Raw genomic sequence first — 71,350 nt, 5'->3', positions numbered from 1 at the left:
CAAACTGCACCTCGTTTGGTGTTGGATTTGGAGCCGGCGGAGAAAATCTCCCCCAGGCACTCAAAACCGGAGAGAGTGAAAAGAAAAGAACTCCGGATCAAAAGGATGGAAGGAAATCAGCAATCCTCATCCAGCTCTTCGGCCAAGCCCGGTGCCCTGGGAAGCCATCCTGAGGGATTGGTGGTTCTCAGCCCGGTGCCCTCTGAAGGATGCGCTGTCCTGGAGCCAGCGCTGACATTCCAGGGATGCAGAGCTCTCCTGCCCGGACCAGCTCATCTGTCACCCGGGACGTGTTTACGAGGCCCTGACAGCCCGCTCTGGGAGGTGATTGATACTGATTGGAATTGTTATGCAAATACACTTTGCTACTCTCTTCCCTACAGATTCTCCCCGGATGTGATAGCGACCCTTTTCTCCAGGGATTTTTCCTCCTTTTTTTTTTTTTTAAATAAGTCCAGGTGAGCTGGACCCTATGGCCTCAAACATCCTCAAACAGAGCAAATAATGTGACAAACCCCGAGGATGGATCTTTATCAGCGCCAGGCAACAGAAATGTCTCTTTTGCTTTCCGTGTTCGCACCTCACACATTCCTTTGCAAGCATCTGTCACCCTCTGTTGACAGAGACAATTTTCAAAGGCATCAGAGCAACCTAAAGGCTCCAAGTGCCGCCTGTAAAGTCAAATCTGAGTTTTCCACAAACATGGGTTTGTTACAAAGTGCAACACTACCACCAAAGCGCTGATTGAAGTCCAAATGAATCCCTAAAGGTGCGTCCTTAGGCTGGGCTGGGAGAAAGGCACTTTAAAGGAGAAACTGGGAGCAGCTCATGCCTAGAGATTAGGGAGCTGTGGGGCCGGGACTGTCCTTGTAACTCATGGGAAAACACCTGAATAAAACCAAAAAGTTCTGTTCTGCTGTCCTCGACAGCCACCTGACTGCACAATGACATTAAAAATAATTGTTAAAATTTGGGAGATATTCCTGCACCACTTCTGCCTGCCCAGAGCTGCTTTGGAGCCAAGAGAAGACCTTTGGTCTGGAATGAAGAACTTTGCTCATATTCAGGTGCAACCTTTTAATTTAAGCCTAACTTTTGCACTGAATGGTAACCAAAACATTATAGATTAGGTTTGATAGATCGGCACTGAGACTGAGTCAGGGAATCCCAGAAGGGTTTGGGTTGGGAGGAACCTCAAAGTCCATCCAGTGCCACCCCCTGCCATGGGCAGGGACACCTTCCACTGTCCCAGGTTGCTCCAAGCCCTGTCCAACCTGGCCTTGGGCACTGCCAGGGATGGGGCAGCCACAGCTGCTCTGGACACCCTGTGCTGGGTCTCATCACCCTCACAGGGAAGGATTTCCTTCAGGTACAGCCAAGGAGAAACTGAAGCAAGCCCTGGAGCAGTTGGACTCCTGGGGGCAGCTCCAACTGGTGACACCTAAACGTGCTGGTCCCTGGAAGACCCCAGAGCAGTTTCTGAGAGCTGTGGCAGGCGCTGCTTGGAGGATGATTGTTCCTAAACATCCTTGTGTGACACCACTGGAAGCAGGTGGACTTTGGCTCCAAGGCGTGTGGAGGCCACTGGCCACAAACGTGGAAACATCTCACTCTCCATAACTGTCCTCACTCCATCTGAAACCCCAGAGTGCCAGTTCTGTGCCACAACAGGCTCCAGGCTTCAGGCAGGGTGGCTGGAAATCTGGGAAAGCCCCTGGGTGTGCTGGTCCACTGGAATGTGCTGTGCAGGGAGGTTTGGAGTCCCCATCCCTGGAGGTGTCCAAGGAACTCCTGGCTGTGACACTCAGAGTTCTGGGCTGGGTGACAAGGTGAGGATCAGACACAAACTGGACTCTGTGATCCTGGAGGGCTTTTCTAGCCTGAGTGTTCCCAGGATTCTGTGAGTGGTCTCCTACTTTCCCTGCTGTCTCTAATGCTCTCTTCATCCCCCAGTGACAAACACAGCCACACCTTGAGCTGTCTACAAACACAGCCACGCCTTGAGCTGTCTGCAACCTCAACAGCAAAAAATATTGGGGGTGCCTGAGACCCACGAGACCCACCTGGACCCACTGGATCAGCCCTGTGCCTACAATCCCCATGGATCCGCTCCTGCCTCTCCTCCTCAGTCAGGCACCTTGTAAGGGTGGGAAGGGACATTTACAGCCACACTCCTTCTCCTCCCAAACAATCAATGGTTATTAAGTGCATCTTCGGCTTGGAGAGGCGAGGAGAGAGACAGCAAGAATTCACATTGCTCATCACCCCGGAGAGACTTCATTTTCCATTAGGGCTGATAAACAAGCTGGGAAAATAAATCAGTTACCTGCTGCAGCCTGACAGGCATCACCAAGGAGCTCCCGGGAATGTGATCCCAGTTCTGCTGGGGGGAGGCAGGAGCACCAACAGCGCCCCAAAGGGGTTTTCATCTTCCTTTTTGTGGAAGCATCCAGAAAAGGCATCCCAAGCTCTGCCAAACACCAAGGAGGAGTCAAAAAATCCTTTCAGAGAGTGAAGTGTCCCAGCATGGATCAGCTGGTGACAGGTCCTGTGCTGCCCAGGTGACACGGGAGGTGGTAAAGTGATAGGAGAGGAGAGGAGAGGAGAGGAGAGGAGAGGAGAGGAGAGGAGAGGAGAGGAGAGGAGAGGAGAGGAGAGGAGAGGAGAGGAGAGGAGAGGAGAGGACGAGGAGAGGAGAGGAGAGGAGAGGAGAGGAGGAGGAGAGGAGAGGGAGAGGAGAGGAGAGGAGAGGAGAGGAGAGGAGAGGAGAGGAGAGGAGAGGAGAGGAGAGGAGAGGAGAGGAGAGGAGAGGAGAGGAGAGGAGAGGAGAGGAGAGGAGAGGAGAGGAGAGGAGAGGAGATCCCCACTACTCACTACTTCTGGAAACTTCTGGGACTACAAAGGCCCATGGAGTGGCTGAAGCCCCTGGCCAGTCAAGGAAGACAACACAGGCAGATCCTCCCTCACCTTGGAGTGGGTGGGGAGGGATTTAAATTTGGACATTGTGTCCCGATGTGACAGTGAGTCCAGCCAGGAGACAATAACAATCTCCAGCACTACCAGTTTCAGGCTGTCACAAGATGGATCAAGGTGCCCAGTTCCTGGGAACAGTTTTCGCATTTCCTTGTTGGAGCTCCAACACAGCAAGTGGTGTAAGACAACCTGGCTCCAGATCCACGCCGCCCATCAATGAGAGCATGGGACAAATAGGAGCCTCTTCTTAATGGGAAATTGCAAATGCTCCATTACCCACCCCGTTATTCACACATTTCTCCTGCCTTTTGACTCCAGGCAAGCCTGCAGCTCCAAAAGGAAATTTTCAGAAATATCAACAATGTCCCTTAATCACAGCAGTAATAAATCATCCCTTGTAACACAGGAACATCAGCCTGACCAAAACATGGGGGTTTAGAAAAACTACTGAATCATTCATGTCTTCTGTTCCTGTGACAGAGAGCAGAGTCACATTAGGATAATGAAAATTCCAAAGAATTCGCAGGATTTGGTGGGATAAGGAGATGCTACAAATCAGTGTTGACAAAACATGCAGGAATAACCAGGCCTTGGCCAGCACATGGAGTGAATGCATGGTGGGAAACACCTCTGCATCTACAAACTGCTGTAGCAAGGCAGGAGAAATGGAAAACTGGCTCTGGGAATGCTGAGCGAGGCAAAAATAAAGGGGTCAGCATCAAGGAGAGCACCAAAAATCCATTTCCTGGCCTGTCCTCAGACGTGGAGCAGCAGCCTGTGACCAGCAAATCCCAGAACCCTAGAATGGTTTGGGTGGGGAAAAGCTCATCCAGTCCCACCTACTGCTGTCAACAGGGACACCGTCCACTATCCCAGGATGTTCCAAGCCTCGTCCAGCCTGGCCTTGGACACTTCCAGGGATCCAGGGGCAGCCACAGCTCCCCTGGGCAACCTGTGCCAGGGCCTCTCCACCCTCACAGGGGAGAATCTCCTCCCAATATCCAATCTAAACCTGTCCTTAGCCGGTGTGAAGTCACTGCCCCTTGTCCTGCCCAAATTCCATCTTTTTCCCCTCCCAACGCTGTACACATGGGTTAACTCCCAAGTGCTGTGTTTGCAATCCAGTTATCAGTGGGGTAAGAAAAAGACACTAAACATGGTTAGAAAATTCCTCATCTGTCCTGGTTTCAGGTGCTGTAATGAAGACGCAGGACCTTTCAGCTCAATTCAATCAGCCCCATTCACCAGGCACCTTATGATCCATTAGTTCAGTCCCTCCAAATTTGATTGCAGCGTGTTTTGATTCCAATCAATTGTTTTCAGCTCTTCTCCATTGATTTCCATGGACTCACGTTATTCTGCCGAGACTTCAGTTAAACTTGGGGGTTTGGGCCAAGGCAGGAGCACCGTGGGCGCCTCATGGGAGCTGGCTGGGCTGGGCCAGCCCTGCCCAGAACAGGGCCAGCACCACCCTGCTCCCAGCAGACCGAGGCAAGATGACAATTCCGGCTCTGAGATTTTCCCAAACCATGCTCCCCATCCCATGGCTTCAGGGGGAGCTCGGAACTGCAGCAGGATCAGAGGGAACCTCGTCCAGAAAGCGTTGGGACACAAGAGGAAATTTTTCACGGTGAGAACAATCAGACACTGGGATAATCTCCCCAGGGAAGTGGTGGATTCCCCAGCTTTGGACAATTTTAAGGTTTAGCTGGACAAGGAGCTGGGTCATCTCATCTTTGTGCTTTTGCTAAGAGAGGTTGGACCAGATGATGTTTGAGGTCCCTTCCAACACGTTATTCCATGATTCCATCAACTGTGACCTAACCAGTGTGACAGAGGGAAGAGACACACACAGAGGGGCCTCCAGGGTCTTCTTTAGTCGCAAACCCTGTAAGGTGAAGAACCAGAACTAAACCAAAACTTTCCTCAATCCCAAGCTCCTGATCTGATTACTGGTCTAAAAGCTGTAAGGAAAAGAAGGAACATCTCTAGAAAAAGGTCTGAACTGGGGACAGCCACTGGAGAAAGCTCTAGAAAAGAGGGAATTTTCCTCCTGGCACACTGGTCTGTGTCTCCAGCTGTGAGAACTTCTGGCTGGACAAGTGGCTCACGGAATGCAGACAGGGAAGGACCTCCTGTCCCCAGGGAGAGCTTTCAGAGAAGGCATCTCCACTCCTCTCCTTCTGACACTTCCTCCAGTTTAACTGACAGGGAATATTTCCTCGTGCACCCTCCTGAGCTGGCCCAGCTCACGCAGAACTGACGCCCATCCAAGCAGGACGAGGCAGGAGACTCTCCCTGAGCCTTGTCACCGAATCAGGGCAGTGAAACAAACCCACAGAGGATCTTTCCGACTTGGTGGAAAGCCTGCTGTCAAAACCCAGCGCTGCGTTTTCCCAGGAAGCAAGTCTGAAATGCAGGCAGACTGGAGAGATTCTGATGGAAATCCCAGGTGGAAGCCACAGAAAAATCAGCTGCCACTTGGCTCTGGAATGACGGAAAGTTGACAGTGGTGACATTTGAAGCGCCAGTGACTGTTCTGAAGTGCAAAAAGCAGAGCAGAGGAAAATCCCGAGCAGCAGCACAGAGGCCAGGGGATGTCACTGTGCCCTGCCCTGCAGGGAAAGGAATGTCCAATTTAGGATTGGGATGCCCCAGCCCAGTCCCCACGCTGGGGTCCCCAGTGCCACCAGAATGCCGCGGGTTTCTCTCCCGCCTCGGGAAGCAGGGTGCAGGGCACGCTGTGTTCTCCTCACGGCCACCTGAGCTCCTGAGAGATGGCTCCCTGTGTGACTGGGGGGAAAGAACGCGGAGAGAGCAGGAAAATCTTCCCAGCTGCTTAATGGAGTGCGAATGAATTGGACAGCGCTCCTGCTAATGTGTCGGGATCATGCTTAGCAGTGGGAATGACCTTGTTGAAGCTAACAAATGAACACGTTCACAGCTCCAGGAGCAGGAGCTGCTGGATGCTCCATGCAAATCCTCTCCGCCGCTGTTCTGGTGCTGATTCCGAGGGGGTGGGTGGAATTCTCCTCTGCTCCTGTCCCAAAGCTGTGGAAGAACGGAGCCTTTTGTGGAGGGATCGAGAGCATTTGGGGAGCTGCTTTTCCTTTTGCTTGCTGTGTTCTAAGGCAGAAAGGCTGAGAAGGCCTGGAAAAGAGAGGGGTGACCCTAGAGCCCCTTCCAGTGCCTTAACACACTCCAAGAGAGCTGGAGACAGACTTGGGACAAGGGATGGAGGGACAGGACAAGGGGGAATGGCTTCCCACTGCCAGAGGGCGGGGTGAGATGGGATATTGAGAAGAAATCCTTCCCTATGAGGGCACTAAGAGAAGCTGTGGCTGCGCCTGGATCCCTGGAAGTGTCCAAGGCCAGGCTGGACAGGGCTTGGAGCAACTTGGGATAGTGGAAGGCCCATGGAAATGGATGAGCTTCAAGGTCCCTTCCAACCTGGATCATACTGGGATTCTCTGATTTTAACTCTGGCCTTGTAAGAAAGCATCAAACAAAACAGTGTGGAATTCCGGGTTTGCATGTGCACTGAATTAAGCCTAGGAGCTAGTGGGAATGGGCCTGACTCCTAAACAGCTCACTGGCTGCAGCTCCAGGTGTGCCCATCAATCTCCAATGTGCTGAACTAAAACTGCAGTGAAGCAGCTACGAATGGAGTTAACTGAATAATAAAATAAATCCATGTGGTTCCTGGGAATCCTCCACATGCAGGAGGTCATGGCCTGTGCAGTCCCCTGACAGCACAGACACAGCTCAAATTAGACATTTATTTAGTGTGCATTTACAACATGTGATTAACCTCATGTATTTAGATTTTTTTCATGTCGGCTTTTGAAAAGAGTCCCTTAGGAAGAAGAAAAGCAAAAGGGATAAAACTGCTAAAAACTCATGTTTTACTCTTAGTCTTTGAGCAAAACCTTTCACTCAACTCTGCCTGTTTTTAGGGCAGCAAAGCAAAGGGTTTCTTTCAAGAAACTGTCCTGAATGGTCCGTGTACTGGCATTGGGGAGTGTAAGCAAGGAAGAAAGCTTGGAAAGGATGGGGAAAGGAGAGGATCAGCATATAAACCATTCCAGTGGGAGAGGGTAAAAAGGAAGGTGAATCCCAAAGCTGAGTCAGGACACGTTGGCTTGCTCAGACTCAAACTCTGCTTACCTGTGTCCAGCTACTCTCCCAGCTGTTAAAAACCTTCCTATGTCAGTGCTGAAAATCCCAGAGTCCCAGAATTACTGAGGTTGGAAAAGATATCCAAGGTTATCAGGTCCAACCTCTGACTGACCCCCACCTTGTCACCAGCCCAGAGAATTGAGTGCCACATCCAGTTTTCCTTGAACTTCCCCAGGGATGGAGACTTCACCACCTCCCAATGCCTGACCACGCTTCCCATGAAGAAATTCCTCCTGATGTCCAATCTGACCCTGCCCTTGAGGCTCTTTTCTCCAGTCCTGTGCCGGTGGAAGAATGTGCCCCTGGCATCACTTGTGCTGCCTTGATGCAAGAGGCAAGACAAGCCCCCAAATTACCACTCCCAGCGGGAATTACCATTCCTGGCAGGTGTTCCTGCTAGGCCTGTGTCCTGCAGGAAGAAAGCACCTTTCTGTCTAAATCAGGAACAGGGTTTAAGGCACAGGAGGGCAATGAAATTATGAAGGGTGGGAGGATTGAGGGGTTTTTTCCTCCTTCCCATTTCCTCCCTGATCTCAGGTTATTGATAGAAATATATCAGCAGGAAGGCCACCCGCTTCTGGCTGGAATAAAATCCTCTCACCAGCAACAGGAGGCTACAGCCTCTGGCTCCTGCTCCCTCTGCTGCCGTGCATCCAAATGCCGAGACTTTCCAGGGAACAGCTTAAGCAGGATTGATTTATGTCCCCTCTACAGTGTTCTCTGGGTGCTCAGAATGCATTTGTATCCTTGGTCCCTAACAAGTGCTCCTCGGAGCTGTGTTATTTCAGAAGGACTTTCCAATGCCCGGGCACATTCCCGCCTCTGTGCGGCTGACAACGGATCTGTCAGCGGAATTGCCTCGCTATCAAAACAATAAAAGCCAACTGAAGAGGTGATATTTGGGGGGAATTCGGTTCCCTCTCTGTGAGTTCCTCTCACTTTGTTTCATGTGTGGTATCTTCTCCTCCCTGCCTCTCATCGGAAGGTCATGCAGCGAGGGAGGGAAGTTGGTGCTGAAAGAAAGAACTTGGTTTGATTTAGAGCAGACTCGGAGCTGCTCAGGAAGACTGCTGACAGCGGGACAGAGGATAAGGCATTTCTGAAGGTGTAGTGCAAACATGAATCCCTTAAACCACACGTTGCACTCCAGTTCTTCCTCTGGCTCAGGAAGCACTTGGATTGTGGATATAATCTCTGAATTTCCAGAGACTTTGTGTTGAGGCTCTTCACTCCTTTGCTCACAACAACATAACACAACACTTGCAATTAATTATGGATGCACTCGAGTCCAGACATGAGCTCATGCTGTTGGCTTGGCAAAGCAACTTAATTAATAAATAACGATGATGATGATGAATAAAGATGGGAATAAACAAAGGGGGCTCTATATGAGGGATGAAGCATGAAGTATTCATGCTGCAGGCTGTCAACAGATTCCTTCTGCTGAGCCCACCTCACTTGACAGCACTTCAGCACTTTCCAACCACCCCCAAGCTCCTGGTGGTTCCAGGATTATATCTGGATCCAGACAGGGATCCATCAGCTGTGACACTGGAAAGAGTTTGAGTCAGGATCCTTGGATCAACAGCCCATAAAAACTGGGCAACTGGGTCAACACCTGCCATGGAGATGGCTGAGAATGGCACTGAAACAAGGACAGGAGGTGGAATCACCAGCTGCCACTTTCACAGCAGCACGGAACCAGCAAGGTTGGAAAGACCTCCAAGATCTTCCAGTCCAACCTTTAATGGGAAGTCCTATCTCTAGGGAAACTTCTTCAGGATCATTTAGGTTGGAAAAGCCCTCCAGGGTAACTGAGACCAACCGTTCCCCAGCACTGCCAAGGCCACCACTGACCCATGTGCCCAAGCACCAAATCCATGTGGTTTTTAAAGCCCTCCAGGAATGGGGACCCCATCACTGTCCTGGGCAGCTGTGACAGGGCTGGGCAACCCTTTAGGAGGCAATATCCAACCTGACCCTCCCCTGGCACAACATGAGGCTGTTTCCTCTCATGCTGTCCCTGTTCCCTGGAGCAGAGCCTGACCCCCCCGGCTGTCCCCTCCTGTCAGGGAGTTGTGCAGAGCCACAAGGTTCCCCTGAGCCTCCTTTTCTCCAGGCTGAGCCCCTTTCCCAGCTCCCTCAGCCGCTCCTGGTGCTCCAGCCCCTTCCCCAGCTCCGTTCCCTGCCCTGGACACGCTCCAGCCCTTGGGCTGACACTGAGCAGGGAATGGGCAGGAGCTCTGCCAGGCTCAGGGCACTTGAAAGAGGCTCTGAGTGTCCTGAAGCGATTTATTTTAGAGCACACCATACTAACCACCAGTAAAGAAGGATCAGAGGCTCCTGCTGCTCATTCCTCTCTGGCCTCCAGACTCCAGCTCCTTGTTATATTTGTCCTAACAGAAGTATCGACCTGAATGGGAATGATTGATGAGGAAAAACACTGAGCTTAACCGAGCTTTTCTTCCCTTCAAAACAGGACTTTCAGCAGGAGCTCCTGTTCAGAGGTGTCTCTTACAAGGACATAACCTCACTGCATTTTCCCCATTCATGTAGATAATCTGAGAGGGACAAGACATTTCCTCTTCAAAGATGAGGCTACGACAGTCACTGCATCCTTTGTGGAGACACTTGGGTTTACTTCAGCTGGAAATTCAGTGTTTGGAGATGCAAGCCTCAGCTTGCAAAACCAATGGCATAAGAACAACCTGGATAAATGCTGAAAATCACAGGAAAAAGCCCACCAGGAGAGAAGCTTGCAGTTGGAAATGACTGCAGTTCCCTCCTTTTTAATGTTTTTCACCATCACCACTGTTGTCAGTCATTGTTAGGTATTAAATTGCATAAAATACAAGCCCTTGGAAACAAACATCAGTGCTTATCAGCCTATGTCAAAAGTCAATTTTTTCTTTACAGCAATTTCGCCTGGAAATTACTTCTGGGGAGCTGCTCGCTGCAGCTCAGCCCTGGGCTCCAGAGGCACAGGGACAGGAGCCACCCTCTTCTCCCTTCTCCCCACATCCTGCAGGCTGGCTTTAGAATCATGGAATGGGTTGGGTTGGGTTGGGTTGGGTTTGGTTGGTAGGGACCTAAAAGTTCATCCCATTCCATCCCCCGCCCCTTCCTCTAGACCAGGTTTTTCCAAGTCCTGGCCAAGCTGGTCTTCACTTAAAGAGAAAAATCCCCTGTCAGGTTTGACTTTTACTTTAAAAGGCTGAGTACAGGTCATATGTGAGGTCTAAATTACTAAATTAGCACCTACAGCCACAGGCATGGGGAAATGAAAGATCTTGGGGGATTTATACTGTTAATAAACCCCTGTGAGCCTGTGCCTGACAAACAGCTTGTGAATTAACCTAATAAACAACCACTGGTCGTTGATAAATTGCATCTGGGTTGGAATTCAAAGAGTGGAGGTGGGTTGAGCTGCCTACGGAATTATGATGGATATTATTCCCTTATGATATCAGCACCCACTGGCTGGGGCACACGAGCTGTGGGTCACTTACAAGGTGCTGGGTTTCCACCATCTCTGTGTGGTCCAGTTTACACCAGCTCCTCACAGAGATCAGGAGCTGGAAAATCCAGACCAAACTTTTCCTGTCAGCTTTGACAGAGGTGGAGGGGAAGCTTTTCCAAAATGGAAGAAAAGGTGATAATGTTGAAATAGGGCATCGTTATGTGGAGTTGACTTTTATTCAAGCTCCAGAAAGTGCTGCCTTAAATGCAGTGAGGTTGGAAAGGTCCAGGTGAGTAGGTTCATGTAAATAGAACCGTGGAAAGGTTTGGGTGGGAAGAGACCTTAAATCCCATCCAGTCCCAATCCCCTGCCATGGGCAGGGACAGCTTCCACCATTCCACGTTGCTCCAAGCCCCATCCAAGCTGGCCTTGGACACTTCAGGATGGTGAGAGCTGCACCCAGGTATTTAAAACGCTGAAGGGGAGTGCTGAGGAAGGTGGTTCTCTGCGTTTGCCTGCAGCCTGCTCCAGGTGTGGCAGAGCATCTCCCTTCCCTGACCATCCAACAGGTCGGCTCTGGTAATTGAGAGCAAAGGAAACCTTTGGATAACGATTCCAGACAGGAGGCAATGCGTGAGGACACACATTATCAGCCCCACTCCAGAAACCTGAGGTCACTTTGCCACTGTCCCAAAGCTTAACTTTGACCTTATGACTGCTGGCTCCAGCTGCAAAACCTAAATGGGATATTTTGGAAGCACCCTGTAACCCTTCCTTCCTCACTATGCTGACATGGAGCAGCAGACCCTTCAAAAACTAAACACCCTTGATCAATATAATATAATATAATATAATATAATATAATATAATATAATATAATATATAAACTTGTTTTTTTGGCTACTGCTGCCTTCCCACCCCCAAAGCCAACCCCCCCCACAGCCTTGTGCCCACAGAAGGTGGAGTAATGTCCTGTACTAGCCAACAACCTCCTGGCAGCATCAGGATCTCTGTCTGGCAGAACAACCCAACCGAAACGTTTTCAAGGTGAAGACCTCAGAGGACAAGCAGGGCTGTTGGCTGTTTGTGGTTGTTGAATATATCCCAAAAACCCACCACAGCACCCAATAAAAACAGCAGAACTTCTTTGGCCTAAGGATTTAGGATGATCCACAAGCGTATCGTACCTGGCCATGGCTCCTTGATCTGACGCTGTCCTTCCGTGTGAACTTGGGGAAACCACTTAGTGCCTGATAATTAGAGACTCTGAAACTGATTATTAGAGATTCTTAAACTCATACAAGTGTTACGAGATGGCCAAGGTGGGCTGGAGGTGGAAGGGCCTCCAGGAGTACGTAAACCAGATTGATTTGAAAATCAATGTGATGCTTTCAAAAAAAATGAAATGCCTTTGATCCTCTGGCAGCCTCACCACCTCTCCCGGATCCCTGTCTGTAACAGCAGAAGCCAAGGGGCGAGCAGGAGACTTCATTCCTCTTGGAATTTTCATAAAATTCATAAAATAGTCCCTGAACTGAAGGAGAAGGGCATTGTCCCCGCAGTGACCCCTCAGCATGAGGAAAGAAGGGGTTGCACAGGCCCAAGGCACACGTGCAGAAGCACCTGTGCATTTGTGCCCCACCACGGGCACAAGCAGAGCCCACCCCTCAGGTTGTGTCATCTGCTCTGCCAAAATCATCACTCACTGCCAATAACCTTAATTAAAAATATTAATGCTGGAAAAGTGTGCCTGGAAAGCCTGCAGCTCCATTCTGCTTTCCCTCCAATTGCCGGGTAATTGCAGTAATTCCCATGTCTCGGGGAGGATCACTCCCCAGGGCCTGCCTTCCCGTGCCTCCAAGTGCAAAATCCTTTATTATTTTCCAGGCTGCCTCTGCCTCCAAGGTGGGACCACTTCATTAGGAAGAGGGAGGATGGATATCAGGCAGAACCCATCACGTCCTGGGAGCAGGGCCATGCACGGGAGCTGCTGCTGAGCTGCTCATCCAGGAGCTTCCCACGGGCTGGGAGGGGAGGGAGCAGAGGGCACACATCCCTTTTCCTGGAAAAGGCCTGCCCTGGCAGCAGGAGATGGAGCAGGACATTCCCCAGCAGCAGGCTCTCCCTCCTCCTCCTGCAGGATAACGCAAAGGAGCAAAGAGGAGAAAATCAGGCTCCAAAATGCAGAGGTTGGGGGAAATGCTGAGGGAAATGCTGCTCCTGCCCCCCGGAAAAGGTGGGCTGAGCTATTCCATATGGGAATAACTCCAACAGAGGAACCACCGGGAGGAAGAGAGAGGAGTTGCACATGCATCACACCTTTAACTTCCTACTTGTCTAAGAAACAGAGTCCTCCCTGCTGCCGTGTGAGGTCAGGATCTCAGCTGGGACAAACCGGGATGTTTCACTGCCTTTACTTAATTCTCTCCAAAAGACTTCTGAAAGCAACAACCCAAACCTACTCACACTTCCCAAATGCCTCTTCCTCCCAAAACATGAACCCCCACTGATGCAACACTGCAGCAGGGGGAGTTTTATATGCAGAAAGGTTTGAGAATTTTAAACCATGGAAATATATGGAAAAGCAATTTAATAGGATCGCTTCCCTTAATGCAACTTTTGAAGTCTGAGTGTGTCCTGTGCCTCTGCTCCATCTTTTCCCAGTGTGTCCTGCCCTCAGCACACATCAGAAAAGCAGAACATGCAAAACATGAACCCCCTCTGATGCAGCACTGCAGTCTTTTCCCTTGGCCTTTCCACCAGGAACCCCGTGGCAGTCAGGGAGACCCAGCCCCAGCTCACTGCTGCAGTCCCTGCAGGGATCTCCCCATTTCACAAAACCCCAGGGTGGTTTGGGTCCGGAGGGACTTTAAACACCACCTCATTTCACCCCCTGCCATGGGCAGGGACGCCTTCCACCATCCCAGGCTGCTCCAAGCCCCGTCCACCCGGGCCTGGAACACTTCCAGGGATGGGGCAGCTGCAGATTCTCTGTTTTGGGTGTTGTCACTGCAGAGAGCCCCATTCCCACCTGCACTGGAGCCAGGGCAGCAGCCAGCCCTAAGGACAAGCTGAATTTCCCTCTGCTGTTGGTGTGGCACTCGCAGGAGGGCGTTCCCAGGAACAACAAATAAATAAATAACTGATAGCCCAAATCAATCCCTGCTCTCACCCAGCCGGTGCAAGCCAAGCCCTCAGTGCTGGCTAGTGGGGCGAGTTAATTACCACACTGGCAGCAGACATTCCCTGAATCCTGTCGGGATGTGACAGGCCCCATCCTTCCCAGCGGAGCGTTCCCGCCTGGCATTGCTGTCACGTCGCTCCGTGATGAGCCCGTGATGAGCACCCCAGGAGCAGCTCTGATAAAGTTCCCCCGTTCACAGGAATTTTTGTCTGCTTTATTACATTACGTATTCCTCGGAGACAGGCTGGGAAAGTGGGAATGATTAGTGTTCCATTTGCAAACACATATTCCTGAGTGCTAAGTGATTGCAGAGTATGTGCCCCTATAGCTTTAGGTAAAGTTGGGTTTAGCTCCAGAAAGAAATACAGAACAGCAGTGTAAGGTATGGAAAAATCTTTCTCTATCCCTCATAATGTGATGGGGTAAGAATTGTGGTGAAATCACGTTTTTCCCACCTTATTTTTGAGTACGTTTTCACTCGGGAGAAATTGTTATCCCAAATGTTCTGAATTTTTCACAGAGATGTGAAAATGTCTGGGGGCAGCAATTGCTCAGCAGAAAGTTACCTTATGGTACAAGAACCTCCCACCGAGAAGAGTCACACAGACTCCCAGAGCGGGCCAGGCTGGAAGGGTCCATGTGAGTCCCTGTGGTGCCAGCTCCCTGCTCCAGCAGGGCCATCCCATGGCACAGATTGTGTGCACACAGCTCTGCAATATCCCCAGTGAGCTGGACTCCACAGCCTCTCTGGGATCTGCTCAGGGCTCGGTCACTGCCCAGGAAAGCTCTTCCTCATGTGCAGGTGGAATTCCCTGGGGTCAGTTCCTGCCCGTGGCTCTGGTGCCGTTGCTGGGCCCTGCTCAGAGCCCTCCCTGCACACAGGGACCCCCAGGGCTGAGGCCCCTCTCAGCTGGGGCTCCTCTCCAGGCTGAGCAGCCCCAGCTCCCCCAGCCTTTCCTGGGCAGGGCGATGCTCCAGGCCCTTCAGCGTCTCCGCAGCCTCTGCGGGCCCCGCTCCAGGAGCTCCACGTCTCAACATAAATTAATTCCTGCATGTTGGCAATGCTTTCCCTCAGGAAAATTTCCTTCCTCACGGAGATCCAATGTAGCACTGCTCTGTGACAGAAGCCATGGACTCTGCCCGATCTCGAGGCAAAACATCCAGTCTGTGCCATTTGTATTAACTCCCTACGCCCAACATTAATCCCTTTTTCCCTGGGTACCTTAAGGAAAAGCATTCCTGGTCCAAAGAATCAGCTCTGCAATGTATTTCCAGGAGCTGTTTTCTCTACAAACCTGCCGCGGGAAAATTGTGCAGTCCTCACCCCCGGAACGCCAGGCTGACAGTGGGTGATCCCCACGTGCTCCCTCAGGAGACAGGCTCACGGAGCCCTGAGAGCACAGCAGGAAAAGCTGGAACAGGAACGTGAGAGCAGCTTCTGTGGCTGTTCTCAGCTTGGCCAGCAGCTCCCGCAGCTCCCAGAGCTGTCCTCATGGGCCGACTTCCTCAGCAGGAGCAGCAGAGCCACGCCACATCCACTGAGCTGTGTCTTTGATCTTCAGGGTCCTTGAATACTGAGCTTGGGATTTGCATTTTTCAGGAGCAGAGGTATGACAGCTCCAGATGCTTATTAATCTCTTCATGTTACATCTGTAAAAATGCAGGTGGGGTCCTCGAGTGAGCCCTTAAAGAGCAGGGAAAGCCTGACACCATCTTCAGAAATCCTGTTAGCCCCAAATGTCCAAGTGCCCAGGTCTGGGATATTCTTTTCCCATGACACTGGATCTGTACCAGGGCTGTATTTTTACTTATATTTAATGCACAAGCAAAGCTGGCTGCATATTGCTTAAACACCCCACTTTAAGGAGGCTGCAGAAAGAAAAGAGGGCGAATCCAGCTTCCCTCTGAATATTCTTCCAATGGAAGAGGAAACTGTCGTGGTTTTCATTTGTTCCCCTTTAGTGCAAAGGCATTTGCAGCCCACTGTGAGCAAGACCCTGCAGATATTGTGGTCTCCAGGTCCTTGATCCCCTCTGAGCAACTGGAATTTAATCTCTGCAATTCAAACGTACCCCAAACCTGCTCACTATTCCAGAGATGACAACAGCACCTTCCGAGCAGCAGCCCTTAGGAGCAGGGAACAAGGACAACACAGCTCTTTTCTGTGGAAGAAGTTATTTCCAACATCCCTGCTGTGGCTTTGGGGCTCACAACCCTTGGACCATGGCTGGAACCTCGGAAGCAGCTCCCACCGATCCCCGAGGCAGCTGCCAGCATTTCGCAAGACGGATTTACAAATCACCCATCACCAACAATTCCGGTGTTTAATTAGACCCAAATTACTTAACGTCTTTGAAAACATCACAAATCTCACTGGAAAAGATCCTGTGCATGTGTACGGACTTGCCAGCGAGGAATTGTTTCCTCCTGCCAGAAGTGCGGGAGCGCGGCATTCCTGGCCCCAGTGGCTGGCGGGCAAAGCCAGCGGAAGATTCCAGTGCCTGCCTGGACCGGAGCCTGCGGTAGAAGGGAGTTACAGCCTTCATCCTCCTCCAGCAGAATCCTCTTCCCAGCACGCTCCCCGCAGCCTCTGAGCTCCTTCCCGCAGCCTCGCCGGGAGGTGTCGGTTCCTGGCCGGGAACGGGAGAGCAGCAAAAGCAGCAAAAACTTACTCGGTCCCTCGGCCAGAAACACAACAAAGCGCTTGAGGGCTCCCTGATCCGTTCCAGACAGGGCTGGCCCCCGCAGAGCCGCTCAGCCCCGTGCCAGAGAACACAGATCCATGAAAACCCCACGCGTCAGGAGCTCCTCCTGCCTCCGGCAGCGCCGCGGTCACGTCCGAGCTGGGTGGGCTCCTCCGAGCAGCATCTCCCTTGTCCTGGTGGGCTGGGTCCAGCCAGAGCGCTCCCAAGCGCGGGGAGCCCGGGAACAGCCCCGGCTCGGGAGCAGGGCTGATGCCGGGGTTATTCCCTGGCAGGTCGTGCTGGAGGCAGGCACTGATCTGAAAGCCGCACTGGGACGGTGCAGGCACGGAAAGAGGTGCAGGAGGCTCCCGTTCCCAAAGAACCCTGCCAGGCAGCTCCAGGGGGAGGTTACAGAGGGGTGTGTGCCCTGCGTGCCACTCGCGGGCAGGACTCTGCTCCTCCCTGCCTGGGGGAGACCTTCGTAAGTGAAAGTCACGATGGCTAAAAGCACCTCCCAGATTTACACCTGGGTTCCTTCAGGGAAACGGAAGAATAATAAAGTGCCCCAAAGGGGCAAGACACCCAGAAAGTTGTCCATGAGGTGAAATAGGAAAATAAACCGGGAGGCAAACACTCCGTCCTCTGCCTTGGAAGAAAATCAGAGCTGCTGCTTTATCCCAGTCTTGCCGACTGCTGAGGCTGTGGCTGCTCACCCCTGGAAGTGTTCCAGGCCAGGCTGGACAGGGCCGGGAGCCCCCTGGGATAGAGGGAGGTGTTCCTGCCCATGGCAGGGGGTGAGACTGGATGGGCTTTAAGGTTCCTTGCAACCCAAATCCACCTGCGATTCCATGTAGCTGTGGAAAAATACACAGAAAACAGGGGAGGCCCTCAGGAGAAAAGGTGGATTTGAATGTGTATCACAACTCATTCTGTACTATTTGGTTTGAAAAAGAAAGGCCAGGAACACACAGGTGTGGAGACCCAAAGCCAGCTCCAGAGGACCTGGAGGAGGAGCAGATGCTGAGATCCAGCTTGTGTCCCTAACTGGATCAATCCAGGCAGACCTGAGCCAGCCCCGGCACAGGCACACCCCACAGCCAGGAGAGGCAGCTCTGCCCCTGCAGGCTCACAGCTCTGGCATTCCTGTCCCATCCTCATCCTCATCCTCAAAGGCACTTCATCACCTGCCGCCCCACAGCTGGTGACCTGCCCACGCTGGAAACACAGGCAGGTGTGAGAAATTCAACCACATTCCCTGAGCACCCTATTCCAGGGCTGCCCCTTGGGAGGCAATTCTGTTCGGGAGAGCTCGCTGCAGCCTGTAACTACGCTGCCCAAATAGCTGAGCACAGTCTGTTTTCTCCAAAACCCATCGGAAACCTAGCTTCACACGCTCCTGCTTCTGCTCCCAGCTGTGTTTGGGAGCAGGGAAGCCTCCTGCCACCTGAGCTCTGTATCTTGGAAAGACCTCGTGTGCCCAAGTCATTCCAGCCACGGAGAAAGGCCATGTTGGCAGCAAACATTTGCAGGCTGCTGCAGATCCACTGACCCCCATAGTCCTGGGTCCTGCTGCAATCCTTCCCATTTTTCCCCTCTGTTTTTTAATCAACGTGCCTCGTGTGATAGATCAAAGGACTTAAAGCCGCTCCAGCCCTTGTCAGGAGCAGGGAATGAGACAGCCAGTCCCGCCTATGCAGGCAGCCCAGAGGGGCTTCAGATATTCATTTAAAAATCACATTGCAAGGGTTGAACAGAGCCATTTGTTTCAGCCTTTCATGCTCAGCTCTTCCATTTTCCTGTTCAATCGCAAGGAAAGAGCCCCACGGCCAAGAAGTCCCACCCGGCTCCAGATCCGCAGGCTCCGGATGTTCGGCTGCTCCATCCCTGGCTGCCTCCTGCAGATCCCCAGCACTCAGTGAGAGCAATTAATTCTCTTGCAATAATAGGGCAGCAAAAATTACCAAGCAGACTCGTGTAGCAATAAAAATATAATATACTGAGTCTGACTTGTGAAGTCCCGGCGCTAAATGTCTCTCTTTTGGAGGACTTCCATCTTTACATTCCTGCCTCTTAGTTCCTCTTGCTTTTTTTTTTTTTTTTTTTTTTTTTTTTTTTTTTTTTTTTTTTTTTTTTTTTTTTTTTTAGTCTAAGATGAGTCTCACTTCCAGAGCATTCATCCCGGAGCTATAAATTGCTTGTGTGAGCCATGTCAGACCCAGCAGTCCCTTGGCTGGATTGGGAACACTGAGTTTCATCCATCCAGGTTTGGCTCATGCCCAGCAGGGAGGTTTTGCTCTTCCAAGACATTGGGAGGAGGGAAAAAGATCCAGCCAGGATGATGGGGACCCAGGATGGATTTAACAGAGAAAACTACAGGACAGACACAGCTCTGGAGGGCTCCTGCCTGGAGAACTCTGCCACAGCAAGGTTGAGTGGCACTTAATGGTAGTCAGGGATGGGAGAGGGCAGATCCAAGGAAAAGGGACTGACAGTTCCAGGGGGGGGCTCAGCAGGACTTCCAGGTGAATTGAAGGGCTCCCAGCAGTAACAGGGCTCTGGCAGTGCCTGGAGGGGTAATTCCCTTCCCCCATCCCTCTGTGGGGCTCCCTGGAAAAACTACAAACTGCTGCACCCTGCCTGGGCTTCAGCGATGTTTGAGTCTGGGCTTTATAACCCTGTGGTTTGGGGAAAGCTTCGTGCTTTGCCCAGCCAGCCTGGGCTCCCAAAGTACACCATGGTGTCCTCATGCTCCCGTCGGCAGGCATGGGGCTCTGGGATTAACATTCCCTAATTACCAGGCGTGGGGCTCTGGGATTAACATCCCCTAATTACCAGGCGTGGGGCTCTGGGATTAACATCCCCTAATTACTAGGTGTGGGGCTCTGGGATCAGCATTCCCTGGCCTTGTAAAAGCCGTATCCCACTTCTCTTTCCACTTTGGCACAGCCATCTCCAGAGAAGCCACCTGTGTGTCCTGTGTGCTTGCTTTTGCACCCACTGATCTCCAGGGCCTGCAGAATCCTCACGTCCAGCCTGACCCTGCTGAGCAGGTTTTGGACAAGACCCACCTTCCAGATTTAGTCTTTGTTTGCCTGTTCCCTATAAACTCCCATTCCCGTGGTTCAGCTTGTTGCCTCCTCCCTCTCTGCTCTGTGCCTCCCGTCCCTCAGCTCTGAGATGACATTCTCCTCCTTAGTACTGCTGGATTCCTCAGAGCCCCATGGATTTGCCCATAACAGGTTTTCCACGTCTCACCAAAGGGCACAAAGACCTTGGAAGCAGAGCACGGATCTTCGGTGGGATTTCTGAGCCTGGGAGAAGCAAGACCCGAGAACAAAAGGAAGGGATGATCCCCTGTGGCTGCTGCCACTCGCTGCTCCTCCCCGTGCCTTTCCCAGCTCCTGGGAGTCCTTTATGAGGTGGGTGTGTGGAACTGCACGGAGGAGACGAGTCACAGAGCCCTGGCTGTAGTCTCTGTCCTAGTCCCTGACCCTTTCCCACTCATCCTCTTGCTTTTGGAGAGATGCAGAGCTGTGCCATTTCCATAGAATAATTTAGGATGTGGCCAGGGGATCAGGGAAGGTGGGATGTTCCGAAGTGGGGTGTTCCCAGGTGGGATGTTCCTCCTGGCAGTACATCCATGCACAGAGCACGGACCAATCTTTGCTTTGGGCAAAAAAATTGGACTTTCCAAAGCTCAAATGAACACGCTCTTCAAGTAGAGTCTCTGGAAGTGGAATTCTGATGAGGCTTCAGCACCCTGGTGCCTGCAGACAGCCTCCTGCTCGACTCACTGCTCTGTCATGCTTGTTACTGGGAAATGAATTCCCTTCACACTGACATTTCATAGACTTCCCGATCCGGCACATAATGAACACCCCGCCAGCCCTGGCAGCTCTTGCTAAACTAACTTTTATTACCTGTTTTCTCATTATTGTATTTAAATTTTCTGGTCCGTTGTTGCCGTGGCTCTTTTTTTTTTTTTTTTTTTTTTTTTTTTTTTTTTTTTTTTTTTTTCTCTTTGTTAAAGAGAAAGAGCAGGGTAAGATAACAAATTTCCCCAGCAGGGTCCTGTGCTGGGAAGCACAGATTCCCGGTGTCCCTCGAGGCTGCCCAGGATGAGGCAGCAGCACTTGCAGGCAGCCGCAGAGGTTGGAACAGGGATAAATGATGCAGTGCTGAAGCACCTTGCCAGAATTAAGCACACAGCAGTGCCGGCTGTGTGATCCTACACCTTCCTGACCCGGGGCTAATCACATCTCTGCCATCAGCAGGGCACTTACACCTCATATCCCTGACATTAGGATGACTTATTCCAGACTTTTAGTCTTATTTGCTTTCACTCTCCTACAGCGTGTAACATAAGAGAGTGGCAGTGCTCAGCAGTGGCTCCCAGGCATTAGAGCTGAAAGACTCCTAATGAAAACCTGGAGAAGCTGGGGAATCATCCCTGCAGCACTCCAGATACAGGCTCGAGCACTAAGCTGGCTGCTGGCTCCTGCCAGCTTTATTTTTTTGGGCTACATGCATTCCTGAGAAATCTCTTCTGGGCTGGGAATGGCCCTTAGGAGCCCAGTAGCCAGTGGGATCATCCCTCTGGGATCATGGCCATCCGGTGTAAGTGGTCACCTCCTCAGCCCACCTGTCCCTCTGGTCTAGAACATCAAATAAACAGAACAGACCATTCTGAAACGCCATGGCAGGAGCCTGACACACCTGAAATAACAGAGAGGAGTGATAAGTGCTCCCAAGAGGGGTTTTCCTTCTTTCCCTGCTTGACACTTCACTGCTGTCTTCTCTGCAGAAAAGTCTGATGCCTTTACACCTTGTCTGACCTCCTTTAAGAAAACCAGAAGCCTCATGGAGAAGGCAACCTGTTTTCTTAAGCTTTTAAAGGGCCATGAGTGCAGAGATTAAAAAAAGCAAACAAACAAAAACCCAACGAGCAGCACAAAGCGCTGTGTGCAATTTCTCTGTTAACAATCAGACACCACAGTAGGAAACAGAAACCTCCCAACGTGAATAAACATCTCATTTTCCCCTCCATTTCCAGAAGAATGGCTACAGCACATCCCGTGGGAGGTCTGGAGGCCTGCACACCCAGTCTGAGGGACCCTGCAAGGGGCAATGTGCAATTATGTGTTTAATTATGAAGTATCATCTTCATTTGAATATTCCCCACCGCTAGTCCTGCTGTTAAGCTCCCTAATTCTTGCTGGACGGGGCTTGGAGCAACCTGGCCTAGCAGAAGGCATCCCTGCCCACAAAAGGGGCAGATTTAAGGTCCCTCCCAACCCAAACCATTCCATGATTCCTCACACTCAAGTTCTCCCCATGCTGCTGCCACTCGCTGCTCCTCCCCGTGCCTTTCCCAGCTCCTGGAAGTCCTTTATGAGGTGGGTGTGTGGAACTGCACGGAGCAGACGAGTCACAGAGCCCTGGCTGTAGTCTCTGTCCTAGTCCCTGACCCTTTCCCACTCATCCTCTTGCTTTTGGAGAGCTGCAGAGCTGTGCCATCTCCATGGAATAATTTAGGATGTCCCTGGGGAGTGAGGGCCCAGCTCAGAACTCACCATTTGCACGTGAAGTGACAGGTGCCTGTCCCCACGTGCCATCCCTGCCTTTCTCTGCGTTGGATTCTCCAGCTTGTCCCTGGTCACTCCATCCCACCAGGTGCTTCTTTTCCTGACCAGCCTTTCTTAGCACCATCTAGCTTTACATTCCATCTGGACTGTCCTTCCAGACCTTTAATGAGCACAGGGAACTGGGAGCCAGCTGCAGGCACACAGACCCCTGCAGGACACCACTTCTGCCTCCCTGCCTCCCCCGGCAAGGGGCTCTTCCTGCCTTTCAAGCCCTTATCCACGGGATGACCTTTCCTCTTAGCCAGCAGAGGCTCAGTATCCTTAAGCTGCTCTGCTGAGGAAAGTGATCAAAAGCCTTCCAGAAATCTAAGTGGATTTTGGTCCACTGGATTTACCTTGTCTACACACCCTGAGATGCCTTCAAAGATTCCTGAAGAGATTTGTGGAGCCTGATGTCTACCTTTTACCAAGGACATCCTGTCCCACTAATCCAGGCACCTGTTGATCCTGTCCTTTCCTTCTCCCAGTTCAAGTTTCCAGTTCTCGGGACCTCCATCAGTTGTGCCATAGGAGATTTAGATTAGATAGGAGGGATTTTTTTAACATGGAAAGGCTCGTAAAGCACTGGCACAGCTGCCCAGAGCAGTGGTGGAGTCACCATCCCTGGAAATGCTCAAAAAACCGTGCAGATGTGGCACCACGTGGGTTAGTGGTGAACGTGGGGGTGATGCTGGGCTGATGGCTGGGCTGGTTGATCTGAGAGGGTGTTTCCAACCTTTATGATTCCAGTGGCTGTAGGAAGGGAAAGGTGGGCACAGCAGGCTCAGAGCAGACATGATCAAACTGACAGATGGCAGAGATAGATGGGATATTGGGAAGGAATTCCTCCCTGGGAGGGTGGAGAGGCCCTGGCACAGGGTGCCCAGAGCAGTGGTGGCTGCCCCTGGATCCCTGGAAGTGTCCAAGGCCAGGTTAGATGGAGTTGGAGCAACCTGGGATGGTGGGAGGTGTCCCTGCACATGGCAGGGGATGGAATGGGATGGCCTTTGAGGTCCCTGCCAGCCCAAACCATTCTGGGATTCGGAGATGCACCCTCGAAGTCACAGCACAAGAACTATTCCAATACTTTCCCGCTGAAAAGAGACAGATCCCAGGACTGAGCATTCCTACCCAGGGTGGTTGTAGCGGCCCCATGGCAATGTTTTATCCCACAGTGCTCCATCCCTGACACAGATCACTGGTGGGAGGCTGGAGGAGCCGAGTTCTGGAGGGAAGGAGCGCGGGAGCAGCCGGTGTTTGCTCCCAGCTCCTCCAGCACGGGTCCCACGTCCATCCCCTCCGCGGGCACTGCCAGGGCACAGTGTCCCCTTCGGGAATGGCTCCTCAGGGACTTGCATCTCCAGAGCAGCCCCGGGAAGAGCTCCCCCGGCTCTCCCGGCAGCAGCAGCCAGCGTTTCCGCAGGCGGGGAGCAGTTCATTATCCTCGGGGCTCAGCAGAGCACGTTCCCATGGAAACAGGGAGCCTTTTCATGTCTGTTGACAGCTTTGGAGAGTTTTTTTTCCCTCTCAAATGCTTGGACACAGAACAGGTGTCTCCAAGCCGGGCAGTGAGCAGATAGCGCAGAGCCAGCTCAGGCCGATAATGAGACAAGTGTTTGTCTGAGATGAAACATTTACACCCGGCGAGGGAGCCGGGCTGGAGCAGCGCAATCCCCGCTGCAGGGACACAGAAACCACGGGAAGCGGGGACAGGCTGCCCACGAGGCCAGCACAGCAGGCTGGGAGCAGGGATGTGGCTCCTCCTGCCTCCCCTCCAGCCCACCTGCCCTGTCAGGCTGGGAGGGCTGGCAGCGTGCTCCTTCACCTGGCTGAGCAGAGCTGTTAGCAGAGCAGCAAACCTCGCAGGGCTGGATCTGCAGCGAGCTGGACTGAAGGCAATGGGCTGGAATAACCAACGTGCGCTGGCCACGTCTCCCCTCGCTCGGGGCGTGGTGGCCAAACTGGAGCCCAACACCGAATATCCACCCCTCTGTTCTGTTTCTCCCACGGCTCAGGTCGTTCCAGGGCCTGGGCTCAGCCAGGAGCACGGAGTCATTCTGCACAGAAAGATTCGTAATTGTTAATGTGGCGTTACATCAAAACCCATGTCCGGGACGTATCCAGGTTTCCGTGTCGGGTGCTCCGAGAGCGGCCCGTGCCAGGTTTAAATTGTCTGTGCAAATTGCGTTGTGCTCACACGATGTGCTACAGCCTCATTACCCAATTGCCTCCTATTTTTCCCCCTCAAACACCTGCCTTGTTTGTGGAATGGATAATTGTTCACTGCAGACTTTTATCGCCCTAATTATTATTTACTATACAACATCCAAGCCCCGTCTCAACAGAGAACTGCTCATTTCCTCTCCAATGTGGCTCAACTTTTCCGAACAATGTAGTTGAAAAGGTTTAATTTCTCAGCACATAGTGTATAAATGATTTCAGATAGAAATGATTTTTTATACAAATTCATTTCCCAGCAATGTCACATATAAAAATGAGAAGCTGAGGAGTCAGAGATTAAAGCTCAAGCTCCTGAATATACCGAGCAGATTTTTGCTATTCCAGGTGTCACCAGGCTGATGAACTCCGGAGCATTTATCATCCTTCAGCCCCGCCTGCACCGAGTCAAACCTCCTGTAAACTTCTGACGAGTTATCTGCAGCTCCCCTCAACAGCCCTGGATCTGCATTCCCGAGGCAAGGATGTGGCTGCTGCTGCCTTCAGCTCCTTGCCCTGCATCACAGAGGATGCATGGATAGAAATTCCCATTTTCCCACACCCTAACCCCGGGAGGCTGCTCTGGCCTGGCCCTGGCACCTCTGCTCTGCGCTCTGCACCACCCACACCCTGACCCTGCACAGTGCAGGGATCATCCATCCCCAAATCCATCCCAAATCCAGAGCTGCCCTCGAGCTGCTGAAGGATGAAACGAGCTCCCCATTTCATCTTTTTATCCAAACAGAATGAGAAAGGCACAGAGCTGGAGTTGTTTTCTGAATGAGAGAACTGCTCAGGGTCAAGCGAAAGGTCTCATTTTTAGATCAGCCCTCTTTGTTTCAGACTCCTTAGTGCCAAATTCACTCCAATTCAAAGGAAAATCAACCCCACAGCCAGGGAGCAATGCAGAATGGTCACGGTAAGAGGCCTGTGCTGCTAGGATTAAAGGTATTTTGGACATCATTACAATTTCACATAGAAAAAAATATCACTTTATTTCGAGCCTTATTTTACAACAGCAGTTGGTGCAAGGAAGGTTTCTAAGCCTCTCCTACAGCAAGCACTGAGCAAGGTGCAGAATAAATAATCTGTGGCCATGTTATTGGAGGCGTGCAAGAGAACACCTGCAGAGAGCAGATAAAATAAAAATCTGTTCCCAGCTGCCCAAACGCAGGCAGGTGAGGCCATGGACCTTGAGGGGCTGGAGTGTGTCCAGAGCTGGGGAAGGGGCTGGAGCACCAGGAAAGGCTGAGGGAGCTGGAAAGGGGCTCAGCCTGGAGAAAAGGAGGCTCAGGGGGAACCTTGTGGCTCTGCACAGCTCCCTGACAGGAGGGGACAGCCAGGGGTCAGGCTCTGCTCCAGAGAACAGGATGAGAGGGAATGGCCTCAGGTTGTGCCAGGAGAGGCTCAGGTTGGACATCAGGAGGAATTTTTTCATGGAAGGGGTGCTCAGGCCTTGGCAGGGGCTGCCCAGGGACGTTTGGAGTCCCCATCCCTGGAGACGTCCAAGGAATGCCTGGATGTGTCACTCAGTGCTCCGGGCTGGGGACAAGGTGGGGATCGGTCACAGGCTGGAGTCGACCACCCTGGAGATATTTTCCAACCTTAATCATCCTGTGGTTCTGTGATTTTAAGTCCCTGTCCTTGATAGGTCAAATTTATCACACTTTTCATGACAGGAGTTCCATCTTTTTACATTTTACTTGAACCTTTCTGTATGCCAGCCTGAAAATCACTGGGAAATCACAGGCAGAGAGCAGACCACAGGGATCTCCTCCCTGTGGGCACGCCTGGAGCAGAGGTTGGGTGTTTCAGGTTGGTGACAGCCCCACACAACTTTCCTGGTCCCCAGAAGAAGTTGTTTCATGCCTGTTTTGCTTGCAGTGGGACATCAGGAGGATGCTGCACTGTGATGTTGCTGTCACCATGACAGAGAGAGAACGGAGTCAATGCATGCAAAACACTGGGAAGAGAGGGCCAAAAGCGAGAAAAACAACAAAATCATCCCTGAAAGAACAAGGCTGTAGGGAAGATGAATGGTATGAGCAGTGGGAAAGGAAAAGAGGGAACACCTGGAGACGGAAGATGGGAAGAGGTTCTGTAAAATTGCCTTTTCACTCTGGGGTAACGGGGGATTTGTGTGCCCTGCCCTGGCTGCAGAAACCATTTCCCCGCTTTCACCCAAGGACTGGCAGGTTTTTTCCCTCCACCTCCAGCCTTCTGGTGCTCTGGAATCCTCTTCCCCACAGCCAGGCAAACCAGAGGCAGCCTTCTCACAGCCAAGCACTCCGCAGTTCCTCTTCTCCATTCGGGATCTGCAGCACCCCAAAACCTCCAGGGCCCCTCAGCCCCGCTCACGGGCACACCTCTGAGCAGCTCTGCTTTGCATCCCCCTGCCCCGGGTGCACATTCCACGCTCCTCTCCTGCCCTTTGCCATTCCAGAGCCTCTCCCGTGCCGGGTGACACCACAGCTTCCCGCGGGAAGAAGGGCTGGGAAGCTGCTGGCTCCTCAGCACGTCCCAAAATCTCCCTCCAGGCTGCCGATGGGAGCTGTTGCAGCTCCACACTGCGCAGCACGGAAGGAATGCGCTCTGCCCGGAGAGGGATGGATTTGCTTTCTCTCTCCATTCCACTTGAGGGTGGTGGGTCCCATCCCTGCCATTCCCAGCTCTCTGGTGACCAAAAGCACGCAACAAACCGTGATCCCACTCTTTTGGAATGAGAGCCAGGGCTCTGAAACCTTCCCAGAGGAGACTTACAAAATATCCCTGGTTCATGAGATGAATTCCCTTCTGCTTATTATTCAGCTCAGCTACGGTTAAACCAATTTAGGCTACACAACATAAGAGTTATTAAAAAAGATCTGTGCCTGTCAACTTTTCATTACATTACTGCTCGACATTCACCTTGTACAAAATAAAATAAAAAATAAGGAGAGTGGAAAAAAAAAATCAAAACAAACCCCCCAAAAAACAACCGAGGAGACTTTAAAATTAAACCATGTCAGTGCAAACCAGGCACGGGAGAGGAAGAAATTAAAACACTATCACTGGAACGCAGCTTGCGCCTCTCGCCTCCCAGCCCCAGCCAGCCCTGGGAGCCCAAGGGCATCCAGCAGCGATCCAAGGAAGCAGAGCCCTGCCGTGTCGGTGCTTGCCTCTCGCACAGATCTCTCTGCTGAGGCACTTTGTGCCCTCCTGGACGGGATCACACCCTCATGGAGAGGCTGGACTGGCACAGCTGGTGCCCTGCACACCCCCAGCGCCGACCTGCAGCCCCGGCAGCTCTTCCCTGCCCCGGGAGCAGCTTCCCTCCTCCTCTCCTCATCCCAGGCTGCAGAGGAGGAGGGGAGCGCTGCCCTTCTGTGCCCCGAAGGGGTCGTTTTCCCTCCGAAGTGAGCGAGCACAGCAGCCAAATTGCTGTCCTTTATGTCTCACCTGATGTTTATTGTCTCCCAGGGCATCGCTCTAGAGCTGCCCCTCTCCGGCTGCTGGGCAGGGCCGGGCATCCCTCTCCGCATTCCTGCTGGAATTGTCCAGCCACCTGCACGGAGCAGCGGCTGCAGCAGAGGGGCAGCTCCAGCCTCTGCCCTCTGGGACCAGGGACAGGACCCAGGGAAGGGCTTGAGCAGTTTAGGTTGGATTTTGGGAAGGGTTTTTCTCCCAGAGCGTGCTGGGCACTGCCCAGGCCCCCCAGGGAATGTGCACAGCCCCAGGGAGCTCCAGCAGTGTTTGGACAATGCTCCCAGGGATGCACAGGGTGGGATTGTTGGGGTGTCTGTGCAGGGCCATGATCCCTGTGGGCCCTTCCAGCTCAGGAGATTCCATGAGCGTGTGATCAGCCAGGCAAGGCCGGCACAGGGCTCGGGGTTGGGAGGGAGGGGAGTTCACACAGAGGAGCCTCCCATGCACCGAAGCTTAAGAGAAGGAAGGCTTGGAGTGCACCCAGAGCTCTTCCCAAGCCTGCCCAGTCTCTCCAGGGAGCTCATCCCTGCAGTCCCGGGAGCAGCAGGAGTGCCAACAGTCCCATTCTTCCCCTGCAGGAAGCAAAGCAGAAGGGAGCAAGTGGTTCTGCAGGAGAGAAGGACAAAGCCAGCCCAGCACCGAGCCCTGAGCACTGCGCTGCCCTGCCCTTCCCCTGGCCAGAAAACACAGCCAAGCCTTGCCCTCTTCTGCTCGAGCGTTATTTATCTGCATTTGATGCCGGATGAAATCCAAGCTTAGCCCCTCTAAATGTCCCCATTTGCAGGGAAAGGGACTCAGTTTGCTCCCTGCCAGCTCAGAAGGCAAATGAAGGAGGCAGGAACTGCATATTTTGGTTATTGGTTGTTCCACTCGAGCGAAACTCCACAATTGGGCGAGAGCAGGAGACACTTGCTCCGAGCAAACACACAGCTCTGAACACACCGACAGGATAATCCCCGCGGGGAATTAAGGCTTTGCCGGTCAGGGGGGAAATCCAAACCTCCCGGTGATGAGAAAGGAGACAGAGCAGGGAAATAAAGACTGAGAGCTCCGAGCTTTCCATCAAATCAGATCACTCAGCTGCGCAGAACAATGCCAAGCAGCCCAACGAGCGAGTTCTTCACGGTGATTGTTTCACCAAACACCGAGACCAGAGCTAGCTTTAGAGAAACTCGAGAAGGTTTTCAGGTATTTGATAACGAAGCCACTTACCCGGTGGAGCCTTTCCCCCAGCCCTCCCCAGGCTGTGCTCAGGCAGCAGGTTTCTGCTGGCGCTGCCTCTTACAGCTGCTCACGGGTTTAAGGAGAGATAAAGCGAGAATAAAGCCTTTGTTTGCAATGAAATTGGCCACCAGAGACCTGATCCTGCAACCCTACAGCCCACAAGCAGCTTTTCCTCACTTAGAGAGGCACGTTTCACGTGGAAAGGCGTGGGGCTGGGATTGTGCTTTTCCCGACAGGGGATGGAGCACAGGCTCCAGCCAGGGCTGGCCTGAGGGCGGCAAACCTCCCAGAGGGGGCACCGGGAAGGGCGCTGTGTGCTGAATGCGAATCCAGGCTGCATTCCAGGCTTGCATCCGGGATTTGGGGTGAGCAGCACCAGCCTGTCCCTCTGCAGGAGTCCTGTACCCTCGTTTGTGGGACTGGAGCTCCATCAGAGCTCAGAGGACAGAAACACTCCGGAGGGAGGGGACGGGCAGGTGTCAGGGGGAATTACGCTAAAATGAGCCGGATTCCACAAGGATGTGAGCATTCCATGGCATCCCATGTGTGGGATATATCCCAAGAGACATCCAGGGGAGCTCATCCCGGGCTTGGGGGTCCTGTGGGCCTCAGCCTCGAAGGGATGTAGGGTCAGCAGGAGTTTGAGGTGTCACAGGAGCCCCATAACTTTTCTCTGGATGGTTTTTGGGCAACTTCCTCTGACCATGATTTGGGCCTTTTGCCTGTCCCTTGGAGAGAGGGATCGCTGTTGCTTTGTTATCAGGAAGGGTAAGTAAAGGTTCCTGTTGCTCCTCGGGAACAGGGAATGGGGGTGATCACTCCCATCCTCAGTCCCCAGGAGAGGAACAGATTCCTGGAGCTGCCTCTGCTCCCTGAGCACTCCCCGCTGCCAGCGCCCAAGGGATGAAAATCTGGGACTGCAGCATCCCCATCCCCAACAGCCCATTCCTAAGGGCCTATCCATAAACCAGAGGGACAATTTCTGTGGAGAATTAGCCCAGTGTTAGAGCAGAAACAGCAATTCCTCAAGCACCGAAAGCACCTAAGGACTTAAATGCTTCAAGCAATTGCCAGGAAGCACATTTAATTGGAATAATACTCCCACTGAGCAGATAACAGGATAAACTTCACAAAATAGGATAATGAATGAGGAAGATTTACAGCCAATATTTTGGTCGGGTGTTTTGTTGCATCTCTACACAGTCTGTGTGCTCACAAATGTTAATTTTCTCCTATTCTGTGTGCTCACAACTGTTGATTCCCTTAGGAATGCAGATCCCAGAGTTTTCCACAGCATCTGATTAGCAGGAAAGGGCTGTTAATGTCTGTGGCTTCACTCCAGACTGGAAAAAAACCTGTCCCATTAATGGGAAGCCCTCAGGGAAAGAGAAACGAAGATATTTATGGCCAGGAGTGTTCCTGCCTAAAGAACCAAGACAAAGCTACATCCCAAAGGCACAGATTTTCCACCAGGCTTTCCTCCAAAAAGCAGAACTGGCCTTTGTGAGGATGGAACCAGACAGAGGTAGGAACAAGTTCTCTCGGATTCATCAGATGGTTTTCTCCTAAAGGAATATTGAAAATCTATTTCAGAGCAAGCCCAACATGATTTCTGGAACACTGCTGTAACCTGCAGCGTTTGTCCAGGAATTGTTTCGCTTACCTCCACACCTGAGGGTTTGGAATTCCAAGAAATCCCAAATCCAAAGGCAAAATCCAGAGTTTTCTTCAGCGACACAACGGGGATCCCCATGAAAGAAAGGAGAAACCTTCCCATCTGCAGCTCCTCGCCCATATCCAGTTGCTCTTGTACTTTCCAGCTTTAGCTGCTTGACTTCAGCTTCCCACCTGTATCATATATATATGTCATATATCAAATGTCCCAGTATCCCCCAGAGTAGGGAATGGCTGCCATTCCCTGTTCACAGGCAGGAAAATAAAGGGTAAATCCACTGCCTTGTGGAGCTTCTGGAGCTCACCGCGTACGCAACTACTGCTTCAATCTGTCATTTATCTCAGCTTGCCACGAAACTGCTGCTCTTACAGTGCCATAAAGCCGCCTCAGCCAGCATCCACACAAGCACCTGGGAAGCTCCATCCGCCTCCTGCTCCAAGGCTGGGAGGGATCACTTTCCAGCCCCACGTAACCCAAAGGTTTAGTGCTGAGGCTGAAAGGGCTCAGCAAGGCTCTCCCGGCAAGAAGCACGAATTCAGTAGAGGGATTGAATTCCATGCAAGCACATCTCTACTCCTGAGGAATTGGCACCGAGCACCAAAGGCAACAGGTGTGGAAAAGAAACTGGGAAAATTGCTCCGTAGGAATTGCTGGAGAGTCAACGGGGTGGGAAACATTTCCTGATCCTTTCATTCAAGGGGAACATTTGTGCACCCGGGTTCTGGCTGCCTTAATCCCTGGTTTGGTTTTCATCAGCTCTTGGACATTTTTCTGGCTTTAGCATCAAAGTTTTCTGGCAACACCATAAATCCCAGGAACTGTGAGGAATCTGTAAGTGCACGTACAGGAGCCACGGGGGATGGTGGAAGGTGTCCCTGCCCATGGCAGGGGATGGAATGGGGGAGGTTTAAGATCCATTCCAACCCAAACCATTCCCTGAATCTGTGATCCCAGGACCATCAGAAGAGGGACACAAAGAATCCCATTGAACCTGCCTCGGTGCAAACCACAGTAAAACCTTCCCCTGTCCCCCCTTCCCTGCACAGAATCCAGCTGGGTCCTTCTTACTCTGTACTTTCTGCTTCTTGCAGTTCCAAGCAGCCAGAGAAGGCTCCAGAAGCGCTCGCTATATTTTATCTCCAATGACCAATAATAACCAAGGTCGAAATCAAGCAGCTGACCCAGATCCAACCTCCCTTGTATCTCCCTGCCTCATTGCCTCCCCATTTCTCTCTAATCTCCACTGGAAATAGATCTTTTCCTGCCTCGGCCACAGCTGTTAATTTGCGTGTGTGTGTGTTGTTATTTATTATTTAGCACAGCAAAGCACCTCATGAAGCAGCTCTCATGAAAGGCACTACATAAAAGGAAGCTGCTTCTGAATATTTTAGGAACCCAACGTTCTGCTATTGATATTCTAATTCCATTTGTTTGAGAATCAAGTCAGGCCCCAACAGGTTATTCAACAAATTAATAAATGTTGCGGCTTTTGTCTTCCAGAGGGCTTGTAGCTCCTGGGATTTGCACTTTCATGTTTTTCCTCTGGTAAAGTCTGCTGCGTTTGTTTGTTCAAGAGAGGAGCCCTGATGTTCTTGTGTGATCCCCTGACTCCAACATCTGGGGCTTGGAAAGCAAACAAACACTGCAGGATACTGAGGGAAATCGGAAAATCAGGGATTGGCCACTCTGCAGAACCCTATGGTCAATGGGATTTCCCATCCTCCTTCTGATGTTCCTGGGATCACAGAGTCATGGAATGGTTTGGGCTGGAAGGGACCTTAAAGCCCATCCAGTTCCACCCCTGCCATGGGCAAGGACACCTTCCACTATCCCAGATTGCTTTAAGCCCTGTGCAGCCTGGCCTTGGACACTTCCAGGGATCCAGGGGCAGCCACAGCTTTTCTGGGCAACTGTGCCAGGGCCTCACCTCCCTCACAGGGAAAGATTTCTTCCCAATATCCCATCTGTCCCTGCCCTCTGGCAGTGGGAAGATATTCCCTGTCACTCCACACTCCCGTCACTCCACTCATGTTCCAGCTTTGGCCTTTGCAGAAGTTTCACATCCCTTGACATCTCGGGAGGAACATTAGAGCTGGACCCACCTGCTCCAGAGGTGGGATGTGGGGGCCAGGATATTCCTGCTAGGTAGAAAATATTCCTGGGACAGCCCGTGCCTGCTGTCCTTGGGCACAGGTTATTCCAGAGGAAGATAACCAGAATTGGGCTGAGGATTTGAACTTTGGCTGTGCTGCCTCAGCTCTCCCCGACAATCCTCCCAGGGTTTCCAATAATCTCCTCACTTCCTAGGCCTCCTCCTTGGTGGGAGCTCATGCCCCAGGAGCTCTCCACACTCGCTGTCCTTCATCCCAGCTGCTGGGACATTCCCTGTTTTAGGAAGCGAGCTGGGAGCTGTCATCTCCGTGGAAATGAGGTGCTGAAAACGAAGAGGGGGCAGTTCTGTGCAATGAGACCTCTGCAAAGCACCAGGACACGCTGCTGATCTCTCCAGCATTCCCGCCTCACCCAGAGGGATTTTTCCCAACAAAGGACATGAAATACTGTTTTCAATTAACAGGAGTTCCCCGGCCTCTTTGTGACCTAAAATTTCCCCGGAATGAAAGCACAAACCCTATTTGTTTAACCTGAACATTTCAGCCTCCTTAGAAGAGAAATAAATGCTCTCTCCTCCTTAGTCTGAGCCTTATTCAGACTTTCATCTTGTGCACAAAAATGAGGGGAGGGAAAGCGGGAAAGATTCTTCAGGGAATTACCAAAAAACCCTCCACAGTAAGTAAAAAATACATCAGTGTAACTCGAGAATCAGTGTGCAGCTCTGCAAAAAGCTGTGCCTTGTCTTTTCTTTCCCCTAGGAAACAGTCCATGGACAGTCAATCCTTAACTGGCCTAGCCACAGCATCCATGCTAGCAGGAACGCTGAGTTAACCTGGAGAAAAGCAGGAAGTAGACGCAGTGAGAACACCTTTTTTCCGGACAAAGACGAAGCCGTTTTGGTGGCGCATGGGCAGCAAAGCCACACAAGCCTTTGCAGTGCAGATCTGCCCTTCCATCGGCGGGGACGCGTCAGCTCCGAGGAGAGCGCCAGGAATAAGGTCCCCTGGCGGGAGATGATGCCAGCAGTGATGTCCCCTCGGCCCTACAGAAGGAGGATGCATCTCCACGGAGGGACTCGGGGGCCACCAGAAAGCACAAGCGTTAAAGCGGAGCTTTCAGCGCCTCAAATTACTGCCTCAATTTATGTGCGGCAAAGTGCGCCAGGCAACGCGCTCCACACTTAGATTTTAAAAGGATTTTTCCCACTTTGCCTCTTGTCCTCTCCTTTAACCTCCCAGCAAATTCCCATTGGCTGCTGCTACCACGCAAGCCTGAAATTTTAATTCCCTTCCACGTCTCCACAGCCCCGCTGCTCTGTGGGTGCAGATACTGGGAAATTAGCAAGAAATGGGGAAAATCACATTGGAAAAATTTCACCTTGAGAGTTTTTATCTCCCCACCTATCACAGGAGTAATGGAGCAGAGGACAGGAAGATTTTAATGCTGATTTAACATCTATCTATTTATGCTGCTGCATATTTGTATTTATTTGTGTTTCTCCCAGAGCTCGGTACGTCCACAGGAGCCAGGAAATGGAGCTGATTAATAGAGCTCCTTCCTCCAAATGCACAAAGTAAATTCGGCCTAAGTGATAATCAGTGAGTTTGATTTTATTCTTCCCTCCAGTATCAAGTCGGAGGGAGTGTTTTGGATAGAGGAATACTGATGGAGCCATCCTTCCACAGTCCATACTTTTAATTCACATTGCAATTCCTTTCTATCACAAAGGCTGGAGGGCTGCTGGTAATGTTGGTCAGCAGGTTAAATATTTATAACCTCTATAAAAATATATGCTAATTTGAAAATAGTAAACTAAGCTTAGGACATGGCTTGGGGCAAATTTAAACAAAGTCATCAAAGCAAGAGCTGTGTTTTATATTAAAGCCATAAGCAAAGCACAGCAGGTATAACTCTGAATTTCTTTGTGTTAAGGACAAGCACTAAACCCAGGGCACTCTTGGCATACCAAGGGCTGCCTGGAAGGAATCCACCCCTGCAGCCCTTTCCTAGAATCCCAGGGTGGTTTGGGATGGAAGGACCTGAATCCTCCTCCATTCCCACCCCTTGCCATGGGCAGGGACACCTTCCACTGTCCCAGGTTGCTCCAAGCCCTGTCCATCCTGGCCTTGGACACCTGCAGGGATCCAGGGGCAGCCACAGCTGCTCTGGGCACCTGTGCCAGGGCCTCACCTCCCTCACAGCCAGGAATTCATCCCAAATATCCCATCTAACCCTGCTTTCAGTCAGTTTGAAGCCATTCCCCCTTGTGCTGTCACTCCAGGCCCTTGTCAATATTCTCTCTCCATGTTTCTTGTTGGCTCACTTGGGTCATCTGGAGCTTCTCCAGGCTGAACAATCCCAGCTCTGCCAGCCCTTCCTCACAGCAGAGCTGCTCCATCCCTCTGCTCACCCTCCTCTGGACTCTCTCCAGCAGCTCCACGTCCTCCCTGTGCTGGGCCCAGGGCTGGGGCAGCTCTGCAGGTGGGGGCTGACCTGAGTGGGGCAGAGGGGCAGAATCCCAATCCCTGTCCTGCTGCCCACGCTGGGGATCAGCCCAGCACAGGGGCATTTCTGGGATGGGGCCAATGACACTTTGGGTAGAGGAAGGAGTGAGGGAAGGAAGATGTCTGTTAACCTCATCCAGAGAAAGGATCTACTGGAGGTAAGAAACCCCGGCACTTTGTGCTGGAAGAACCTGGAGACCCAAAAAGCTGAGCCTTGTGCATACTGTGTGGCAGGAAACAGGATTTGAGCAGTCAGGGCAGCAGTGGAAGAAGGACAAGGGTCAAACTCAGAGGGATTAAATCCCTCTGGATCAAAACCAAAGGACTGAACACAGAGGGATTCATCACCTTCCTCAGCCAACCACTGTGGAAAGCCCCAACCCCTTGCACATTAACTGCAAGGCCACCCCAGGATTTTTTGGGACTTTGAGCCAATAAAAAGGGATCCCCCCACAGAAGTCCAGGAGCTTTTGGCCATGTGCCCAGTTTGGGGCTCTGCTGCTGTGCTGGGGTGCACTGTGATTTGTGATTTGCCCATCACTCTGCCCAGGAAACCCGCACCCCACCAACAGCTGGAGCTCTGGACTCCCCTTCCCTGATATTCAAGGCTGCCTGAGGGGAGAATATCCTCAGTCCCCGGGTGCTACTCAGGATGGGAGGTTCTGGACGCCTTTCCTCTGGCTGCTCCCTCGGAAGCTGGCGGGCAGTCCCTGTGCCCTGCCACATTACCGTAACACCAATGACAATCCGAAATGTCCCTTGTACGGCAGCGTTGTATTTGCTTTGCTGCCTGCTGCTGTTGAGGTAACAGATGTTTTCATTGAGCTGTTCACAATAACCCCTGGGCCTTTCCCCTGAGTGGTTCCAGTTAATTTAAAATGCAGCAATGTGGATGAGGAGGTTGGATTTTGCCTTCCAATGCACATTAACTTGCATTTGTCAACATTTAATTTCATCTGCCACTGCCTTGCCTGCTCACCTGCCTGGATAGAGCCATTCCCAGCTTTTCACAGCTTGAATTACACATCTAAATAAATTTCACTAAATAACTGTGGGCAACTACTATTTATTCCATTTTTCCCTCCCCTCTAATTCTAAATTATATTTTTAAAAGCCTGGCCCAAGCTTCCAGATTCTCTTCTCTTCTACAGCCGCACTGAAAATCGGTTGTTCTTTTTTTGTTTAACTCACGGCTGCTTCCTAACCTGTGCCAGTAATTCCTTTATTTAAGGCTGCCCTCTTGTTCCACTGCCTCCTTCTCTACTGGGATCTCATCTTTAGATCCCTCTGAAGTCTCTTCCCGTGGATATTCCCTGCGTAGTGTTTTCAGCAATATCTGTGAAGAGGCAATTAGCAGAGCCCTCTGCCTCCTGTCTATTCCCAGATTAAATTCTCTCACCAATTTCTACTTCCAGTCCCTTATACAATCACTTGGTAGGAGCTCTTTTTCCTCTTTATTCAGTGGAAAAGAAAGGATTTAGAGTGCAAAAGCAGCTCCAGACACAGCATTTCCCTTGCCCTCTCTTCTGAGGTTTCCAGAAAGCCCACAGAGGGACCAGACACTGTGTCCTGTCCTGCCCTTCAGTTCGGGAAGGACATCCAGCGGCTGGAGCGTGTCCAGGGAAGGGAACGGAGCTGGGAAGGGGCTGGAGCACCAGGAGAGGCTGAGGGAGCTGGGAAAGGGGCTCAGCCTGGAGAAAAGGAGGCTCAGGAGGAACCCTGTGGCTCTGCACAGCTCCCTGACAGGAGGGGACAGCCGGAGGATCAGGCTCTGCTCCAGGGAACAGGACACAGGGAAATGGCCTCAAGCTGTGCCAAGGGAGGTTCAGGTTGGACATCAGGAGGATTTTTTTCATGGAAAGGGTGCTCAGGCCTTGGCAGGGGCTGCCCAGAGAGGTTTGGAGTCCCTGGAGGTGTCCAAGGAATGCCTGGACATGGCACTCAGAGCTCTGGCCTGGATGACAAGGTGGGGATGGGTCACAGAATCCCAGTGATTCTGGGATTCTCCCATACCAGGATAATTGCTAAGAAAAGGCAGATCCCTATGTCTTACCCCCTCCCAGTTTCCCAGAGATCGTGCCCAGCAGTTTTGAGGACAAGCAGCTGCTTTGCTCTGCCTTCTCTTTGCCAGACACTTGCCAGGTTTCAGTTCCAGCGTTCCCACCTCTGGATAGACGCGGCACAGCAGCCAGGGATACACAAGGGGAAAGGCACAAATTGTGATTTAACCCCTAAAAGGGAAAGAAGGGGAGACAGGGATAAGAATTTTTAAGGGATGGGAATGGACCAGCTCACAGGGCTCCGCAGGGGATGTGGCACAGCCAGGGCCCAGCTGAAGACAGAGTAGGAATAGGATGTTTTCCTGCTGAACTCAGCCATCCTCCTCTCCCACCAGCTCTGCCCTACACCAGACAGTTCTGGCACAAAACTCCGGGGATTTCCAGGCACAGACCTTTGAGGATTTTCCGTTCATTTTCAAATTGCATTTCCATATTTAAATTCGAGGAGGAAGAAAAGAAACTCCAAATCAAGTGCTTCCAGGAATCCACCAGGGAATCCTGGCATCAGAGCTTTGACCCCTGGGCACAACCATGAATTCTGATCAACCTTTTGTTCCTCCTTAAAAATCAAATGCAAGCAGTGGGAAGCAAGGAGCAGCAACGTTCACTGCAAACTCCATGTCCTTGTCAGAAACTCCTTATAACAGAGTCAGGATTCGCTCTCCCTCTGGCCAGAGGAAAATGCTGCTCCAAGCCTGCTCCTTCCCAAACCCCCAAGCTCTCTGTAAAATCACTAACATGGGACTAGAGAAGAAACTCAATATTTTGGCAGCTGGAAAGTGTCTTCCTCCAACCACAGGAAGGCATTTCCCTGCTGATCCTTGTCTTGTCAAAAAAAGCTGCAACACCCCTTTGACAAGTTTTGCTTTCTCTCTGCAGAACCTCATGAATCTGTTTCCAAATCCTCCTTTCCAAAAGTGTGAGCACCAAGAAATTCTCTTTTGAGTCTGGATAGTCAAGACCACTTCTATTCCTCAGCTCCATTTCCCTCCTCTTCCTCGTTCTCTTGTGAACTGGGGAGAAGGAGGGCAGCAAAAATTTTGGGTTGATTATTCCTATTATGGGGAGCGTAAGGACCCTGGGGATTATGACTTACATACATTTATTACCCACATCCAAACAGCTTCCATGCTGACTGCAGCACACAGCAGAGGCCAGGAGGATCTGGAGGAGGGAAGAGGAAGGAAGCCATCATCCCCTTGCACCTCACACTCATGGACATCAAGCTGTTAGAAAAGAACTGAAGCAAAAATACACCAAAATGTCCCCAGGGCACCCTCAGCATATTCCAGTTTCCCAGATTTTGGAGATCTGGCAAGATCTTCAGCCAGAACTGTCCCAGAATTTTTATGAGACCTTGTCCAAGCCCTGTAGAATGCTGCCAGGGGAGAATGGTGTTTCCACCAAGGAGGTTTAGCTGCCCGTGGAAAGGAGGGCAAGGCAGGTAGAGTGGGATGGAATCTGCGAGGTCCTGGCTGTCTGCCTCAAGGATCACAGGCTCATCCAGCTTTGCCAATGTCCCCAGGAGTTTCTGAAAGCCTGTTCATGGATTCAAGCCACAAAGATGTCCGTGACCACAGAGGTGGACACGAGATATCCCCACGGTCACCTCTGGGTGCAGGAAGGGAACTTGGCACTTGAATTGGTTCGTAGCTGGGAGAACACGAGTCTCTCTTGTGTTCCCACTCTCTGTTAGGATTCCAGCCCTCTCCATGGAGCAGCTGCCTTCTCAAGCACAGACACAGACTCCCAAACCCTGCTGAAATGCCTGCAAAGCAAGCAGGGAGTGACTGCTGCCCTCATTCGGAAGGACAAAGCCTTCCCAGCGGCGGATAAAAAAGCAGCTCACGCTGGGGTTTGCAGGGTAGGACACGGGCTCATTCCAATGCTAACCAGATTATTGAACTCGCTGAAGGCTATCTCTGAAGGGATAGTTGGAATGAGTAGATAGTGATTTAATTTGTGTTGCAGATTGCTAATTAAGCCTGTGAAGAGGACAAAAAAAAATTAATCCATTTAGTTAAGGAGATAGAATGAGAGATGTGGCAATACTGGAGTCATCCACAGCCAGGAATAAATGGAAAGGTTTGCTCCACCTCACCTTTGAGCACGGAGCGTGTGTGGGCATGGAGGTCTGGCCACCCCCACTCATCCCAATTTCCCTGGATTGCAGGATATCCTGGAATTGTGGAGACATTAGGGTTGGAAAAGATCTTTAAGATCAGCCCAGCACCACCACTAAACCCCGTCCTCCAGTGCCACATCCACACATTCAGTCTCCACCATTTCCAGGGATGGTGGCTCCACCACCGCCCGCTCCCAAGGCTTGACAATGTTTCCCGTGAAGAAAATTTCCCTAATATCCAAACTAAACCACCCCTGGCACAGCTTGAGACCATTTCCTCTTGTCCTGTCCCTCATTCCTTGGGAGCAGAGCTTTACCCCACCTGCTTCCAGCCTGGGGCTTTGACCGCCAACTCCAGGGCCAGATCCAAGGGGAAAATCTCTCCAGGGAAGGAGAGGTAATTAGAAAGCATAAAAAGCACCCAGGGTTGTCCTCTGGGAATGCTCCCAGAGATGGCACAGCCTCCACACTAATCCTGTTTAATCCACCTCTCCCAGGATTCCCAGGGATTCCCAAACCACCCCAGCCCATCTTGATTTTCAAAGCCAAGTGATAGGAAGTCAGCTCACACCTCAGTGAGTTGCTCCAATGTTTAATTAACCTGTTAACCCCGAAAGCACTCCAGGCACTGGAAGTCATTTTACAAAAATATGCCCAAATATCTTCAAAGAGGAAATTTAAAAATTATTCCGCAAAGCAGAATTCCATTTACTCAATAAAAGAAAAAAAAAAAAAAAAAAAAAAAAAAAAAAAAGACAAAACCTCTACAAAAAACACTGAGTGTTTTTCAAAGTTCTTTAAAAATATTTAAAGAGCAATTAAATGAGAAAGTCATCTTGATTTTTCTTATATCTGAAACGTTCAAGGAGAATGGTTTTTCTTCCTCATTATGCACCAGATTTCCAGGGAAGCTGCTTCACAGCTGGCCGGATTTTTATCACAGTTTGGAGAAGCACCAGGAAAATCTGAATTTTGATGTCTGGCTGGCTGGAAGTTGGGAAGGGCTGTTTGAGGGTGACCCACTCGCTGCTGGCAGCTCCCCTGATCTGACTGAGCCCTTTCCCTTCTCCTCCTGCCCTGCCCGATTTTACCCTTGCATCCACTTGGGTTTGAGCTGCCTGAGGATCCTGATCCAGGGATCCTGATCCACCCCACTGGGATCCAGCCCAGGGCTGAGCTGGGGCGTTGCATTGCACCAGTGGATCCCAGTTTGCACAGCTCACAGCAGCAGGGGGAAACTGGATCCTGCTCCCATCAGTGCACCTTGGGGATGTCCATCCTCAGTTAGTCACGGAATAGTTTGGGCTGGAAGGGACCTTAAAGCACACCCAGTTCCACGCCCTGCCATGGGCAGGGACACCTTCCACTAGACCAGGCTGCTCCAGCCTGGCCTTGGACACTTCCAGGGATCCAGGGGAAGCCACAGCTTCTCTGAGAATTCTGTGCCAAGGTCTCACCACCCTCACAGGGAAAAATTCCACAGAATCACAGAATGATCTGGGTTGGAAGGGACCCACAAGGTCATGGAGTCCAACTCCCAAGTGAACAGCCCAGCCAGGGACTGAAGCCACAACCTTGGAATTCATGGCACCAGCCTCTGACCAACTGAGCTGATTGTCCCTCAGATCCAGCCTAAATCCACACTTGTCAGATTATGGCCATTCCCCCTCGTCCTGTCACTGCAGGCCCTTAAGAAATGTCCCTCTCCTGCTCTCTCATGAGCCCCCTTTTGCTACTGGAGGTTTTCCCAAAGCCTTCTGTTCTCCAGGCTGAAGGAATCCCAAGATGGAAAGGGCTGGATTGCTCCTCAATGTGCCAAGTTTCCAGGATCCCACCTCAGCCACCACTCCCTTCACCCACAGCACAACCCAAAATCTCTTTCTGGAGAATCTGCAGATTTCCGGGCAGTGCAAACCACTGCCCCCAGCTACATCTCAGCTCAAAGACCAGCAAGTTTATCCCCTTGTTCCCAGCATCAGGCACACAGCTGGAAGCCCCTTGGGAATGCCTGATGCCACTTGTCACACAAACCCAGCCACCCCAACAACCGCCCCAGGAGCAGGGTCTGTCCCTGCCCGTGAGAACGGGGCAGCTGCAATCCCTGTCAGGAAGGAATAATTCAATTCCATCCCGCCCTCCAAGATGGAAAACACAGCAGAGGGATTTGCTGTAGCAACTGTTACTAGGCCTCGGCCAGCATGGCTCCCTGCCTTCCTCTGGCAGGGATTTTGGGAGCACAAACACATCTGTCTTGGCAGCTGGGCCTTCCCAAACACAGCATCCCCATCCCCTGGTCTCAGCTCTGCTGCTGCAGGAGTCCGTGCAACCCACAAATCACCCAGGGGCATTCATATGGCATGGAAAGCACCAAAGAATCCCTTCAAAGCCCAGTGAATCCCCATATTCCAAGATCCAGGAATGCTGAAACACTTTTCCTCCCTTCCTTTTCGAGGTGGTGGATCCTGCTTCTTGTAGCCCTGATACTAATGCAGAGTGAACTCAGTGTGGGCAATGCCAGGCACCTGAGGGTGTTTGTTCGGGGATGAGCTCCTCAAACAGCATCTTTGCCAGAGAAAACCTTCCTGGCTGGGGGAACTGCTCAGTCCTTCCCGAAGATCCACACACAGAGGGTCCGACGGAGGCATCCTGGTGGGCACAAACCAAACGGAGCCAACAGCTCTGGCCACGTGTCCTACATCCCACAGATCTCCCAACCCGGGGAAGTCATCCCTAGGAGCATCATACCAAGGAATTACTTGCGAGTCCTGCCCGGATTCCATGCCCCTTTATCCATGCCCAGCAGTTCCTGCAGCTGGAGCAGCTCCGCGCATTCATTCAACCTGGGATGGTTCAGCCCTCCAAGGGAAAAGAACATTTTTTTGTTTCCATGTCTCTTTGAAAGCTTCTCCAGGGAACCTGCAGCACCTTTGAAGCTGTTCCGAATCCAGGAAGGTGCCAGGCTGTTCCTGGGTGATAGCACGGCAGCACAGCTCCGGGAAGAGGGACAGGAAGCTTGAAAGCAGCTCCAAAGGAGTTAAAGCCTAGCTCTTGCCTGTGGGAATCCTGCACCACACAAGGCCCAGAGATACAAGGGGATTGTCTGGATAAAAGTTGATTAGTCCACATTACAGGGATTAGCATTCCCTTTGAACTTTTAACAACTTTGTTATGTCTTTTACTTGCCTTTTTATGTAAAAAAATAAATAAGAAGGTGGAGGGGTTTTTTTAAGCCGATTTTTTTTTTTTTTTTTCTTTTAAAGGAAATGATTAATTCTCCCTATTACCAGCAGATAAAGCCCTGGCCACACTTGAAAGGGGGAGTCAATAACATGGGGAGGCTGGAAGAACCACAAATCCTATTGGACATGCTCTGGCTGGCTTTAGATGTTTCCTTTGTAGCAGGAGCAGGCTGGATTCCGCGGCAGCTCTGCAGCACACGCCGGGATGGCACGGGAGGGGCTGGAATGGCAGGGGACAGCAGGAGGCCAGTCCCGCTTGGATAGCTCCTGGAAAGCCAAGGAAAGGCCAGCTGGAAGTGGGGCAAGCAAGGTCAGGGCAGAGCTGCTCCCTGGGGAGGGTCAGTGTGGGCTGCAGCAAGGAAGAGGCCGGGCTCAGGGAGCGGCAAACCTGGGATAAAATCCACAGCTGGAACCGGACAGGATGGAGGGAGAACTGCAGGGTGAAGATGGAGATAAGGGGGAGTGTGAACATTACCCTGAACATTGCTCTGGTCCCTCCAGGCTGGGATTTACCCCTGCCCTGTCATGGTGCCCAGGATTTGCTGCAAGTTCCAACACTTTGGGAAGGGTGATAGGAAATGAGAGTCCTCGAGGAGGGAGAGGAGGAGCAGGAGCAAACACTGAGGGATCTCCCCCGCCCCTCCGAGATACCCATTAACAGGTTAATTAATGGCTCTGGGAAATGTGTTGTTCCCTTCTCTCAGAGGCAGCTCCACTGGAGTCAGGACGACCACCTTGACCCCAGGACTACTCTCAGGAGACTTTCCCCTGCCGAGGGCTGAGCGTCCCTTTTCTCTGGACAGCTTTGACAACACGTGGCTTGAATCGTGTTCCACGGGGTAGCAAAGGCAGCTTTTCCCTGCTCTGACACTGCGTTCACCAGGAACTGATCTGGAATCACAAACCCATCCCACCTGGGCCTCCAGCTCAGTGGGAACACAAGCTGACAGCCCTGAAAATCCTCATGCAGCACCACACAGCCCCAGCACGAATCCCTGCTTGTTATCCACGACCACGCTTGCCTCCTAACAGGATCACCAGGGCTGGGAATGACCCAAACCTGCTCACCTGTGTGCCAAAGCCCCTTCCTGCTCCTGCATTAATGATGTTTAGTGGCCAGGTTCTGACACAGCACTTCTGGGGGATGTTTTAACCAGCCCAGGAAACACAGGCAGCTGCAATAATCAACTGCTCGACAACACAGTTCAATTGACTGATGACTAACACGCTGCCATTTTAGCTCCAGATAAGCAGGAGGACGGCGTTTTCCAGCTTTAAACACGCTACCAGCACAAAGAAATCCATAGAATTTCAAATGCCAAACCCCTTTCAAACCGGCAGCCAATATTATTTAGGAGAAAATGGGAATATCAGGCAGAAAAAGACTCCGCTGCCTTGAAATCAGGACAATTAATAATACATGCAGCAAACCCCTCAAAGCACCTTTTTCTCCCCTCCTACAGCAGGCAGAGAAAATGAACTGAATTGGAAATTCTGTCAGGAAAAGTACATCCTCCAAAAGAGAAAGACAAAGGCACAGTAAGAAAATGAGCTGTGTCAGGCTCGCTTACAACAGCAGCAGTACAAGGGGCACAGAATTCCCTTCAGGAGGCAGAGCAGCCTCGGGCTCACAGCACCTCAGCAAGGGCCTGCAGGCTGAGCAGGAGCAGCCCGGGGCTCCAGAGGCAGCTCCTGAAAGAATCCAAGATAAAAAACAGTAATGGGAGTGTTCAGTTCCACAGGCAAAGTGAGGAAAAGTCCTCTCCCCACTCCACCTGCAGAGCTGCCCCAGCCCTGGGCCCAGCACAGGGAGGACGTGGAGCTGCTGGAGAGAGCCCAGAGGGATGGAGCAGCTCTGCTGGGAGGAAAGGCTGGGAGAGCTGGGATTGTTCACCTGGGGAAGAGAAACTCTGGGGTGGCCAAATTTTGTCCTTGCAGTGCCTGAAGGAGCCAACAGGAAACATGGAGAGGGAATGTGGACAATGGCGTGGAGTGACAGGATGAGGGGGAATGGCTTTAAGATGAGGATGGGATTTGGGGAAGAAATCCTTCCCTGTGAGGGTGGTGAGGCCTTGGCACAGAGAAGCTGCCCCTGGATCCCTGGAAATGTCCAAGGCCAGGCTGGACAGGGCTGGGAGCAACCTGGAATAGTGGGAGGTGTCCCTGCCCATGGCAGGGGAGGAACAGGATGGGTTTGAAGATTCCTTCCAACCCAAACCATTCCATGGTTCAGTGCTTGCCCTGCCAGCCCTTTGTCCCTGTGTCCAGGGAGCACAGGATTCCCAGGGTTGTGCCCCACTTGTGTGGCACCCACGGCCCTCGAGTCACCCAAGCAGAGCAGAGCACAGTGCCAGCTGCCCCTCAGCCTGCCCTGACCCCGCATACAGCCGTCACTGTATCCACCGTTGATCCAGTTGGATGTGGACCTTTCAAACCAGGCGAGTGACCCCTGTGCCCTCCCAGCCCCAGGAGCTGTCCCAGGGAGCAGGCAGGGAACGCAGGAGTCCTGGAGGTTCACATGAGTGGAGAAGCTTAAAATTATTAATGGGCTTCTCGCTCTGATTATTAAAGGCTCTCCGTGCTGCAGTACAGGATGCAGCGGCGGAGATCAAAGGCTCCTGCACACGCATAATCAGGGAGAATTGCTGCCCCGGAGCACGGAGGAGAGCACGATGTGACAGAAGAACAGAGGGCTGAAGGGAGCTGTCCCGGGTCGGGCGGGGCTGTGCTGCTGCTCTGCACTCAGCATGTGCAGCCTTTTAGGGACCGGCTTTGTTCCCGCCGTGATGTGGGGATGCCACGGGTCTTTGTTCTGGATCAGCGCCGGCAGCCTCAGGGGTGACAGATCATCCCATCATGACTGCAGGAGATGCAAAACTGCTCAGGATCCTGACTTAATTAGCGCTGTGCTCTATCCCACAAAGTGAACATCAAACGTCTGAAATGTAAGGGATGGCTGGGAAATAGCAGGAACTGCTGGTGAACGGCGCTCTGCTGAGCTCTTCCGTAATCCTGGCATCTACTGGAGAGCAGCACCAGCCTCAGGCTCAGCAAGAGCTTCCAGGCTTTCAGTTCAGAGCCCTGGCTGCCAGTTCTGGAGCCTGCTGTCGGTGCAGACCCTCTGGAGGGACGAGCACAGTTCACTCTTTTAGACATTACAATAATACGAATGCTTTGGGTTTGCAGACGCTCCACAAGCACACAGAATAATTCCCCTGGTTCTTTCTAATCCTGTTTTTTTTCAGCAGCAACATCAGTGCATCCAGATTGCCGGGTTTAGGGATGTTAAACTGCAGTCAGGTAAGGGGAAAAAATGCCCCGCTCATTTTCTGCCAGCTTTGTGAGCAGAAACGGATTCAGTGGAACCTAACGTTGATGAAGGGGACTGACTCTCAGGGGAGATTTAGGCTGGATATCAGGGATATTTTTCCCCCAGAGGGTGCTGGCACTGCCCAGGCTCCCCAGGGAATGTGCACAGCCCCAAGGCTGCCAGAGCTCCAGGAGCATTTGGACAATGCTCTCAGGGATGCACAGGGTGGGATTGTTGGGGTGTCTGTGCAGGGCCAGGATTAATGATCCCTTATGACTCATATGTCACCTTCCACTATCCCAGGCTGCTCCAAGCCCTGCCAACCCGGCCTGGAACAATTCCAGGGATCCAGGGGCAGCCACAGCTTCTCTGGACACCCTGTGCCAGGGCCTCCCCACCCTCACAGGGAAGAATTTCTTGCCAATATCCCACCTAATGCTGCTCTCAGTGTGATCCAAGCCATTCTTCCTTGTCCTGGCATTCCAGCTCCTGATGAACATTCCCTCTCTGGCTTCCTTGTGGGCCCCTTCAGATGCTGTTCTGAGCCTTCCAAGCAGGGATTGAGGAGAGCAGAACAAAGCCCTGGAGGGGAATTGGAGCTTTGTAAGCTAGAAAGGGGAAAGAAAAGCCTATCAAACCCAGCTTGTAAGATTAAATGAGGTAAAATATGCTGTGGGCCTCTGTTGTTTTAAAATCCATTTCCCTCTGCTGTACTGTTTCACCTAATGAAGAAACATGTTTTCATTCCAAGCAGGCTGTTACTCCTCACCACTTACCTGGGCTCCCGTGGGGCAGCCTGGACTCCAGGGACACAAGGAAATCTGTGGCCCGTGCTCTGGTCTCTGGGAAAGGTCTGGCCAGGGGTGCTGGGCTGGAGAGGGAAAACTCAGTCCAGGACAGGCTGTAAAGGAGGCACTACTTTAGTCCAAGGCAACACCCAGGACCTTAGGGATGAGCTGGGAGGGGCAGTGCTAAACAGCCTTCAGAGGTCCCAGAGTATCCCACAGCTCCTGAGCTCTGCCCCTGGAAAACCTCTTTCATCCCTCTTCCCCCTGGACACCTGTGCTGTTCTGGAACCCTGCACACAGCAATGCTTGGCTGTTGACAGTCGCCATTCCTTGCAATCATGGAATCTCCTGAGCTGGAAGGGACCCACAGGGATCATCCCGTCCAGCTCCTGACCCTGCCCAGGGCACCCCAACAATCCCACCCTGGGCATCTATGGGAGTGTTTTCCCAGTGCTCCCGGAGCTGTGGCAGCCTTGGGGCTGTGCCCATTCCCTGGGGAGCCTGGGCAGTGCCCAGCACCTTCTGCGGGAAAAATATCCCTGATATCCAACCTAAACTCCCCAGACACAGCTCCAGCCTGGGTTCTGTCATCACTGGGCATCACTGTCCCTAGCTACAGAGAGCAGAGATTGGAGCTGCTCCTCAAGAGGAAACTGCTGACCCCAGGGAGGTCTCAGTGATGGGGTTTTGTGGTGTCTGTGCAGAGCCAGGAATTGAACCTGATAATCTTTGTGGCCCCCTTCCAGCTCAGGCTATTCCATGATTCTGTGATTGCACCCCTGGGATGGCAAAGTCCGATCTACCTTCGCACCTCCCCTCCCTCCCTGGGGCAGCTGTGACCCCACAGCCCACCTGGGCAGGTGCCACAAGCTGAGGTGTGCTTCAGCTTCTCCCTGAAGCAATGCCCCACAGCAAATACAGCATTTTCAGGGAGTGCTGCTCCCACTGGAGTCGCAGAGCCAAGCCAAGCCCTTTGTGGGGGCTGCCACAATCCGCACCCACATGGAGAAACCCCTCCGTGCCAAACTCTGGCAAAACCACACCCTCCCACCAGGCAGCACCGTCTCCCCAAGGCGAGGAGCACAGCCCAGCTCCCTGAAGTGGGATGGACTGTTTTTGAAGTGGGATGGATTATTTTTGAGATGGGATGGATTATTTTTGCTGCCTTGAAGGAGTGCCGGCTGATCCAGCGGTGGCCGCACGCTCATGCATAATGCACTTAGAGCGGCTCACGGAAATAATGGATCGGTGACACCGGAGCCGCTCGAGCGGAGCGCGGGGCACGGGAGATCACAGATGGAATTTCTTTATTGTTCCACGGCTGCTGCTGGGTTGTGTTTCCCTCGCTCAAGGTTAAATCATTTCTGTTTGGAGCAATCACTGCACTCTGCATTACATGCCAGCAAAATTAATGCCCCCGCTGGGCCAGCAAACCCCACCTGCCTCTCCTGAGGATCCCTCCATCCCCCTGCTCCTCCTCCAGGTAAATTCTACACCCTGTGCCTCTGGCTGATTTGGGAATGGCCTGGGAATCAAATCAGGTGTTCGACCCATTAACTACTGCGTAGAAGTCTGATAAGAGTAGGAATTGATCTCTCTCTCTCACTCCCCAGCAGAAGGAACAGATTCCTGTCCTGGGAAGGGTGACAGGCTGTAGCTTTCCTACTGCACAGGGTTCCAGCGGCCCATCAGAGAGGAGGCAATTGCTGTCCTTGTCAGGCTTAGCTGCTGATGGAGGGATGGGATGTGTCTCAGGAGCAGAGATAAATCCCAGCTCCACATTTGATGGCTGTTGGTTGTTATTTGCTTTCAGGAGCTGTGCACCTCTCCCCGCTGCCTTTGATCTTGGAACAGGCTTTTATCTTCTCACTGAAGGCCTCAACCCCTGCCTCCGTCTCCCCTCATCTTCGTTTACTGCCCCCACCACTACACAGCACATCAGCTGGATGTTGTTCTCCCTCAAGGCTGGGTACTGATTCCATACATCCAACTCCAGGTCAAAAACACCCCGTGAGGGGATATGGAGGTACATCAGCTCATCAGCTCCAGCTCAGGGGCACCAGACATGAGAACCATTTGGTGGAGCAGCCTGGGTCAGCAGAGAAACAAAACCGAGTGTATATTCACCTTAAACCTGAAGCTGGGCCCAAGTCCCCCTCCAGCCCAGTGGCAGAAATTCCTTCTCTCCCGTGTGGCTCAAGGAAAAACTGCACATGTTTCCCTGCTCAGAGAGAAGACAAAGATCAGCGTATCAAAGCCTGCCTTAGGAGTTCCAGGACTAACAGGGCAAGCACAGCAAGACCTTTGGCCCTGGGAGGAGGAGAGGAGGCTGCAGCAGCATCCACAACTGGAGCAAAGTCCCCCAGAGCCTGTTCCTGTGCAGCTGCACGGTTCCCATCATTCCGCCCTGCTCCGCTCCTGCAGTGATGTGGGGCTGTCCAGGGGTGAAGCTCTGCCCTCGGGCCGCAGTAACAGAGTCCTCTCCCCTCTGAACTCCGGGGTCAGCGTTGTTATCCCGGCAGGATCGGCAGCTCCCAAAGCTCTGCCTGTGCTCAGCCTCTGGAGAGGGCAGGGAAGAGCTGTGGAGCTCGGCTCTGGAAGGATTCTCTCTGGATAAAGCAGAACAAGGAAGCACTCTCAGTTCTCTGACTTCCATCACTGGTAGGAAAGCTTGAGAACAGCCAGGATGATGTTTTGTTTGATTACCTTTAATCAAGCTGAGATTTTACTTAGAAAAATCCTTTCCAAGATTAGTTTTGAAACTGATTAGAAAGCACCTTCCTTTCCACTGTCAGCCTTATTTCCAAGGCTACCAGAGCTCAAGAAACATTTGGACAATGCTCTCAGGCAGATTGTTGGGGTGTCCCGTGCAGGGCCAGGAGCTGGACTTCATGATGGGTCCCGTCCAGCTTAGCGTATTCTGTGATTCTATGATTCATAATGTCATTGGGAAAAATACGATTTAGATTGATCTGATCATTCCATGAGCTTTTTAATGGGGACAAATAACCAAAGATAGAAATAACTCAGTAATTTGCACAGCTCTTGTATATGTGAGCCACGCCTGAAGTCTCCTTCTCTCCAGTTTGAAAAGAGCTATGAAACGGTTCTCAGCAAAGTTGCTGCATCCGGAAGATCCCAAAAAGCTCTGTCCCCGCTCCCTCACCTGAGCCCACATGAAGGGACTGCGTTTTGAATCCCTGCCAGCCTTTGGGTGTCCATCAGCCCTGCAGGGTTGGGGTGCTGTGAGCTGAGGGCTCTCAGAATCCCAAAGGGCTGGGAGAACATGGAGATGATCCCAAAGGGCTGGGGTAACACGGAGATGACCCAGGAATGTCCCAGGAGGCCTGCGGGGAGCCCAGTTCTCCTTCAGCCCATCCTCAGCCCCACAGTGCTCCTGCAGCCATGGAAGAGCCTTGGGACCAAAGCACCGCCATATCCCATCCCTTGGGATGCAGCATGAGAATGTCGGACAGGGGAGCTCCTCCTTCTCCCTGGACCCAAACAAGCCCACTGGAAGAGATCTGGGACATACATCCCCGCAACTTTTCCCTCTAACTCACCCACCCCTCCTTCCTCTGATTCCAACCCATGTGTTCCAACTTCTGTGATGCAGGGGGTTGGAACTGGAAGATCTTTAAGGTCCCTTCGAATCCGAACCATTCTATAATTCCTGGGAAACCAAGACCTTCGTGAGCCTCAAAAATGTCAAGGAACATCCAGACAGCACCAAGTCAGACTTGAACATGGAAAACATGGATATTAACCTTGGTACTTGGGGCAAATTCCTGCAAATGTCCAAGGACTGGGGTGGGAAAGGAAAAACAAACCTTCTGCACAATGAGGGGAAAAACAGGAGTGAACCTTTCCTAATGTCAAAGCAAGGCAAAAATAAATATGGTGTCAAAGCCTAAAAGCAGCAGCACAATAAAGCCAGCAATAACTCCTGCTCAGTGACACCAGGCAGCCGAGCTCCGCTGGGATAAATGACAGAGAACTTCCTCTGATAAACTAATAAAAGAGATTTCTAGGAGTAATCATTGATTTGACAGGAAGTCAAACAAATCTATCCATCACTGCTGACATGTGTCTACAACCTTCCAAACAAAGCGGCGTCGGGAGGGAAAGCTGGAGCCAGCTGCCCACGCTGTCTCAAATGGCACATAAAGACAGCCAGCGGCAGGCGCCTGGATCGAACACTCCCTGCCACTCACTCCTGGCTCCTCTCTGATCCTTCTGGATCCGCTTCTGAAGCCTCCAGACATCAGAGGAACCCCGGTTCTCCTCCCACATCCTGCCCCTGCGTGAGGCACTGTCTCCATCTCCACCAGAGATAAGGGGAACAAGGCCTGGAGTGGTTCCATCCCACGCCTCTCCTGCTCCGTGGTGGCTGGTGATCTTCTCCAGACCCTGTGCTGGGGGGTCTGCCTGGTCAGGACTGAGCCAGGCTCTGAACTCTGAGGCTCTGTGCACTCCCAGCTCTGGCTGTGGAGCTTTGGCCGTGACCTAAATCCCAGCAGAACAAGCCTTGGCCAGCTCCTTTGGATCTGGGAACGCGTCAGCAAGCAGCAAGCAAAGCAAACATCTCCCAGTGCGTGTCCCAGTCAAAGAGCATCCAACTGGGCTCCCTGGGAGGGGAGAAGTGTGGAGCTCAGCCAGTCCCTGCAGCCCCTGCAGGGCGAGACCTCGTCACCTTGCTCAGGCTCTGTGCCACCGGGGTGTGACAGAAGCTCAAGGGACCCCAAAAGCAGTTTCCTACCCAGACCAGCTCTGCAAGGACTCCACATCTGCCGTCTGCAGAGGTGCTGAGCCCCTCCAGCAGGGCATGTTTGACCAGGCTCAGCACACACCTGGCCAGCACAGCAGAGCTGGCCGACGATGGGATTTTGGGATATCCACAGGTTTTCCATCGCCCTCCCATGAGCTCTTCCCCGGCACTCTGCCCAGCAGAGCTTTAAGCAGGAACAGTCTGACTGCTCAAGTGCGTGATGTCCCAGGCCTCCCTTGTCATTTGTCTTCTCCTGGAACATCCCAGGAGCCCTGTGAGATCACAGACTGGTTTGGAATGGGAGGGACCCTGCAGCTCATCTCATTCCACCCCAGCCTTCCACCAGAGCAGGCTGCTCAGAGCTCCAGCCACCCTGACCTTTGGCCTTTCCAGGGATGGAGCATCCCCGGGTTCTCACTGTGCCAGAGAGCACAGGCTTGGGGAAGCAGAAGCCAGGTTTTCCCAGCAGGACCTGGAAGCTGGGGCACAGCTCCCATCTGTGACCTGGGAGCAGAGGCAGCAGGAATATTGCAGGGACAGCAGAGCCTGAGCGGACCAGAGCAGTTTGGTTCCCAGGATCCCTCCTGCTGAGCTGATGCACTGGGAACCCTGAATCCTCCCTAAAACAAAGTCAAGAGTCCTTTCCTCTTTCCGCTCTGGCTTTCTGAGGTTCTTTAATCATCCCCAAATCCACGCTGCTCTCCCTGGGCTGTCCTGGGCATCTGTGCTGGCACAGGACACAGCAGCAGCAGGACTGCAGCACTCGCTTCAATCAGCACATCAAAAATGAGGGATAAAATCCCTCTTCCAGCTCCTCCCCCAGCTCTGTTGGAGCACACAGCACTAACAGACTGCCATTAGCAGACGAGGCTGGGTTGGTTTTTTTAATTGTAGGTTTTATTTCTAATTTCAAAAGCAGTGTTTGATCCTGGAGTCGTCGAGGCTCAGATACTTATGACAGGCTCAAACCCAACCCTGAGCACACACCTTTCTTCAAAACCACCCTGCTGGTAGACGCCTCTCCTTTTAAACACAGCAAATTTGGAACATTTATACACCATTTCTCAAGCATGAGGTGATTTGAAATAAAACATTAAGAGTTTGCACAAAATTTGCAAGTCACCCTCCTAAAAGAAACAAGTCAACCAAGTGAAACCCCCGAAGCAGCACAATTTTTGAGAGTGTTGCTCTGCCAAACCCCTTTTTATTTCTGTTTTCCCTTAAAAAACAGACAAGACAGCTCATAATATTTTTATTTTGTTTTAATTGGTAGGAAGAAAAGGAACTGAAAGCTTTCTGGGAAGCTGTGCTGCTAAAGATAAAAGGCATTCTGAGGATTCCCACTGAGCTCTCCTGCATTGCTGACACCAGGTGCCATCTCCACGCTGGGAACTCGCCCATCCTCAGCAAATTTCCCTTTTCCTGCTGGCAGCAGGCTCAGCGTGCCCTGGGCTCTGGGAATGGGATTCATCTGGGTTCGTCACGCTGGATCTCCCATTCCTGTAGCTGAGAGATGTGGGAATGGGGCAAAGAAATGGTGCAGGTTTGAGCTCTGAGAGCAATAAAGGAAGGGTTGGGGACACTATGGAGGAACACTTTCCACATGGAATTTGAGCCAGCAGAGGTTGTTCCATCCAAAGATCCACCTGTTTCTTGGCTCCTCCATCATTTCTTGTCCTCATCCCACCCAAATCTAGCAGTGAGAATGAGCCTTTGCTCCATGCCTCCCATCTCCATTAATCCAGCAGCCTCAGGAGGCAGCTTTTGTGTCCTCCTTCATCCTTCAGAGTGGCTTCCCTGGTTTCTCTGGCCGTTTCCCTGCTCCCTGCTCCCAGCTATCAGCACCTCTGGGAAAGCTGTAACCACACCACAGCTCCATGCTGGGACTGTGAATGGTTCTGATTCAGAAACCCCAAAATTACTGCAATCCCTGCATCCTGGACCCAGCAGCGGAAAGCACGTGGGAAATCCATGGAAAAGTGCTGTTCATAGTCCCTGAGTGCAGTGGGGAATGGATAAAACACTCTTGTGCCAAGAGAAATGGGCAATCCAAAGACTCCTGCGCTCAGCACGGCCACCAGACACTGAGGAAGGAACTTCCCAGGAATGCTGCACCCCAGCCAAGGAGCAGTGATTGAAATCCCCAGCGAGCAGAGGACCTGGAAACTCCAGATGCTGCTGGAACAACAGCTGATCCCCGGACTGCAGTGGAGATTCCCCAACACCGTGCGATGTTTTGGGATCAATCCCTCTGACACAAGGGGGCTGCCAAGATGCCAAGTGCGGCGGCAGCAGGTGACAGCAGGATGTGGAGAATGGAAATGCAAATATTTGGGAGAGCAGCCCAGAGGAGAGAGAAAAAGGCTGTTGGAGGCTTGGAACCTCCAGGCTACCAAAGACAGCGGCTCGTGGAAATGCACATTCACAGGGGAGAAGTGGCAGGACCTGACACCTTGGATAAACACAGCCTGGAGATGGGTGGGAACATCCTCCTGCCTGGCTGGAAGGAAAAAGGAAAAGTGCATTTCCACATCCCAGCCCTGCTCGGGGGATGAGGTGAGAGACAGAAGGCAATGAAGAGAGAATCTCCTGAAATTAGGTGCTAATTCCCTGGAACAGGCGGTTGGCACATTCCCAGCGCACAGGAACCCCCCCAGGATGGCCCTGTTACTCCGCAAGGCAGGAATTGGCTCCCAAGGGAAGGCGCTGCTGGCACGGGTGCCCAAGTGGCTGTTCCATGTGAGGGAGGGGAGCAGGCTGAGGTCCTAATTGGCACGGAGGGAAGGAGGGGGATTGCTGGAGTTCTGGGTTCCTCCTCCTCCACTGTTCTGAAATCGGGAAATGCCAAATGTTGATATCCTCCATAAATATCTATTTAAAACCATTGCTTCCCCCAGCGTTCCCACCCCCGCCCATGGATGAGCACAAACCCTGGCTCAGCACAAAGCCCAGCCTAGTTCAGGAGCTGACCTTCAGCCTGGCTGGTTTCATCTCCTCGGTGCTCTCCTGCGCTTCCTCCCCATGGAAGTGAGCAAGCACCCCCAGGAAATGTTCTGAGCAGCCATGTGCAGGAAAGGGCAGCCAGCCTCCCACTCCCAAAATCCTGACACTCATGTGTGCATTCAGAACCCGAAAAATGGCTTTGGAAAGGTCTCTACATGCACTCACCAAACCCAGAAAACTCAGCTCCTAAATGCCAGGAATTTCTGTCAGTGCTCCTTTGGTTAATGTTAAAATCAGGATGTTGGGTGCAGGAGGGGTTTGAGCATCTTGATGTTGAATTTACAACTCAGAGAACCACTTATAAGATCTCTCTGCTGACTAAAATCCCTCTCTCTCCACACCCAAGTGCCTCCAGCCATGCCAAGGATTGGAAAAGGTCTAATGAAAACTCGGAATTTCTTTGCTAAGGAGCTACAGGAAGCTTCCAGGAATGGGGGAAATGCTGGGACTCTTCTCTCCAGGTGGATGGGGAACAGAAGGAAGGTCTCCAAAAGGAGTCCATACACACAGAAGAATGATCCCAGAAGGGAGAGGGGTGTATCCCACCAAGGGACACCAAGAGGTCTCCTGTGGGGAGAGGAATCAAAGGTGGAAAACCAGCAGAGAAATGGAAATACTCCCCTCAGAAATCAGGAGTGAGGGAAAGGTATCAGGATGAGAGTGTCCCAGCTGGAATCCCCACTCTGCTCCTGCAGCATTCATTCTCTTCTTTAGCAGGAGGGAGATGTTAATGAAACTGAGAGACTCCAAAGCTGTCTCCAAAGGCAATCCATGCCAAGGAAAAACTGCAGGAAGCAGAGAGGGAGTGAGTGTGGCATTTCCCAGAGGAACTCTGTCGAGAGCAGCAGCCAAGGAAAGGCTTTCAGTGCCTGGCAGGAGAGGATGAGGAGTCTGTTAGCACAGTGCCTCTCAACAGGGATCCTGGCCTCTCCCAAAATCACTGTTTGGGAGCCAAGGTTGAGTTCTGGATTTTGATTTCACTTTGGTGAGGTGTGGATTAGCTCTTTAAAACACTTCAGCTCTGAAATGTTGGGATTAATGTCTCTTACAAAGGGAAACCACCAGAAATTGGCTGGGTTTCCACTCAGCAATTCTCCCTCAGATCCTGCGCTTTGCAGAAGAGCTCCACCCTCCAGGGTGGCCGGTGAGCTGCCACAGGGATCCGGTGGGAGACGCATTCCCCAGGAGTAAAAGAGATCACTTCTCCGTCTGAGCTGGCACCGCTGGTTCCTGCCAGGATTTCCAGCTGGAAACGTCGTGCTCTCAAGGTAATTGGAGACATCTGGTTATTTGTCACCACCATCAGAGGTGTTCCCACCCTCGGAATCCTTTCCTCAAAATGTTTTTGCAAAGGCTTCGTTTGCCTTGGTTCAATAAAGCCACATATGTAAGCAGAGTAATTTAGATATTGATTCTGGTGATATTTAATCGGGATAATTTTGGCAGGTGGAATATTTTGGCTGGAAGGAAATGCTTTACTTACAGAACAAACTTCACGCAGTCGAAAAGAAACGTTCTCCAGACCTCCACTGGGCTGTCCCTGAATACCCCACACCAAAATGCGCTCACACCTGTGTGTGACTCTGTGATTCACAGCAGCAAAACTACTCAGTTCCACCCTCTCACTGGGACAAATGGGAGCAGAACCCTCCCCTGACTCAGGGAATTCCTTTACAACCCCAGCTCATCCCTCTCATCCTCAGCTCCACTTGTGGCTCCTCACCAGGGTGCTGCTGCTGTGGGAGGCACATGGACCATCAAGATCCCACTCTGCCCTTTTCCAGAAGTCTTTTCATCCGCTGGAACCTCACCTCCTCGGAATGCAGAGGATCCCCAAGCTCGCCTCAGTTCTCCCACCTTTCCCCGGGGATTGTCTCTCCCTGAGAAGCTGTTGGGCAGCAGCATCCTCTGTGGAGCCGTGGTTGTTCCAGCAGATAGCAAAGAGAAGCTATTTTCTGATAGCAGAGATAGTTTATCTCCCTCGACAGGTTTCAAGGCAGCTTTAAAACTCCCAACAAAATGCTGGATTTCCCCCATTCCAGCCCTGATGGCAGAGGAGAGATAAGAGACATCAGTGTTATTAACCTGAAAATGGGACGGAACCGGGGAGATAGATCCCAAAGCCCATTAAAATTCTCCTTGTCCCCCAGGGGTCACGAAAATGAAGCGGAACATTTTAATGATGCCGTGTGCTGGGAGTGCAGTTCCCTCCCTCCTGACACCCTCACAGCCACACCCCACACACACACACGGAGTCTTGATGAGCCCCTGGCAAGACAAACGATGCCAGGCTTCCCATCCCAGGAGGATTCTTCCCTGTGCCTGGCCCTGGCAGCCGGCCAGGGCTCTGGCAGGAGCTCCCCCACAAATCACACCTAAATGGTTCTCTGAACGTGCTGAAGTGAAGAACATCCTTTCTCTAAAGCACTCTTGCCTGTATTGGAAGGGAGATAATTTTCCAGGCATCAATTCACCCTCCCTGGGAACACAGAGGCCGTTTTCCAAAGTAATTCCAGATTTCCAGGGCCCTCCTTTAGCACAAGAGTGCCTTGAACAAGGAGGAGCAGACAGCGGACAGGAGCGGTGCCTCTCCCAGCCCTTTCCTCTTCCCAATGAAAATTCACTGTGAAAATTCCCTGCCCTGGGGGAGGAAATGCCTAAAAATCTTCTAGAAAATGGGAATCCAGGTCTCAGCTCTCCAATATCTCAGGAATATTTAGAATTTAGTCCACCCTGCCTCCTCAGCTGTGGAAGGTGGGATGCTGGGTGGAAGAAGGGGGGAGGCAAACCCAAATCCCTTTCTGGCCTCGAGGCGCTCACGGAGCCTGATTCCAAAAGCTGAGCGTTCCCTTTCTAACCAGAACAGGAGCGAAATCAAAGGCCAGGAAAAACTTAAATACTTGCAAGGTCTGATACCATGATGAACGTGGTCCCAGCTGGGGGAGAGGCAGGAACAATAACCTGACAGAGGGATCAATGCTCCAGCAGAATCAGTTGCTGCTGCCTCGATTACCATAAGTAGGACAGACAGCTCTGAAGGTTAATAATGTTTAGCTGCAAAAAAAGAAGCTACAAAAGAATTGGAAATAGGTTTCAGAAAGATGCAGAGGTACATTGGGTCTGTGCACATGCAAAACCTGCTGGAGGTTTATTTTAATATTACACAGTATTATTGGGACGCTGACACGAGCTTAAGGCTGGCTCAGGTGACCCTGGATTTCTGACCCTGAGGTTAATTGACAATTGTCATTGAGAGTGTCTCCACTAATTGGTAAGCTTGATTAGACTTAAAAATGTTGGCACTATGTCTCCATATTTGGGTAAAAAAAAAGGCTTCCCGGACTCATAACATACAATGAAGTGAAGTGAAATGACCTTTCCTCACCACTTTGATTGCTGTGCTTTATAAGCTGAATTTGATCATTTTTTTTTTCCTCCTCTCCTTCTATATCCCAGTGTCCTGCATTCTGTTTTTCCCCCCAGCCAGCCTCAATCTTTGCACTGCATTTAGTTCATAACATGAATTAGAAAAGAGATCTCAGCTCTGTTGCCAGCTCAGATTTGTGCAGATTTCCACAGGCAAGGCTGGAAAAGAGGAGAATGCGCTGCCCAGGGCTCTCCAGGCCCGGCTCTGCTAGGCCAGGCCTTGGTGGATTTTCACTGCTTGTTTTCGCTCGCTCTCCTGTTTGCTTTTCCAGCAGGTGTCAGATCTCCTGTTTGGATAACTCCAGCACAAGCTGGCACTGATCTCAGCGGAAGCTTTTGAGTCCTGGGATCATCAAAACACCAACAAATCCAGGATGTGCTGAAAATCACTCGGCTCCCTTGTTTTGCATTAACACAGATCCAGTTAATGAAAAAACGGGAAGCAAGCACGGAGCTGGGGCTGGTTCCGCTATACATTATTCAGCCTGGCACTGCCACACTGCCTTGGCTGGGCTAAACATTTAATTACAGATTCATTTGCTTTTTGGGTTCCCTGATGACATTTAATCCTTTCAGCTGTAATAAATTACTCCGGAGCTGGGTGCTCTTTAACCAAAGCACAAGGTTTTTTTTCATAACCTCTTTTTTATTGGAACATTTGGGGCTGGCTGACTTTTTTTTTAATCAGAGCTCGGGGTCGGATTGCCTGGCTGGCACCAACAGCCCTGCATTGACAATGGCAGAGTTATGTTCATTGAATATTCTGCCTTCATCCTGTGCCTTGGAGAAATCCAAAGAATGGCTCTGTTCTTGCCAAGCCCCTTTTCACCAGCAAAGAGAGGAGATTTTCCTCACTTCTTTTTCCCTCCAACCTTTGCCCACCAGGACTGGCTTTTATTTTCCCACACTCTGTCATCTCCACTCGTGGAAAGCACCAAAAGTAAATATTTCGCTCCCCTACTCCTTTTTGTTGTTGTTTTTCTGGAGAACGGCTGAAATCCAGCCAGACTTGTACGATTGGATTATCCTCATCCGAGGATCCAGACATTTATCATTTGCTGACTCCTAAAGTCAGGCAAGTTATGCAGAGCTCTGTGCAGAGCTGTTTGTGTCACTCAGGGGGTGAATGGGGGGTGACGACGACAGAGATAAATGTGGGGCCCTTTCCAGATGCTGCCTGTGAGTGGGACATTCCCAGCACTGTGCAGGTCCCTGGCTCTCTCCCAGCAATTCCTCCAAGGTTTGGGACACAGACAGATGCACAAATCCTGTAGCGCGTCACAGTCCTGGGAAGGTTTAGGTTGGAGGAACCTTAAAACTCATCCTATCCCTGCCCTGCCATGGGCAGAGACACCTCCCACTATCCCTCCAAAACCTGTCCAGCCTGGCCTTGGGCACTTCCAGGGATCCAGGGACAACCACAGCTGCTCTGGGCACCCTGTGCCAGGGCCTCACCACCCTCTGCAGGGAAGGATTTCTCCCTATGCAACCTAAATCTTGGGCAGGGCATGCTCTTCCCAAAGGATTCCGATGATAAAATCCTGCTCTTTTGGTTTAAAGCCATTCCCCTCGTCCCAGGACTGTCTGTGTAAAAAGTCACTCTCCCTCTCTTTTAATGAACTCCCTGGAAGTACTGGAAGGTCACAAACTGGATTTGACTTCCTCACTCCTGTTGGGTCTTTGGGCAATGCCAAGGCTGCAGAAGCGCTCCTGGAAAAGTGGAACGTGGATGAGCTGAGAAATTGATGTGAGGGGTTGGAGATTGCAAAGGCACAGCCAGGGGAGGAAATCCTGCTCCAACTTCTGATCTCATCCCAGCAGGAACATCCAAACAAAGGCACAAGCTGGAGGTGTCAGGTGGAGCGAAGCGGTGTTTGAGCCCCCTTCCAACCCAAAGCGTTCCAGGATTCCATGATTCTCGCACAGGACTGAGCCCTCAGTGGCTGGATCTGAGCTCCTGCATGGAGTCCATCCTCTGGATCCTTTGGGAAGGGCATGCCCTGCCTGAAGGCAAGCAGTGCCTGGGCAGCCAAGGACGGCTCCCTGGATGGCAAACACTGCTCAGAATATCCCAAACACCCGTTGTTCCCTCTCCTCCTGTCCTCGTGCCCTGCTGGCACCCCCAGCCCTCTGCTTTGTTTCTGTTTATTCCCAGGATTTCCTCTCCAATCCACAGCAGCATGGCAGCACCTGGATTTCCAGGCAGGTGACAGGGACAAAGGACACTGTCCACGCTTCCCAGGAGAGGGATTTATTCTGCAGAAACTCCTTTCCCGCTGTCTGTACAACTGCTGGTCCATCTGAGCAGCAGATTCCTACCTCTAGGAACTTAAACTTCCCCCAGACTGACAGAAGGGTCAGAGATAATTAAATACTGAGAAATCCTGGGGAAAAAATGGTGGGAATGGGGAAGAGACAGAGCCAAATGAGTGCCCTGGCTGTCGTGTGAGCTGAGAAAACTCCTGCTCCACGTGGTGAGCCGTGAGTGCCAAGAGTGAAAGGACATGGAGGAAGGGGACGGGGACACACTGCCTCTGTGGGAAGAGATAATATTGTGAAGGGGAAGGCAGAGGTCAGGAAAGTGGGATACAAATCCAGGGGCTCATTAGTTCTGCTGCTTATGGAACAACTGCCTGGAATCACCTTCATTGCTGGCTGCTGAAACAGCAAAGTTTAGCTCAAAATGTCACAAACCTCTCCAACACCCGGGGAAAGCAAAACACCTTTTTAACAAGCAACAAGGCAGGGAAAGGGCCCAAAAAGCAGGAACAATGTCCTTAACCAAGAGCTGGGAAAACGAGCAAGGGCAGAGTGTGACCCCTCGATGTTTAGGGGCTCTGGCAATTTCAGGGATGTGTTCAGCACCCTGCAGTTGTGACCTGGAGCCACCACCCTGCAGTGCCCCGAGCTCAGAACCTCAGACAGAACCTGGCCCTGGCCCAGCTGCTGGTACAAACCCCAAATTGCCCAGATTACTCAGACTGCAAACACAGAGGCACTCAACAAGGAATATGAGCTCTGGGGGATGAAAATTAAGGGACAGAGCAATGAGATGAGGCAGCCTGGCCTTTGTGAGGGAGAAGATAGGAACGAAGCAACATTCCAGGTCCCACCATTCCATGTTCCAGAAATGTCTGCCACACTCACTCCCAGTAAGTCATGGAGTCATGGAATAGTTTGAGTTGGGAAAGACCTTAAAGCCCATCCAGTCCCATCCCCTGCCATGTGCAGGGACACGGTCCACTGTCCCAGGTTGCTCCAAGCCCTGTCCAGCCTGGCCTTGGACACTCCCAGGGATCTAGGGGCAGCCACAGCTGCTCTGGGCACCCTGTGCCAGGGCCTCACTGCCCTCCCAGGGCAGAATTCCTTCCCAATATCCCATCTGTCCCTGCCCTCTGGAAGTGGGAAGCCATTCCCCTTGTCCTGGCATTCCATCCCTTGGAAATATTCACTCTCCCTGTTTCTTGTTGGCTCCTTCAGGCACTCCAAGGCCACAATTAGACCATCCCAAAACTTCTCCTCTCCAGGCTGAACAATCCCAGCTCTCCCAGCCTTTCCTCCCAGCAGAGCTGCTCCGTTCCTCGCTCACCCTGGTGCCTCCTCTGGACTCAGTCCAACAGCTGAGTTGTACTTTGAGAACAGTTTTCTCCTCTGCCAATCCTCCTACTCTTTTCTGTCATTTCCCAGCTTTCCTCTGTTTCCAGCCATCCATTTTGACCCTCACTGTCTTCTCCTCCCTTTCTCTCTGTGAGCTTTTGGGCAATAAATATTCCTGGCTGCTCCTTCTCCTTCCTGGTCCCCAGAGCACCGAAGAGCTGTGTCTGTCAGCTGAGCAGCATCTCCCAGCCCCTTGCCAGGCCTGACACAGCCTGTTCCCACTGACAGGGAGTGTCTGGCAGCTCCCTGGGAGCCACCTGCCTGTGCAAACATCCCAGACATCCATTCCCCGCTCCCCGCACAGCCCAGCACGCACTGGAGAGGGCCACCAGCTGGAATCACTGTGAGCACCAGCTGAGCGTTGGTGTGATTCCCAAATCCTGGTCCAGGTCAGTGGGACAGTGCTGCCTTTCCCACCACGAGTCCCTTCTCTCGCAGCTCTCAGCCCTATGGCTCAGCCAGCACTGGGATCATCCCATCCTGACCAGGATGAAGCTGCTGCTTTGGGACACATCTGGGTGATTTCTTCCTTTCTCCATGCAGCTTTCCCAGCCAACCTAAGAGTCCAGCTGGAGACAACTCCTCACCTTGGGAGGGGGTGAGGGACCTCTGTGTGCCAACCTGGGCTTCACGTCCTGGCTGACCGGGAGAAAGCACCGGGGACATCAACCAAGGCAGCTGGGAGACCTTTGGAGAGGATTGCTCAGGAAGCCACGGGATCTGCTGTGGAGCAAACCCTCTGGGGAGCTTTGACAGGAGCAGCCCCCTCTTTCCAGCAGTGCTCTGGGGGCCTGTGGAAAATCCCGTCCCTGCAGCAGCTCCAAGGCTGAATCCAGTGTGTGCTGCTTGTTTGGCTCCATCACCTGGGTGGCCATGGCAGCAGCAGGATCCTTCTGTCCCTCTTCTGTCCCAAAGGTGCAGCAGAGGCTCCTTTCCCCCAAAGACAGCATCTCCGTTTTCCTGAGATGAGGAATGAACCCCTGTGTCAGGCTGAAGGAAATGGAGGAGCAATATCTGCTAAATCACGAGGCAGAGATCTTTTTGTTAACTCCTGAAATGCTGTTTGGAGTCAGCCTGCCCCTGGGGTTCTCTTGCCACAACACCCACCCCAAATTACGCAGGGAATTTGGCTCGGGCAGGTGCTACAGCAGCATCTCCCGTGGGCTCCCTGGTACAGGTTCACACAGAGGGGACCAAACCCCGCTGCTCTCTGCTCTCACTCCTCCCAGCTCCTCTGGCACAGACCACTTGGGTTTTGTTAATCCTGGGCCTGGACTTGAGCTAGGGCTAAATGCAGCAGCCCCAGCCCAGCCTCTGCCTCAGAATCCACCCACCACCCCCGTGGAAAAGAGAGCAGTGAATCAACCAACCCCCACATGTTTGTCAGGTCTTCCCTGTCACTTCCCTCTTGACATTTCCATAATCCTGCCGTGCCTGCAATTAAGAACTTCAACAAAACGCCCGCCGCTCTCCTCCTCCTCCGCAGCACGGAGTAACAAAGCTGCACAGGCACCAGCTCCTGCCGAAACGAAATGAGCAAAGCGAGCAGCCGAGGTCAGAGGCTTTTTCACAGCTGCCGAGGGATGCGAGAGATAAAAGGCCAGGGGTGTCAGAATTTCCTCCTCGGGCTGTGCGAGTGCAGCACGCAGCCCCGTTACGTATTTATTTCCGGGGAGCTGCTCCGATAGCATCTGTCAGAGCTCTCTGCAGCGCCGGGAGCTGTGCGAGGCAGACCATGCTCAGCCCTCCTGCCTCCCAGGCAGCACCGGGAGCTGCCTTTGGATCAGCCATTCCTGGGGGAAGCCAGGGCCCAGGAGAAGCCTCAGCTGCCTGAAGAGCCCCCACACACCTTGGCTTCAGGGACACAGAAGGCTCCAGCTTATTCCAGTGCCTGCTCTTTTGCTCTGGGGTCAAACACAGGGGTGGGAGGGATGAAGAGCAGTCTCCAGATTGTCACCCCAAGGTAAGGCCTCCCCATGGCCTCTGCACAAAGAGATGTCCTCCAGTCCAACACGCTCCTCATGGAAGGGGTTCCAGGCACTGCAAGGGGCTGGCGGAGTGCCCATCCCTGGAGGTGTCCAAGGAAGGCCGGGATGTGGCACTCTGTGCTCTGGGCTGGTGACGAGGTGGCACAGGCTGGACTCTGAAGACTTTTCCAACCTCAGTGGTCCTGGGATCACACAGTCTGGGTCAAATGTACTTGGCACACTTGGGGAGGGTCTCCCTTCTCCCTGGAGCAGCTTGGGAAGGCCTTGTGGAGCCGACGGGATGCCCAGCATCGGTGGCACTAAAGTGTTCAAACCCAGGCACACCCGAACGTTTGACACCACTCATGGCACAACTGGTCCTGCACGTGACCCAGATCTCATCCTTCCTCTCCCCAAACCACCTCCCTCGCCCTTCTAAGTGACCTAAGCGCCGCTCCAGGAGCCCTGACTGTTCCACCTCACCTGGTTCCCTGCAGAAAGGATTATTTCTGCCTGCTTGCCATCCTCTAATTCCTCAAATCCCCCCTGGTTCTGGCTGCCCACTGTAATTGTGTCACATGCACATCTCGCCGGCTTAATTCCATACTGATAAATGTCTTAACTTCAGATAATGAGTGGGGAGAGCCAGGACCAATAACTGCTCATTATTTCCCCATTATTTTCGCTTTGGTGCTGTGTAAATTAGCTGAGGAGCTCTGCACTCCCCTATTTTGACAATTCAATGGCAGCAGCCATTTCAGCAGTTGCTTTAACAATTCTAATTTGCCAGGTTTATTTCCAAGAAGTTCTGCCACCAGCAATTTGTCTATTTGCTCGCACACCCTTTGGCATTCCTTCTGCAAGGCTCTGCCTGCACATCCCGCTCCAGAGGCTGCGGACTTTGCCAGTTTCCATCCTGTGATCCTCATTCTGCAGAACACAAAGGAATCATGATTAAAGAAAAATCCAAAAATTACAACTGCAAACTAAAAAGACCGAGCGAAATCTTTGAATGGGTCCTTTTTGCAGAGGATTAAAGGAGAAAAAGGAGTCTCGTGTCTCACTCAATTATTTCTTATCTGTTTCGGGGCTGCAATATGGGTTTGGATAATTTGTCAGAGGGGGATGAGCGCATCCATTATTTATGTATTTATCAGTTTTGGAGAGTTACCTGATGGCCAGTCTCCTCCGTGGAGCTGCCAATCAGCTGAGCTCAGCAGCAGCTACGGCAAAGAATCATGGAATATCCTCAGTGGGAAGGACACAGAGGGACCGTGGAGTGTCCCTGGCCCTGCACACACACCCCAACAATCCCACCCTGTGCACCCCTGAGAGCATTGTCCAAAGGCTCCTGGAGCTCTGGCAGCCTCAGGGCCGTGCCCATTCCCTGGGAGCCTGAGCAGCGCCAGCACCCTCTGCGGGAAAAATATCCCTGATATCCAACCTAAATCCTCCCTGACACAGATCCAATGGTTCCTGGGGTGCTGGGATCAAGCCCCTCATGCTGGGAACAGCACCTGTGGTACAGCCTCACACAGATGAAGAATTCCAGAAATGGACCATTCTTAGGAAATGCTGAAAGACTCACACAGCAAAAAGGTTTTGCTGGAAAAGCCTCAGGGCCGACACTCGGGGTTGAACTCAACGCTCTCCAGTGCAGGAACAAAACACAAATAGAAACTAAAATAATACAAAACAAAGGAGATGTCACACCTTGGAAAGCCAGAGGCCTCTGGAATTCCGTGTTTATGGCTGCCATAGGGAATTGGAGAACCTCCCTTGTGACAACAGTCTGGGAGAGCTGGGGCTGCGCAGCCTGGAGAAGGGAAGGTTGTGTGGAGACCTCAGAGCCACTTCCAGTGTCTGCAGGAGCTCCAGGGAAGCTGGACAGGGACTTTTTATCAGGAACTGGAGTGCCAAGAGAAGGAGGATCAAACTGAAAGAGGGGAAATTCAGCTTAGATATTGGGAAGAAATTCCTGCCTGTGAAGTTGTTGAGGCCCTGGCACAGGGTGCCCAGAGAAGATGTGGCTGCCCCTGGATCCCTGGGAGTGTCCAAGGCCGGGTTGGATGGGGCTTGAAAGTGGTGAAAGGTGTCCCTGCCCATGGCAGGGGTGGGTCTGGATGAGCTTTAAGGTCTTTTCCAACCCAAACCATTCCCTGATTCTACATTTTCCATCAGGAGCATTAGGTGTTGCTACAAAGGGCGGCAGGAGCAACATCTCAGGATAATGAACAGCGATTGAGGAGCTGTGCTGTCAGACTGTGTGCCCAGACCCCCAGTGCATCCCGGACCACTCCACCCTGGAGCTAACGGGATCGATGGCTCCGCTCTAGCACTTCCAGCTGCACTCTGACCACCAGCCTTCTCCTGCTGGAATCAGGGATGTCAGACAGCTCCCAGTGCACAGACACAGCCACGGATTTCCAAACCCAGTCACAACCAAACCAGGGACAGGTTCAGGATCTTGTCATTCCCCTCAGCAGGAGGGGGGAAAAAAGATATCTAAAAACATATCTAAAAAAGGAGTGCTGGCACCCAGGCATTTTGAGCCGAGAGGTCACAAAGCCAATCACTCTGCCCTACCCAGGGCCTGCTGGATGAGGAGTCCAGCAGGCAAACAATACTTTTTTTTTTTCCTTGATTGATTTGCACATTGTGAAAGTTGGGAGGGGGAAGAAGAGAGTAAAGGCAAAGCTATTCTGCCTTGACTACAATATCTGCTTCCACAAAATTGAAAACGTCTTTTTGGAGCGCTTCTGAACGTCTCAAAAATCAAGTTAAGGAAAGGTCTGAAATGAAAAGTCAGCTCAACAGAAAAGAAGCAAAAAGAGTTTGCAGAAATGTCAGCAGAAAGTACTTGTCTTTTTTTTCCCCGGGGCTTTTTGTTCTAAAACAATCTGGTCAAATCACTCCAGAGTCACGATTAGCATCAGTGTTAGCAAATCTTCATTCTGTGCAAAAACAAGTCAAATGCATTAAAATGCCTGTGAGCACAGTTCTTGTGGGAAAAGGAGGGCCCAGCTCTGGACTGGGAGGAAACATGTTTAGATTGGAAATTAAGAAGGAATTCTTTACCTAGAGGGTGGGCAGGCCCTGGCACTGGGTGCCCAGAGCAGCTGTGGCTGCCCCTGGATCCCTGGCAGTGTCCAAGGCCAGGCTGGACAGGGATTGGAGCAACCTGGGATAGTGGGAGGTGTCTCTGTCCATGGCAGGGGGTGGGACTGGATGGTTTTAAGATCCCTACCAACCCAAACCATTCCACAATTCCGAGTTTCCTTCAACACCTCAAATGCAGGTACTGTGGCTTTGCAGGGACGCCTCCCTGGGCTGGTGGAGCTGAGCACAGGGCAGGAAAAGCAGGAATGGGGGATTCACAGGATTCTCCCTGCCACTGTTCAGTGCTCCACTGACCCTGTGGCACAGCGTGAGTTCCAGAGCAGCACTGCCCTTTGTTCCCAATGGGATCTTGGCAAGGGAGTCCGTGAATCCCTGATTCCTGAGCGCCTGGTTTGCATATTTCACTGCTGTGTAACCATGGTGTGAACCCCTACCACAGCCACCGCTGGCACCCCAAGCAGCCTGTGCTGAAGGGACACCTCTGTCTCCGGTGCCACACGAGCCAGCAGCAGAGTCATGCCTGGGATACATCCGATCTGGGAGACCGTTAGCAGTAATTAATGTAATTAAACCCCAGCACTGACCTGAGCACTTCAGCTTTGCACCGCTTCTGGACTTCAAGGGCTCATCTGACAACGAGGGAACAAAGGACAGGACAAGAGGAAGTGGCCTCAAGGTGCACCAGGGAAGGTTCAGGTTGGATATTAGAGACATCTCTTCGCTGAAGGGTTCTCCAGCCCTGGCACAGCTTCCCAGGGCACTGCTGGAGTCCCCATCCCTGGAGGGGTTTCACAGACATTTGGATGTGGCACTCAGGGACATGGGCGGCCTTGGCAGTGCTGGTTCAATGATCTTGAAGGTCTTTCCCAACCTAAATGATTTTAAGGTGTTCTAGGGTGACAGAGATCCCCAGAGGTGTCAGCCCAGCATCCTCCCAGCTGCTCTCTCACTACTCACACCCTCCAGTCTGGGCATTTCAGCCGGGTCTCACAGGGCCTCTTGCAGGAGCCAGCTGCTCTCCCAATCGATTTTTCCTTCTCATTTGGGGGTGGCAACCTGCTGCCAGTGGGATGAGGCAGATTCCTCATTCCCTGCACTGAATGTCACCAGTTGGAGCTCATCCCATCCCGAGACAAGTCCAAAAATTCAAGCAACACACCACTCTAAGGAAGCTGCCTCGGGTCAGGACAGAGACCTGACATTCAAGAGAATTCCTGCAGCATTTTGCTCCAATCACCTTCCAAAATCCACCTGCACACTGGAGTTCCTCAGATGCAGTGCAGCCCGCCCAAGAAACACGGAATGGCCTGGGATGGAAGGGACCTTAAAGGTCATCCAGTTCCCACCCTGCCATGGGCAGGGACACCTTCCACTGTCTCAGGTTGCTCCAAGCCCTGTCCAACCTGGCCTGGAACAATTCTACTGATCCAGGAGTAGCCATAGCTTCTCTGGGAAACCTGTACTGAGGTCTCACCTTCCTCACAGCGAACAGTTCCTTCTCAATGTCCCATCTAACCCTGCCCTCTGGCAGTGGAAAGCCATTCTCCCTTGTCCCAGCACTCCATCCCCTGGAAATTGTCTCTCTCCATGTTTCCTGTTGGCTCCTTCAGGCACTGCAAGGCCAATTTGGTCACCCCAGAGCTTTTCTTCCCCAGGTGAACAATCCCAACTCAATCTTTCCTCCCAGCAGAGCTGCTCCATCCCTCTGCTCACCCTGGAGCCTCCTCTGGACTCTCTCCAGCAGCTCCACGTCCTCCCTGTGCTGGGCCCAGGGCTGGGGCAGCTCTGCAGGTGGGGGCTGACCTGAGTGGGGCAGAGGGGCAGAATCCCAATCCCTGTCCTGCTGCCCACGCTGGGGATCAGCCCGGTGCAGGGCTGGGCTGGAGCTGGCTCTGGGAGTGACAGCACTGAGCAGTTCCAGGGCTGCAGAGAGCAGCACAGAAATGATCAAAGCGACACTTGCAGGTAAATACTGGGGGGTCATCCTGCCCAGGGCATGGACAGGACCAGCAGCTGGAGCCAGAAGATGTGGGAAGAGATTCCTCTCTCAGGCACGAAGTTCATGGACTGTGCACTCAAACCCCTGCAGCTCCGAGAGCTGCATCCCTGCCTGGAATAATGATAACGCCCAGGAACGACTGCTGCCTTTGGTTCCCGCTATCGTGGAAGAACAGCTCCTGCTATCACAGCGAAGCACAGAGGGAACGGCAGGACGACAGTAAAAATACACCCCCAAAAGCACAAAAAACCGGAATCTGCTCAATTCAGGGCTCGCAGAGCTCAACCCAACCAATCGCTGCACACAAATGTGATTACCAGGGACTGTCTGGCGCTGCGTGATGCTGAAAGACTTTTCCTCCCCTCCCCTCTCTCCAAGGATCCGAATTCCTCTTAAGGAGGAGAGTCGGGAGGGGGAAGCGCAGAGTGTCCCCACATCGCGGCTGCGAGGCGACAGCCCGCCCCCGGCGCTCGCCGGGCTGTGTTTTACCAGCGAGCCGGGTTTGGCAGGAGCTCCGCTGTGCGCGGCACCGGCGGCAGCTGCCGCAGCATCCCCGGCTGCCGCGGGGAAGGGAAGGGAAGGGAAGGGAAGGCTGCTGCTGCCACCTGCAGCCCGCACCTTCGGGCACGGCAGCCTCCCAAAGCCGGCTCCCACGGGCGGGACGGGCTAAGCCGGGCTCAGCCCCGCCAAAGAGGCGCTTGTCGAGGTCCCCAGGGAGGCAGGATCCCGCTGCTCCCACGGCATGTGCCCTCCTCGGATGAACAACGGTGCCAAGCGCTTGCCCTGTCCTGCACGGCTCTCCGAGCGGACAGAGAGTCCGGCAAATGTCCGGTTTAGAAAGAGGTGACAAAAATCTCTGAAGAGAACTACGGAGGTAAGAGATCACGTGTCTGGATATTGGCTTTGTTCTGATGCCACCCAAAAAATTACCCCCAAAGAGCTTTCCCAGAGAAGCTGTGGCTGCCCATGGATCCCTGGCAGAGTCCCAGGCCAGGGGAGCAGGGCTTGGAGCAACCTGGGAATAGTGGAAGCCATCCCTTCCGTGGAACGAGATGAGCTCTTCCAACCCAAACCATTCCATGATTCTGTGATCCAACAAAAGCCTCCACATGCAAATCCAACCACACCAGCAGCAGTGTGTAAGGTGGTTGGGTTTTTTGTTGTTGTTGTTGTTTTTGGTTTGGTGTGTTTTTTGTTGTTTTTTTTTTTGTGTGTGTGTGTGTGTGTGTGTGTTTTGGGTTTTTTGGGTTTTTTTTGTTTGTTTGTTCTTTTGTTTTTGTTTTTGTTTTGTTTTGTTTTGTTTTGTTTTAATGTTTTTTGGGTTTTTTTTTTTCCAGCATGGAACATCAGGATAACACAGTGGTTTGTGCAAAGAGGGTGATTGGAATCTGAGATGTGCAATTAATACTGGAGCACAGACTGGGCAGCTGGCAGCTCTCCCAAAGCCCGAGGTAACGTCAAGCATCTCCTCCTCTATAAAAAGATAGGGCTTAATCTCAAAGGACTCTGGGTGTTCACATCCTGGGAGGGCAGGGTGCCAAGAATACAGTTATTTTCTTTACAAAACCCGGCCTAATCCCATTTTACTCCTAAAATCAGCTGTCTTCTCTGAAGGGAATTGAGCCTGGACATAAAAAAAGAGTTCTGTCCTGAAAAACACCACCAAACCCCATCCCCACCCTACTGAGAGCCTGCAGAGCAGACACGCAGAGCCATAAACCTCTGATGGCCACATGCCAAAAACAAAATACCAGGAAAACTGAAACAGGAGAGAAAAAGCTGTAAACTGTCCCTTGGACTCTGCGGTGCCTTAAGGAAATAACCCCCATGACCCCAAAACAAGTGGCAAAAATCCACAGTGGATGTGGTACCAAAGGCTATTTGCTAATCAACAGGAAATTTCACCATCTGTAAAATCTCCACCCCAGATTCACTACATCAATCTCTGCTTTGAGAGTGAATGAAACTTCAGCCAAATCGTTCTTCCAAAAATATGAACCTGAAAGCTCCTGCAGGAGTTAATAAGGGGGATGAGAACCTCAGGCTCTACACACAAAATAAAAGGAGTCCTGGATTCATATTTCAGCCTGACTTTAGTGCTAAATGTCGACCAATTTTGACAGAAATCCATCACCCAAATAAAATTTGAAGGTCTGAAGCAGAGAGTTGAAGCATAAAAATATACTGCAAAGGCACATTTAAAGCCCAGGTCTAAAATTAGTTGTTTGACACGGGGAGTTTGAGCAGTGCTGCAATCCCCCCTTCCTGCACTGATTTTGTTCTCCAAGCTCACACATGGCTAAACCCCATATTCTTTAATAAGTCGTAGCTTAAAAGGAAGGATTCTCCTCCGTGTTCTGCCGTATTAGGACAGGTGTCACCATTTAACACAGTGTTTTCCAGGATAAGTGGAAGTTCCCAGGTTTGTTGACCACTGTCCCGGGGTTTAATAAAAATTACAAGCTGTTCAGCCCAGATCTGTAAATTTGACAAGAAATGCATTTAACAATTTCGGTAAGTTATTTCTGCATACCAAAGCTGGGTGATATTCATCTCTTCTTTTAAAAAAGGCTGCCTTATCCTCTTC

This window comes from Hirundo rustica, chromosome 10, assembly GCF_015227805.2.
Source record: "Hirundo rustica isolate bHirRus1 chromosome 10, bHirRus1.pri.v3, whole genome shotgun sequence".
Lineage (NCBI taxonomy): Eukaryota > Metazoa > Chordata > Aves > Passeriformes > Hirundinidae > Hirundo > Hirundo rustica.
The sequence above is the reverse complement of the archived record's forward strand: the minus strand, read 5'-3'. Positions refer to the sequence as shown.